This window comes from Sorex araneus, chromosome 5 (genome assembly GCF_027595985.1).
Source record: "Sorex araneus isolate mSorAra2 chromosome 5, mSorAra2.pri, whole genome shotgun sequence".
Lineage (NCBI taxonomy): Eukaryota > Metazoa > Chordata > Mammalia > Eulipotyphla > Soricidae > Sorex > Sorex araneus.
The window spans coordinates 88,888,251-88,960,339 of NC_073306.1; the positions used below are offsets into that span (position 1 = coordinate 88,888,251).

Genomic DNA, 72,089 nt, shown 5'->3' on the forward strand with positions numbered 1-72,089 from the left:
CTAGACATTCCCAAAGTTTGAATATTTGTGTAAAGTTTTTCTTATTATTTGTATTATTCGCTAAATTGCTCAGGTGTTATTCCAACAATAGATAATTATTATGTACAGTCTAAATTAACAATCCACAGAGGAAATGAACTCTAATTTAGCTCCGTTGTGAACTTGTATATGTCTTTGTTTAGTGCTTTTATCCATAAAATGATACATTCTTATCAACATTGTTGTCATTTTTTTTAATTTCATGAAAGAAAATGTGTTCAAGCAGTAGCATTTAAATATTCAAACATTTCTTAAGAATGAGGAACAGCTTTTTAACTTTTACAAAATAGTTTTATATTATCTAAAATACGTTTTAGGATTCAGGTCATATGATTTTTTAATTTCTTAAACATGTTATTCATAGGGAAATGGTTTTTCAAAAAAGTATATGTATCACTTGGATTGTATAAAAAATGAATCTGAAAAATAGGAACATTTAAAACTTTCAAATTGTAAAATGTAGATTTTCTTATTGGAGACCTTAAAATATACACATATGGTTATCTTTGATTTAGAGAATTTTGGATTGGTATGAAGATAGGAATAAGGGGAAAGGGAAAATTTTTCTAAAAATTATTTTAAAAATTCTCAGCAAATCCTGGAAATAAGGTTTAAAAAAACCTACATTAGCAACAAAATAGAACAGTAAATCAGAAATAGTGAAGGGAAGTAGAACAAATGCCAGTTCTCATCACCTTCTCCCCTTTTTTTGCAATAGCTTTATTGTAACAATTTACATGTAAATGTCATAAAATTTATCCTTTAAGATCATACAGGAGAAGGTCCTAGTGATAACACAGCGGCTTATGTACTTGCCTTGCATGTAGCTGACTCGGGTTCGATTTCTAGCATTCATATGGTCCCCTGAGTACTGCCAGGAGTAGTTCCTGCATGCAGAGCTAGGAGTAGCCCCTGAGCACTTCCAGGTGTGGTCCAGAATTCAAAACAAAAAAGATAGTACGGGGTTAAGGTGCTTGCCTTGGACACAGCTGACTCTGATCCTGGTCGCAGAATATAGTCCACTGGAAATTTCCAGGAGTGATCTCAGACCATAGAACCCAGAGTAAACCCTGAGTGTAGCTGTGTGCAGCCCAACTCACCCCCCTAAAAATGCTTAAGAGCCACATATGTCTCAAGTGGTAGAGTTATGCTAGGTGTGTGGGAGGCCCTTAATTCAATCCCTGGTGCCAGACGGCCCACAGAAAACCCTTGATTTGGCACTGGTGACCTTTCAAGCATCACTGAGTATCACTGGAAATGGTGAGTCCCTAGTTTTAAAAGTGTACATTTCAGCATTTTTAAATTCCAGGGTTGTGCAATTATGAATGTGATCTAATTTTAGAACAAATTCATGATGCCCCCTCCTCCAAATCCTCTTGTCCATAGTAAGCAATCTCTATACCCACCCAGCCCTTGGCAATTACTTACTATACTTTTTTGTTTATTAATGTCTCTGGGTATTCATTTGCATGGAATGAATCCTTCAGCATAATTTTTTTTTAGCTTTTTAATTGAATCACTGTGTGATTGACCATTACAAAGCTGTTCATGATTAAATTTTAGTCATATAGCATTTATATGTATAACACCCATCCCTCCACCGGTGTGCATTTCCCAGTACCAGTGTCCCCAGGTTCTCTCCCATCAGCACCCTACCCCCACCCTCTCCCCTACTTGCCTCTATGGCAGGCGCTTCTCTTTCTCTCCTTGTCTTTGTCTTTGTCTCTGTCTTTCTCTCTCTCCGCCCCCTCCTCAATCTCCTCACTCCCTCTCCCCCTACCCCCTTTCGGGCATTGTGGTTTGCAATATTGATACTGAAAGATTATCAGGAATATCCCTTACCGGGGCTGGAGCACAGCGGGTAGGGCATTTGCCTTGCATGTGGCCAACCCAGGTTTGATTCCCAGCATCCCATATGGTCCCCCCAAGCACTGCCAGGAGTGATTCCTGAGCACAGAGCCAGGAGTAATCCCTGAGCTTAGCTGGGTGTGACTGAAAAAAATATATATATACCTTACCTACCTTTAACCCTCAGGTCTTGTCCAGCGTGATCATTACCAGCTATGATTGTCATAGTGTTCTCTTCTCTATTCTACCTACCCTCAGCCCCCCACATATATGTGGTTAGATCTAACCATTTACCATTCTCTTAACCCTTGTCTACTCTGGCCATGGGTATTATTCTAATATATATAAACATATATATGTATATTATATACCACAAATGAATTCAGTCATTCTATATCTGTGCCTCTCCTTCTGACTCATTTCACTCAGCATGATACTCTCAATGTTCATCCACTTATAGGCAAATTTCATGACCTCATTTTTCCTGACAGCTGCATAGTATTCCATTGTGTAGATGTATCATAGTTTCTTTATCCATTCATCTGTTCTTGGGCACTCAGGTTGTTTCCAGATTCTGGCTATGGTGAATGATGCTGCAATGAACAGAGGAGTGCAGATGGTGTTTCTGTTGTTGTTTTTTTTTTTTCTCTCCAGCCCTCTGAATTCTTTTTCAATTGTTAATATTCTTTTATATGGATATGCCTATTCATCTTTTTATTTTTATTGTTCTGGTTGTTGGGCCATACCCAGCAGTGCTCAGGGTTTACCTCTGGTTCTGTGATCCCTGAGCTGCGGAAGTAATTTGGCATAGGTTGGGGCATGGGATTGAGCCCAGATTGGCTGTGTATAGGACAAGTGCCCTATCCATCATACTATTTTTTCAGCCCCCAATTCATCCATTGTTGGACGTTTGGATTGTTTATATTTTGGAATTTAAGATGTTATGTTGCTAATATTTCTGTGAATTTTCTTTCACGTATGAGCTTTTTTTTTTTAATGTTTTTAGTGCTCTTGGGTGTACACCTAGGTCGTAATTGTTGGGTCACATCCTAACTTTCTGTTTAACATTTTGAGGAAGTCAAACCTAGCCAGCTTTTACTCCCCTTATTCCAAGAAAATTAATTTTTCAAGGACATCAGTGATTTTCATATTGCTGGATCCAGTGGTCAGTGTCAGCCTTTTTAATTTACCTTTTTATTAGTGATAACATAGTATTATAACTTGCTAATTCCTTTGAAAAGTGTTTAAACGCTTTTTCATAAAGGATCAATGTGTGATTTTTTAGGAAATGCTGCAAGATAATAAAATTTCGGGAGGGGGAGAAAAGGAAGAAAAATAATAAAATTTCACACTGCCATCATTCATCTTATCCCTATTAGCTTTGTAATGTATTTCTTTTCTGATCTTCCTATGTGTCTGATATTTATGCTTTAAAAAAATGTGATCCTGTTGTAATGCTCTGAAGCCTGCTTTTAAAGTTAACTATTTTGACTTTTTATTTTCAGTAATTTTTATCACGTTTAGTACTCAAGTAAAATTCATATGTCCCCTCTTTGAGAAATGCTGGTCTAAATCCTAGTAGGTCTAAATCCTAAATGGGATCCTAGTGTTTCTCAGTTCAGGATACTTTTTAATGTCTCAATCTTTTCGTGACACTACTAGGCAAAGAGGAATATGTAGCAATTTCCTTTACCCATGGTTATGTCTAAACCTTTTGTCTTAATTTCTATTGCTGGACATAATTTAGCAGTGTGAAACAAAGTCCATTGTATTGTATCATGAAATTCTAGACAGAAATCCCAAGTGGGGGCTGGAGAGATAGCACAGCGGATAGGGCGTTTGCCTTGCACGCAGCTGACCCGGGTTCAAATCCCAGCATCCCATATGGTCCCCTGAGCACGGCCAGGGGTAATTCCTGAGTGCAGAGCCAGGAGTAACCCCTGTGCATCGCCAGGTATGACCCAAAAAGCAAAAAAAAAAAAAAAAGAAAATTTTATGGGGCTGGAGAGATAGCACAGAGGGTAGGGCGTTTGCCTTGCACGCGGCCGACCCAGGTTCAAATCCCAGCATCCCATATGGTCCCCTGAGCACGGCCAGGGGTAATTCCTGAGTGCAGAGCCAGGAGTAACCCCTGTGCATCGCCAGGTGTGACCCAAAAAGCCAAAAAAAAAAAAAAACACAGAAATCCCAAGTGTACTTGGCCAGTTTCTTAGAGAAAAATTAAAATATACACCAGGTTAGGTTCTTTTCTGGAGGCTCTGGGCAAGAGTCTGCTTTCAAATGGCATAAAATTTTTTTCCAAAAAGTAAAAATAGAGCCATACCATCCAACAATTCCACTTCTTGGTATCTATCCCCAAACACAAGAACATTAATTCAAAAATATATGTGCACACTGAGTACAAAAGTAAGGACATGAAGCAACTCAGGTATCCAATGACATAAGAATAAAGAAGTAGGGGGCTGGCGCGATAGCACAGCGGGTAGGGTGTTTGCTTACACGTGGCCGACAAGGTTTGATACCTCCGTCCCTCTTGGAGAGCCTGGCAAGCAACCGAGAGTATCTTACCCGCATGGCAGAGCCTGACAAGCTCCCTGTGGCGTATTCAATATGCCAAAAATAGTAACAAGTCTCACAATGGAGATGTTACTGGTGCCACTTGAGCAAATCGATGAGCAATGGGATGACAGTGATACAGTGAAAGAAGTGGTATGTGTATTGATACAATTCTTTGCAGCTGTAACAAAAGATGAGATACAGGGGCTGGAATGATAGGGTGTTTGCCTTGCAAAACCAGGGTTCGGTCTCCTGCATCCCTTACAGTCCCCAAAGCCCTCCAGGATTAATTCTTGAGCACAGAGCCAGGAGTAACCCCTGAGCACTGCCTTGTGTGACCCCAAAACAAGCACAAAAGATTAAGCCATATAGTTTACCGCAACAGAGATGGAACTGGAGGTTATCAGGTTTAACGAAGAGGGAGAACAAATATGAGATGATTTCACTCAGTGATACATAGAGCAATAAAACAAGGAAATGGAAGGTATCGAATGATGGCAACTACTTGGCCCTGAGTTACATTACTGAGAAAATCAAAGGGAGCAGTGGGGTGGACTATGTTGTGGAGTAGAGGTACCGTAAGTGCCTTGATTGAGTGAGGGCCTTAGAAGTGGACACTGGTGTAGGCTGTGGTGCTGAAAAACTTACATATAAAAAGCACATATTTACTCGATTGGCAATACTGTAGTACCAATTTTATAATATATCAAGTATTCAAATATATAGGATTCTTTTCTGATCTTTCTCTTAGATTCCCCAGTGAGATCCTTCTCATAGGAACATCTTTGTGTAATCTCTCTCTTGAGTATGGGTCACGAATTTTTCCTTATTTTTAAGGAATCAACTAATGACCTGGCACTTCTGAGTTATATTCTGGAAGAATTATGGGTTCTTTTAAGTGCTAAACTTTTTCATGGATGTTTTACTGTGGAAGAATGGAAGCTTGAGTCCTACCAAGAGCCCCATGAGAAACTTTAAAAGATAGTTTTCTGAGTCTTACTGTTGCAAACAAATAGATAAGGGAAGCCCTGGTAATGAGTTTTTGGGGAAGTAATATTCAGAAGAAACTGCCTAATCTCCAACCCTGAAGTAGCTCAAAGACATGAAAATCATCCCTTTAAGATGCAAATACTGAAAAAGATTCTTGCTCTTTAAACCTGTGTTCTCCCTTGAACACATCTTGTTTCTTTGCTTTCCTATTTCCACTCTTGAGAAATCTGTGTTCTCTATTGGACAATGTACTTGTCTCTTTCTCTCCTCTCACACTTTTCTAAATAGGTTTCAATAAAAAAACAAACAAACAACAACAACAAAAAAACCCTTGGAGCTGGAGCGATGGCACGGTGGATAGGGCATTTGCCTTGCATGCAGCAGACCCAGGTTCGATTCCCAGTATCCCATATGGTTCCCTGAGCAACACCGGGGGTAATTCCTGAGTGCAGAGCCAGGAGTGACCCCTGTGCATCGCTGGGTGTGAGCTCCCCCCCAAAAAAAACCCCACTTTATTGCTCCACAAAAATGCAGAAAGGAGAATCTCAGAGAGGATCTAAAATTCATGATAAGGACTGGAAAGGACTATTGGAGCCCAAGAGTTAATCTATGGCAACACCCAGATTAACATTTATATATGCAGAGAACTCTGGCTCAAGGCAATTTGAAAAAAAATCCTTTTCCCAAAAAGGCTCAAGGTTTTTTTTCCTCTCTAGAAAAACCTGGGTTCTCTCTTGGATACATTTCTCTCTGGTCTTCTCTCCTGTCATTTAAATTTTTTTTTCTTTTTTATTAATGGATCACCGTGAGGATACAGATATAGATACAGATTTACATATTTTCGTGCTTGTGTTTCAGTCATGCACTGCTTGAGTACCCATCCCTCCACCAGTGCCCATTCTCCACTGGTGATCCCAGCATCCCTCCCACCCCTCCCCATACCATCCCCCCATCCCACCCCGACTTTGTGGCAAGGCATTCCCTTTTGTTCTCTCTCTCCTTTCGGGTGTTGTGGTTTGCAATGGAGGTATTGGATAGCCAGCGTGTTCAATCTATAGTCTACTTTCAGCACGCCTCTCCCATTCCAAGTGGGTCCTTCCACCACACTTTACTTGGTGTTCCCTTCGCTATCTGAGCTGCCCTTTCCCCGAGCATGTGAGGCCGGCTTCCAAGCCATGGAGCAAACCTGGGACTTATTTCTACTATTCTTGGGTGTTAGGTTCCCATTCTGTTGTTTTATATTCCACAGGTGAGTGCAATTCTTCTGTGTCTGTCTCTTTCTTTCTGACTCATTTCACTTAGCATGATACTTTCCATGTTGATCCACTTATATGCAAAGTTCATGACTTCATCTTTTCTGACAGCTGCCTGGTATTCCATTGTGTAGATGCACCAAAGTTTCTTTAACCAGTCATCTGTTTGTTCTCAGGCACTCAGAATTTTTTCCAGATTCTGGCTATTATAAACAGTGCTGCAATGAACATACAAGTAAAGATATCATTTTGACTATATCTTTTTGCCTCTCCGGGATATATTCCCAGAAGTGGTATTGCTGGGTCAAAATGGGAGCTCAATTTCTAATTTTTTGAGAAGCGTCCATATTGTTTTCCAAAAGGGCTGAACCAGTCAGCATTCCCACCAAGAATGTAGGATTCTCCCCACATCCACGCCAACAACAGTTGGTTGCTTTTATTTTTTGGATATGTGGTGTTAGGTGGTATCTCATAGTTGTTTTGATCTGCATCTCCCTGATGATTAGTGATGAAGAGCATTTTTTCATGTGCCTTTTGGCCATTTGTATCTCTTCCTTGAGAAAGTTTCTGTTCATTTCTTCGCCCCATTTTCTGATGGGGTTGGATGTTTTACTCTTATAGAGCTCAACCAGTGCCTTATATACGCTTGATATGAACCCTTTATCAGATGGGTATTGGGTGAATATCCTTTCCCATTTTGTAGATTGTCTTTGTATTCTGGTCACTGTGTCTTTTGCAGTGCAGAAGCTTCTTAGTTTAATATAGTCCCATTTGTTTATCTCTGTTTCTATTTGGTTGCGTAGTTGCATTGTCATCTTTAAAGATACCTTTAGCTTCGATATCGTGGAGGGTTTTACTGACCTTGTCTTCAGTGTATCTTACGGATTGTGGTCTGATGTTGAGGTCTTTAATCCATTTTGATCTGACTTTTATGTATGGTGTTAGGTAGAGGTCTAGGCCCATTCTTTTGCATGTGGTTGACGAGTTATGCCAGCACCATTGGTTAAAGAGGCTTTCCTTGCTCCATTTCACATTCTTGCTCCCTTATCAAAGATTCAATGATCATACATTTGGGGTGGTGTGTAGGGGTATTCCACCCTGTTCCATTGGTCTGCGGATCTGCCTTTGTTCCAGTACCATGCTGTTTTAATTGTTACCCTTTGTAGTAGAGTTTAAGGTTGGGGAGGGTGATGCCTCCCATTGTCTTTTTCCCAAGAATTGCTTTAGCTATTCGTGGGCATTTATTGTTTCATATGAATTTCAGGGTTGCTTGGTCAATTTCTTTCTTTTTTTTTTTTTGCTTTTTGGGTCACACCTGGCAATGCACTGGGTTTACTCCTGGCTCTGCACTCAGGAACCACCCCTGGCAGTGCTCAGGGGGTCATATGGGATGCTGGGAATTGAACCGGGGTTGGCCGCATGCAAGGCAAACGCCCTACCCGCTGTCCTATCGCTCCAGCCCCAGCTTGATCAATTTCTTTGAAGAATTTCATGGGTATCCTTATAGGGATCACATTGAATCTGTATAGTGCCTTAGGGAGTATTGCCATTTTGACAATGTTAAGTCTTTCTATCCATGAGCAGGGAATATGTTTCCATTTCCTCGGGTCTTCTTTTATTTCATGGAGTAGGGTTTTGTAGTTTTCTTTGTAGGGATCCTTAATCTCTTTAGTTAGGCTGATTCTGAGGTACTTGATTTTCTGGGGCACGATTGTGAATGGCATTGTTTTTTTAAAAGTCACTTTCCTCTGTCTCACTGTTTGCATATAGGAAGGCCATGGATTTTTGGGTATTGATTTTATAGCCTGCAACTTTACTGTACAAGTCTATTGTTTCTAGGTGTTTCTTAGTAGAGGATTCTTTAGGTATAGAATCATGCCATCTGTGAATAGTGAGAGCTTGATTTCTTCCTTTCCTATCTGGATACCCTTCATGTCTTTTTCTTGCCTAATTGCTGTTGCAAGTACTTCCAGTACTATGTTGAATAGAAGTGGTGAGAGTGGGCATCCTTGTCTTGTCTCTGATATTAGAGGAAAGGCCCTTAGTTTTTCTCCATTGAGGATAATGCTTGCCTCAGGTTTGTGGTAAATGGCTTTGACTATCTTGAGAAAAGTTCCTTCTAACACCATTTTGATGATAGTTTTCATCATAAATGGATGTTGGATCTTGTCAAATGCTTTCTCTGCATCTATTGATACGATCATATGGTTTTTATCTTACTTTTGTTGATATGGTGGATTCTGTTGATTGAATTCTGAATATTAAACCATCCTTGCATTTCCGGGATGAATCCCACTTGGTCGTGATGTATGGTCTTTTTGATGAGTTGTTGGATTCTATTTGCTAATGTTTTGTTGAGGATCTTCGCATCGATGTTCATCAGGGATATTGGCCTGTGGTTTTCCTTGTTAGTAGTGTTTTTATTTGCTCTCGGTATTAGGGAGATATGTGCTTCATAGAAACTGTTTGGGAGAGTTCCTGTTTCTTCAACTTCCTGGAAAAGCTTGAGGAGAACTGGCAAAAGGTCCTCTTTAAGTATTTGGAAGAATTTGCTAGTGAAACCATCTGGACCCAGGCTTTTGTTTATGGGAATTCTTTTGATTACAGTTTTAATTTCCTTGATATTAATGGGTCTGTTCAGGTATTCCAAGTCTTTTGTGTTCAGTCTTGGGAAATTGTAGGAATCAAGGAATTTATCCAATTCTTTTAGGTTCTCTTGTTTCATAGCATGTGGACTTTCAAAGTAGTCTCTGATGATCTTTTGAATTTCATTGGTTTCTGTTGTGATGTGCCCCTTTTCATTTCTGATTTGGTTTATTAGGTTTCTCTCTCTCTCTTTCTTTGTGAGTCTTGCTCATGGTTTAACAATCTTATTTATTTTCTCAAAGAACCAGCTCTTTGTTTCATTGATTTTCGGATTGTTTTTTGGGTTTCCGTGTCAGTAATTTTTGTCTGGTTTGGGTTCCTTTTGCTGGTCCTTTTCTAAGATCTTGAGCTGTGAAGTCAAGCTATCTATATAGGCCCTTTCTTCCTTCCTGAAGAATGCTTGCAGCGCTATAAGTTTCCCCTTACCACAGCTTTAGCTGCGCCCCATAGGTTCTGGTAGCTTGTGTCTTTGTTCTCATTTATTTCAAGGTATCATTTGATTTCTTCCTTGATTTCCCTCCTGACCCACTCATTGTTCAACAATGAGTTCAACAATGAGTTGTTTAATTTCCAGGTGTCCGATTTGGTGCTCCACATCTGTGTGTGATTAGCTTCTATCTTCAGCATCTTGTGGTCTGAAAAAATAGTTGATACAATTTCTATCTTCTTGATTTTATTAAGGTATGTTTTGTAACCCAGCACGTGGTCTATTTTGGAGAATGTTCTGTGTGCACTGGAAAAGAATGTGTATTCTTTCTTTTTGGGTTGTAAAGCCCTGTATAGGTCTATTAGCCCTTTTTCCTCCATTTCTTCCTTCAGAGCCATTATGTCCTTGTTGAGTTTTATTCTTGCTCATCTATCCAGAGGTGATAAGGCAGTGTTGAATTCTCCAACTACTATTGTGGTGGTAGTGATGTCCCCGGTAAAGTCTGTTAGGAGTTGTTTTAAGTATTTAGATGGTCCCTCATTAGGTGCTTATATGTTTAGGAGTGTGATTACTTCCTGTTGTACATATCCCTTGACAAATAGAAAATGACCTTTGCTGACCCTTCTAATTTTTTTTCAGCCTGAAATCTATGTTGTCAGATACTAGTATGGCCACCCCAGCTTTTTGAGGGAGTTGTTTGCTTGCTGGGAAGCCTCCCTCCCTGCCCCGAGCAGAGCTCCTGGCGGCCAAAGACCACCAGAACCTAGCCACAGCCATGCTCAAGGCCCCTCTCCACACCTTTGGACAGGCTTCATGCATGAAGGTACTGGCAGAGGAACCCAGGTGTGTGTAATCCCATCAATGGCCAACATCCAGAGACTTAAAAGCCGGCTCCCAGAAGTGATATCTTATAACCTACTTCTCCCTCTGGGAGAAACTCGCAAGCTACTGAGAGCTTCCTGCCCACATGGGACAGCCTCGAAAGCTTCTCATGGTGTATCTATATGCCAAATCCAGTAACCAGCTGAATCTCATTCCTCTGACCCTGAAGCCTTTAGAGGCTTCTAAAATTTCAGGGATAGGACGAATGTAGAGTTTACTGAGACCGTTTGAGCCACTCGACGATCAATGGGATTTTGTGATCGTGATCATAACCGTGTTTGCTTGCAGGATTGTTTTCCATCCTTTGACTTTGAGCCTGTGTTTGCTCTGACTATTCAGATGTGTTTCTTGTAGGCAGCAGAAAGTTGGGTTTAGTTTCCGAATCCATTTTGCCACTCTGTGTCTCTTGATTGGTGCATTTAGACCATTGACATTAAGAGAGATTATTGTCATGGGATTTTGTGCCATCTTTCTGTAGGGTTTGTTGTTCTTGTAGAGTTTTTACTTGTCTTACAGTAGCCCTTCTTTTAAGTTTGGTTTTGAGTCTATGAAGTTCCTTAGCTGTTATTTATCTGTGAAATAGTGTATGGTTCCTTCGAGTTTAAGTGAGAGTTTAGCTGGATCAAGTATTCTTGGCGAGGCATTCATTTCATTGAGTTTTTTCACTATATCCCACCATTATCTCCTGGCTTGGAGGGTTTCCTCTGATAGGTCTGCTGTAAATCTAAGGGGTTCTCCTTTGTATGTGATTTCCTTCTTTGACCTTGCTGCTTGCAGTATTGTGTCTCTATCCACAGCATTCGTCATTCTGACTATGGTATGCCTGGAGTCTTTTTATTCGGGTTTCTTTTTTGCTGGTACTCTCCGGGCTCCTTGGATCTGGATGCCCGCATTCTCCAGTTCTGGGAATTTCTTAGGATTGATGTTTTTAACTGTTTTTTTCTTTATTGGGGTTACTTCCCTGTGATTCTGGTACTCCAGTGATTCTTATGTTGTTCCTTTTGAGGTCATCCCCTAGGACTCTGATTCACTCTGGAGCCATTTTGAGGTCTCTTGCCATTATTTGTTGTTATCTGTAAGCTTTCTGCAGCTCATCTTCAAGCTCACTGATTCTGTCTTCAGCTGTAGCCATTCTACTGTTGAGGGCACCTACTGAGATTTTTAATTCATCTACCGATTCCTTTATTTGTGTGACTTCTGTTGGTAGCTTTGAAATTTATGCTCTCATTTCTTCCTGCATTTTCTTGGTGGACCATTCCAATAATGCTTCATTCATATCCTCCCTTAGTTTATTGGATGTCTGTTCCATGGTTGCTTTGAGTACATCAACTATCCTCAAGATTTCCTCTCTGAATTCTTTATCTGAGAGGAGGTCGTATTTGTGGGTAGCCCCTGTTGAGGCTTCTGAGATCTTCTCTTCATTCTCTCGGTGGTGGGGATTTTCGCTGTTTCTTCATGTTGTTATGGGCCTATAGAGGTGAAAACTTTCAGTTCTGTATCCCTATTCCCTCTTGCTGCAAGGGGGGGATTCTGGATGAGCTAAGTCAATGTGGTAGCCTTTTTCCCCTTCTAGAATAGTTCCTGAGTCTCAGGCGCTCTTCCTAGCTTATGTAGGGTCTTTAGTGAAGACTTGAGGCTATGATCTCTTTATAAAGGGCTTTGTGCAGCTTCTTGTGTTCACTGACAGTTTTTGTGAAATTAGGATAGGCTAATGGACTATTGGCATATAGTGATTGAGATGGCCAGGGTGTTCTTCAAAGAAATAAGTATACAGATTGTGACCTCAGTGCACAGTGCAGGGAAGGGGATTTCTGCGGTGCTCCCTTTACAGGCCACGCCCCCTGATGTAAGGACACGCCCTCACTAACCTAGTGGAGAAGGAGGGCTGAAACCAGAGTGGTGTGGGACAGATACCTGGAGGGAGGCAGGTGTTAGGGCAATGGGAAGAGGTGGCTGACAGCCAAATGCACACGGGGTTTGGGGGGTTTCTCGCGCCCCAAATGGGCGGGGGTCAGCTGGAGGGCTCTCTCTCTCGCTGGGTGGGTGGGGCTCAGGGAGTGCCAGTTACCTGGCAGGCTCCCCTCATTTTTATCTAAGTAAATTTCTCTAACTAGAACTATTTTACTTCATTATTTCACTCTTGAAATTCTTTTCTTCAAGGGAAGACAACAATCCTGGAAACATGGGCCTTGATATGGACAAAGAATAATTCCTCACAATAGCCTAAGTCCACAGCACCCTAAAAATTTAGGTGATGGAGACCAGTTTTCATTCCATGTACATTAAATAGACTTCAGGTTCAATTTAACAACTGCTTTTGTTGAACCGGGCTAGAGCGATAGCACAGTGGGTAGGGCATTTGCCTTGTATGCTGCCGGCCCGGGTCTGATTCCCTCTTGGAGAGCCCGGGAAGCTACCGAAAGTACCCTGTCCGCACTGCAGAGCCTGGCAAGCTACCCATGGTGTATTCGACATGCCAAAAAACAGTAACAAGTCTTACAATGGAGACGTTACTGGTGCCCACTCAAGCAAATCGATGAACAATGGGCTGACAGTGATACAGTGATTTGTTGAGCTGGGGGACACTAGTGTTCCATGCAAGGTAGACTCTCAGACCAGACTTTACCAGTCCTACCCCACCAAGGAATTTCACTGGGTGATCAAGGTGAGTCTAACAGAAAGATGAAAGTACTCTTTTCTTGAGGCTGCCTCCCTTGTTCCCCACCTCATGCAAGTTGCAACACTTGGTGTGAGATTGCCAGAAACAGGTGACACGTATCACTATCAGCTGCTACATGAGAGAGTTTGGAAAGTTAATCCTTTTCCAATCAAGCTTTGGTTGAAAGCTTGTTCTGGCTGATGTCTTGTGAAAGACCATGAACCAGAAATGCTCAGCTAAATTGCTCCCAGATACGTGACTCACAAATACTGTGAGATAATGTTTGTGTTCTCAACTAATAAATTTTGAATTGATTCTTGTGTAGCAGTAGTTAGCAAGCATGATTGGCATTCTGGCAGGGCAATCAAGGATAAGCTATGGAAAGTATATTTGGGTTATAGGAATGAGAATGTAGATTTTAAGATAAAAATCCATCTTATTAAAGAGTTAGAATCTTACATTATCAAAACCTTATCTGACAGGAACACTGCAATAATCGCATCTTTTAAATGTGTTTATTACCAAAACCACCAGAGATAGTATATCTTGGGTTCTTCCATAGTTATGTAAATAAAAGTCTAAGAATATTGGCTGAAGATAGGATAGAAATCCCTGGGTAGTTTCTTCTGGAAAATGTAGTAGAATTAACCATTAAGGCCTTTTAAAAACAAATTTAAATCACACATTATTCTTTGCAGACAAAACCTTATGCATACCATAAGTGTTTTCAGTCAAAAGAAAACAGAAGAATGTGAACTCAGAGATCACTTCTGCTTTTCTCTTGCTTGACTTGGAAAATAAACTGGATGGAATTTAAAGACAAGAGACCTGTTTGACAATAAGAGATGCAAAACTTCAAGTTCTGAGCACACCCTTTGATCTTGAGCTCTTTTTAGTACAGGTTTTTTTTTTTTTTTTTTTTTTTGGTTTCTCATGTCTGAAAATGCCCACGTATTAGTGTCTGTATCTTGAGGAATGTGGCTGCCTTTTTGAGTGAGTGAATAATTGTCTTGCTGCTTGAGGTGAGAAATGACCCTCTTGGCAGGTTGTAAGAGATAATGGCCGAAGTGGGAAGACAGAGAGGGAAATAAAGACTCCAACCCAGGAAGTAGTCATTTTGGACTTAATGTCGTAGATGATTTTGGATTTTCAGAGATGAAGCAGGTCTCTCCAGCACAGCATAGTAGTAGATCATAGTCCTAAGGCCTGACTGGTTTTATCAATCTGGCAGTTTAGGGTCAGTGCAAAAGACATTCCTAACACCTGAGGGGGAAAAATATGGAGAAATATAAGATTTTCAGAGGAGAAGCCACCTCTCCCATAGCCCTAGTCTTGAACTCAAAGACTAACAACACGTTCAGACTAATATCAGCCTTCCTGCCATTATTTTAAATTCCTACATTTGTTTTCCCCTTTAGCTTTTCAGTAGCAAGCAGACATGAGTAACATTAGAGTATTAGTGTTGGGATATCTTAAGTCTTCATAAGAAATATAGATGTTCTAATGCTGGCACAGTACAAGGCAAGACTTTGTACAATGAATCATTCTGTGTCCTCAGTGGCTTGGTTTCTAAATAGAGAATACATTGTTTCTCTCTGAGCTTCTTGATATAGGCATAATTAATCTGTGCTAGAGCCAAAGCACTTGGACATAAAATGAACAAACTATCACACAGTATAAAGGCAATCACAAACTATCAGAAACTAGACCCTCGCCTTTGATCCCTGACTTGTCAAACTAAACAAGGGAATATGGACAAAATAGATTATGGTTTTCATTATACAGTTTTTCTTAGCATACAAAGCTAATTTTCCAAGTGGAAGGTTTTATCTGTCACAAGTGTTCTTGAGATTAAAATAGTGCTGTCCTTGAGCCAGAGAGATTGTAGAACAAGTAAGGCATTTGTCTTACATTTGGTTAACTGTGGTCAAATCCTTAGAACACAATATTGTTTCCAGAGTACCACCAGGAGTGATCCCTGATTAAAGAGTAAGCTCTGAGCACCACTGGGTGTGACCACCCAAAACAACAATAAAAATAATAACAACAAAGACAAGATAGTGATAGTGGCTTTTCTAGTTTGGTTTTATTTGGGGGCTACATCTACTGGTGCTCAGGGCTTACTCCTGGCTCCATGCTCAGGGATCTCTCCAGGTGGTGCTTTGAGATTCAAACCCTGGTCAGCCTCAAGCATTCGCCCCACTATTCTATTGCTCTGGCCAGGTATGGTCGACTTAATAGCTGAGGGTTTGGAGTACACAGACGAAAGCACGGAGGAGTGTAATGAATGGACCAAAGCCAGCAGCAGTTAAAGGGCTGAAAGCCTGAGTTGTGTTCTTTTTATACAAACTCCTAGGTAGCTTTTCATCTGACTATGAAACACTTGTATATCTTAAGGACAGTTGACTAGATATATCTTACAGTTATTTTTCTGAGTGACTCAAGTTGATAAAATAATTTGTGTCATGTCGACATATTACAAATATGAGGAGCCCATATTTATATTCTATATATCCAATATGTTCTAAAACCTTGCATGGCTTAATTAATTTAATCCTCATAATAGTTCTGTGGCTAAACTCTTACCTGAATCACACACACACAGATAGTGATAATTCCAATATACAGAAAATTGGAGTGAAACCACAGTTCTGCTTTCATATAGCAACCCTAGAAAAAAATTTGCAAATACAAATGAGTTTCCACATTATTCAACTTAATTAGAAGACATTTTGAAAGATGGCTTGTATTTTTGCCTTATGCCAAGAGAATTAAGTTTGGTACTAGATATATTTTTATTTTTTATACTGATGAAAAAGCAGTAATTAAGTGAAAATATTAAACTCGAGACTTTTTATGGAATTGTTATCCTTACAGTGGCACCTAACATCAAAGTCTTAGATTCTTGCACAATGAATTAAAACTAACTTACAAGAGGATTGCCAACAATAGACATCCTTATATTACTTGAACATTTACTACTGGCCTGTAATTAATGTGAAATTCTGAATTAGGAGTATAATTGATTTTATAGAATTAATTGAATTTTTACTTCAAAAACCAGCAACCCTTTCATATCCCTATTTAGCTCCAGGGAGTTCCTGGTTAGAGGGTGTCTTGGTATATTTTGTAATAGATCTACAATTATCTAGAGAGTTCCAAACTAAAGGTTGGAAACAAATGGTAAGGGTGGCTTTGTGTAGTTAAACTATGACTTTTTTCCTTCTGCTTTGGCCTGGATGTGCATACTAAGTTGGCAGGTTGTTTCAGCTGTTTCCACTCTCTACCAACTCTCCACTCCTTCACCTATGATTCATTTTACCAAGAGGCGGGGTCCTGTAATATCTAAGAATATCAGATAGAAATAAGTAAAAACAGGTAGAAGGATTAAACAGAAACAGATAGAAAGAGAAGATATTTTTAACTACACCTTTCAAGTGTCACTTTCAACCTCAGGAACTCAAGAAATATCTATACAATATCTATATCTATATCTATATAAGTATCTATATCTAGCATTCTCACTTTCAGTAATAATCTAAGTAAGCAAGTTTATTAATGTCATCTCTAATCCAAATGCACTTGCTCATACTTATGATTTATCTGGTTATTTATGTAATCTCCCTGATTTCTGTTAGTTCAAGGATCCATATTTCTGCTTGAAAGGTCTTAATTTTAAGGTAACTGAAAACTAACCAAATAGGCCAATAATAGAGTTTCTCAAAAATTACCTTTACTTGTGGATCTGAGGGGCAAGACGATGGTGGACCTTTGGGCCAATCATTTGTGCCATTTATACCACAACATTGCAGCTAAAAGTTCAACAAAAAAAAGTGATCATTAGAGAGTCAACAGAAAGAAAACTACAGACTTTAGAGGAATAGGTGATCCATTTAAATCTAATTTTATTGGCAAAAATAGATCAACTTGAGTATAAGAGTTCCCTGTAACAGAGCACTTTAAATATATAGCATATCATTTAATTAACATAAGAATATGTACAGTAGAAAGGGCATGTTCGATTTATTCATATTCTACAGATTAAAAATTACACATCTAGGGAATTATATAATAGAGGGATGATCAGACTGAAAAAACTAGGCCCCCTAAACACTCAAGATAATAGTAGAATAATAATAATTTATATCATACTTTACATTATGATTTACATAATACATTAGATAATATTACCTTTCTTCTAATTGTCTTTTTGGGGGGACTTTGGGTCACACCCGGCGATGCACAGGGATTACTCCTGACTTTGCACTCAGGAATTACCCTTGGCGGTGTTCAAGGACCATATGGGATGCTGGAAATCGAACCCGGGTCGGCCTCATGCAAGGCAAATGCCCTACCCTCTGTATTATTGCTCCAGTCCCTCTTCTAATTGTCTAGATGCTGTCTTTCACAGAGCAGAAGTGATTCATCTTAGTATCATCTGTGTTAATCTCATCACAAAATTAAATCTTCAGTTCAATTTTGCAGTTCTTTCCTCCATAGATCATGCTTTTTGTTTTGCTATAAAAAGGCATCACTATCTATGTACATGCCACCCTGAACACTTCCAATTTCACCTAAAAGGGTGTCACTATATCCTAGTGTTTTCCTTCTATATGATCATCTAGGAAATTTGTGTTTAACATTTAGCCGTGAACCAGTTGATGTATATTTTTTGAAGGTTATAAGGTCCATGACTACAGATGTTTTTTGCATATGAATATCCAGTTGTCCCATCACAATTTGTTGAAGGGACTGTTTTAATCATTTTAGATACCCTTTGTCCCTTTGTAAAATTTCAGATTATATTTATGTGGGACTGCTTTTGGTATCTCTATTTTGTTCTATTGATCGATTTTTCTCCTTTTCAATGCCAAACAGTCTCGATTATTGTGAGTATATAATAAGTCTTAAAATTGGGTAGCATAGAATCTACAACTTTTTTCCCCTAAGTAGTATGCTGGCTTCTGGGTTTTTTGCTCTTACATGTAAATTTCAGAATTGGTCAATATTCATGCAATAAATTGTTAAACTTTCAATGAGTTTGTATTAAATATGTAGATAAGTTTGAAAGAACTAATATTTTGACATTATTGAGTATTTCTACCAATGAGCATCAAATATATCTCCATTTATTTCGTTAAACTTAGAATGAACTGTGGGTGACTTGGGTGATAATAACTTGTCAATGTAGGCATATTCTTGCTTAAAATTATTACATTATCATCTCCTCAGAATGCTGGTGAGTGGTATTGGCAATGATGAAGACAATGCATGGATAATCTCTATACTTCCTTTTCATTTCTTTTGTAAACCTAAATCTTTTCTAAACAAAAGAAGAAACAATTATGTTAACTTTAATGGATCAAATGGCATAATTTCTAGCATTTGCTTTAAAAATATTGTAGGGTTAAAATTGTAAAATATGATTAGTTTTTGAGCCCCCAAATTCAGTTACTTGCTCTGCATGGCCCCTTAACACTGCCAGTGAAACCCTGGTGGCTCCTGAGAATGACTAGACCAAGCCCTGAGCCATCAGTCCAGCACCATCTGGATAAACATCTCCAAGAGTGGTCTTAGGCCTCCCAAGTTCCACTGAATATAACCCAGGTAAAAAGTAATATAATTAAAAAAGTTTTTTTTTCAGTCCACAAAGCACTTCTTAGGAACCATTTTCAGCTTAGTGCTCAGGTTCACTCATAGAGGTGCTCAGGGAGTCATATGCAGTGCTAGAATCAAATCTAACTCTTATGCATGCAAAGCATAGGCTCAGTCCACTGAGCCTGTTTCTCCAGCCCCAGAATATTCTATGGGATTAGTTTAGATATAATTGAAAGATAAAATGCTAACTGTTGAAACTGGGTAATATGTACCTGGAAATTTATTTTTTAATATTTTCCTTGCTTCTCTATATGTCTGAAAATTCTATAATGAAAGGATTCAAACGGATTTTTTTTAAATAAAGGGTTGGGAATACTGAGAGTTTTAGTAACTTTCGTGGCCATTCAATTCTATTCTTTCTATTTCTAATTCTTATTCCATTTCTTGTACTCCATACTTGGGCAGGCCTGGCCAGGCAAAGGAGAAATTGGATGGCCATAACTGTATTATTCAAAACTCACACTATGTCTGTGCCAGAGTAATCTCATTACTTTTTCTTATCAATACATGGACATATGAATTAAAAGTTAATATGTAGGTTTTCTGTGAAGCACAAAAAATGGGATACCTGTAGTGTAATAAGCATTATTTAGCATACTTACAAACATTTAAGTTTTCATTTATAATTTCTCTCTTTTGGAAGAGAAAAATTTGGAAAATAGAGACCAGAGAGATAGTACTGGAGGCAAGGCATTACCCTTGCTACTTTGGCCATATCCTAGTTCAATATCTAGCACCACATATGGTACCCTGAGCATAATCAGGGGTTGACCCTGAGCACCACTAAAGTGGCCCAAACTTCCCCTGGCAATTTTTTGGGTAAAAGAATTCAGTATGATAAATTTGTTCTTCTTTACTTCTTAGTAGTATTTAAATAATAAGCCTTATTGAGTTGGGGCAGGAAGTAAAGAACGTATAGAATTTCATACCAATCATATGTATTGTACCTTTCTGTTGATGACAGTCAGAGTCATTATTGCCAGGCTCTGCATTCAGTCCAAGGAAACAAAATCTCTTCTAGTCCCTCGGATCTGAGGTTGGAAATGAAGTTTGGGCTGAGATGAGGAATATTAACATCTGTACTCACATATGACTGTATGGAATCCCACGCTGCCCTGGTGCTATTGTCCGACTGGTAACGGTTCATACTGTCAGCCAGGCCCTCAGCCACATATCTGTTCAGCTAGACAAGGCAAATTCAGAAAAGTAAACATTATAAAAAGTAGGTGCTATTTAGTCAGCCATTGATTAAGCTGATTGAATTGGGCATGAACTCCACATTACTTTTTTTTAAAAATTCTATTCTGAATGTTACTTTTATTTTATTATTATCCCCCCCCCCTTTTTTTTTGGTTCACTGTGAGATACAGCTACAGAGCTTTTATGTTTGAGCTTTGGTCATATAATCATCAAACATCCATCCCTTCACCAGTGCACACTTTCAACAACCCAGATCCCCAGTATTCCCCCTGCCCCCAATTCCAATCCTTCCCCTGCTTGTGTGGCAATTTCCCCCATACTCTCTCTCTACTTTGGTTACATTTGGTATTTTGACACCAGTCTCACCACCACTCAAATATACCAAAAAGGCCATGCTAGACTGTAGGATGACATTACTTTGTCCTTTCCCTCCTTGCCACAAGTAGCTTATCCCGGTTTTACCCAGAGTTTAGGCTTACCCCAGTCACACCCATCAAGGTGTTCCCAATATCTCCCATCCCTTTGTTTAGCTATAATCACTTCTCCATGCTCTCTTCCCCAAAAGAGTTAATCCTCGGCTTTCCCTTAATCTGACTCTGCTAATTTGCAAGGTCAGACCTTCCTAGGATACTGAATTTATATTATATAAGTTAATATTGCCTTTTTCCTCTTCTTGTGCCTTTTGAATAATTTACTTTAAAGCTATGACTGTTTTGTGTAGACACAAGAAGACAATATTATGTTTTTATAACTTGGGAATTAATTGGCCTCGAATATTATTCCCTCCCGGGCCTCTGTTTTCTCCACTTAAGCCTCAGTTGCCCTCAGTTCCTAGCACCCCAAAGTAGGGTCCCCGACGTGGGACGGGAAGGATCCAGGGCAAGCGGTGAGTTATGTGCTACCCTGGCATCGAGATGGGCCTGGCCAAAGTGCCTAATTCTTAACTATAAGTTAAGAGCTTGATCATAGACAAATGCTGTCATGATCCAATAGTAATTATGAGACTGGGACCCTGCCAGGGATAGGAAAGACTGATCTGGCCTGAGCACTGTAGTCTGAGATTGAGATGGCCCCAGGAGAGCAATTCTATAAGCTTTAATGCATCTCTTATTGTGTCCATACAAAATAATTAATATTATGAATTCTTATATGTTTGCTGGCTGAGGAGAAGAGAAACACATTCATGGGACTCCTCCCTTGGGTGGATCCTCCTGCTGAAAGAGAATTAAGTCCTAGGAGAAGCATCCCCTAAGGGAAAGGACCTTACCCTATTGATGGTGACCACACCTATGTGTACGCCCCAACCCCCTCATGCTGTGGAGATTTAACTAGGCTGGAAGAGTGGGTTGCGGAGCCAGATCCACGGGGCCAGGTCCACGGGTGAGATCCAGGAGAGCGGGAGAGAAGTGGAGAGAGAGAATGAAATAAATGGATCGAGCAACCAGTTTGGCCTTCTTCCTTCTTCCTTCCGTCGCCTGCCCTTGACCGACGGCACACACAGCGGGTTCCGGGGCACCGGACGCGGGTGGTGAGACAGAGCCGCCCAGAGAGCCTGCGAGCTTTAGTTTTTTACACTAGACGATTTGTTTTGTATTGCTTGTTATGGATTGAATATAATGCCTAGGAAATTCTATGTCATTCTCTTCCAGTAGCTTCAGTTTATAGTCTCTGGATCTTGGCCATTGATGAGATTACATGGCGCCAGGGCAGTTTGTGGGTGTGACTGCCAAGCTTCTGGAAAACTGGGGAGCTGGGAGGGGGAGGCCCAGTCCCAATCCAAGCAGGCTTGGAGATCTTAGTCACAGGTTCCTGCATATCTGGGTTTTTTTGCCAGTCCTCTCTCTGGTAGGTTCATCCTGTTTTGGGTGAGGCTCATGCCCTCTTGGGTGAGGCTCGTCCGAGCATGTGGAGAGTAGCCTTGGACATGGCAGTGGTTGGTTCTAGAGGTTTTCGGCTGCCGGAATTCTGCCTGGGGCAGGGAGGGATACTCAACCCGTCCCCCTCCGAGGTGCCCCCGTGAATACAGCCTGATGCGGGGTCAGGGCATTCTGTGGCGCTCTCTTCTGGGAGCTTTAGGTTATAGTCTCTGGGCCTTGGCCATTGATGAGATTACATGGTGCCAGGGGCAGTTTATGGGTGTGACTGCCAACCTACTGGAAAACTGGGGACCTGGGTGGAGGAGGTCCAGTCCTGATCCAAGCGAGCCTGGGGCTCTAATTCACGGGTTCCCACCTACCTCTGCACTACAGGCCCTAACTGCATCTTTTGATCTCTTTCAAGATTTATGGGCCTCTGAAATAAGGCCAATAAATGAGCTTATATAGCTGAGATGGAGGTGGTTTGTGGGTGCATCTCCCACATACCTAATTTTTGGCTGTCTAATTCTTGGTAAACTTGGCCCCAAGTTGTTGGGGTCTGGCTAAAGGCACAGCAGCAATTTTGGGGTATCTGGAAGTCTGAAGGTGTCATCAAACTGCTGATGCACTCACCCCACAGGTACAGATTTACCTGCTGGCAGCACCATACCCCTGAAAAAAATTATTTTTATTTTATAAAAAAAAGTATTAAGTTTTTTTCCCCTCTTTCAAATGATAAATAATCTCTTTTGGCTTTATTCTACCATGTAGCTTTTACTTTTATTATAGGTCTTCTTCACAGAACACTCTCCTCTCTCAGCCATACAAAAATGAGTTGTATTCTTTCCACTTACCTTCTGTTCATACAGGAAGAGCAGGATAGCTAAGGTCACCTCAGCAAGGAGGATAATCAACAGCAGGACAAAGAACTAAGGGATATCAGAGACATTGATAACAGTATTAATTTTAGTTCTTCCCACCGCCACTCCACTCTAGAAAGATTCAGACAATTCTTTTTACATATGCACCGGTTTCTGTTCCTGTCTTCTTGGGTCTTCTTTTACTACATGTTATATTCCTAAAACTTGACTCCAAGTCTCTAGAGGATATGTCAGTATCTTCTATCTATCTTCTACCTAAACTGTTTTATTTTTCACTTGCCTCTTGAACTTTATGTAACAAATTGAATGTTACATAGTTGCATATTGATCTGGAAAATCTATAAAGCAATTTGTATTAACCTATTGAAATAACTTATAAAAAGTGCAGCAAACTAAATTATGTGCAATTCTTATGCACATATATGACAGGGAAGCATCTTAGACCATTTATGGAAGGTAATAGTAATCCAAAGAATTTAGAGATTAAATTTTCTATCAGCTAGTAACTCTAAGTCACATCCTTAAAATTCATACTAATGTGAGAATTTAGTTAAAGGGGTGATATTTTACTTCAACCATATACAAAGAAGAATTAAATGCTACAAATGGAAACTATGATGATGAAAGCCCCTATTCACTATATCACTGTTGTTCATCGATTTACTTGAGCAGGCACCAGTAACATCTCTATTCCTCCCAGCCCTGAGATTTTAGCAGCCTCTCCTTACTCGTCTTTCCCAATGATTGAAGGCTCTTTCAGGTCAGGGGAATAAGACCTATTGTTACTGTTTTTGGCATATTGAATACACCACAGGTTGCTTGCAGGCTCTGAAAGCCCTTATTAGCAGTGTAAAAATGAATGCAAAGAAGGATGATGCTCACTTCTAATTATCCTACAATTCCAATGAAAAGCAAAATACTATTGGTCAGACTTGACTTATCAATCCTATAGTTCTATGATTTCCCTGAACCATGGTATGCTGCTAAGAAACATCATGCCTATGACTTAAAGCATTGTGTAAACTCTCTTAGGGCATTACATGTGTATCTGGGGACTCACCGACATAAGCAGGCACTTGTTCTCTTTGATGGAGCCCATGCAGCCAAGGAAGGCAACCACCATAATAATGGAGCCCACAATGATGAGCACATTGCCCAACGTGAGGAAAGGAAGTTTATGGAAGAGCACTCCAAAGCTGTTGTGGACCAGAAAGTAAATCCCAAAGCTCAAAATGCAGCAGCCACAGAACTGAAATGAAGAATTTCATAATATTTTTAGTAAAGATGTGATTCTTTGATATCTCCTTAAATTCTCACTTACTTGACATCAATTATCTTCTTCCATTTTCTCTATCTAGGCTTTCATACACAATCTCTTTACCCAGATTCCCCTCCTAAAAAGGGTGATGGTCCTGTGATGGTCCACTCACTCTTTATCCTTTCCATATCAGAAACCAGGTGAAAGACCAGAGAAATAGCTCAAAGAACTGGCAGAGGGGCCAGAGTGACAGTACAGTGCATAGTGCATTTGCCTTGCATGCAGCAGGACCAGGTTTGATCCCTGGCATCCCATATGATCCCCTGGGCACCAGCAGGACTCATTCCTGAGAACAGAGTCAGGAATAATTTCTTAGCATCACTGGGTATGTCCCCAAAAAAGACAAAGTTAAAAATAAATGATTGAGCACATCTTTGCAAGAAGCCTGGGTTCAGTCCTTAACTTTGCATGATTCCCTAAGCAACCTTTGAGCACAGATCCAGGAGTAGTGTTTATTGTGGCTACAAAACAAACAACAATAACACAGATTCTAGGAGGAACTTACATCTGCTGATAGCATAGGATCTTCCTGCTTCAAATTCCCTAGTTTTTGTTTCACCAACTGGTTACACATAGTTTTGCCTTTGGAAATTACAACCACATTAAAGAGATATTATTTGTTTAGATTTGGGGCAATCCTAGGCGGTGCTCAGGGAACCATTATGTGGTCCTGGGGATGGAACCAGGATTAATTACATGCAAGGAAATCACCTTAACTTCTGTAGTATTTCTCTGGCCCTTAGAAGAGATATACTTTTTGAAGAAATTCATTTTGCTAAACTTTTAAGAATATTCTACACATATGACTATCAAACCATTCTACACCTAAAATCCAACTGTTGAATTTGATGTAGTGAATTATCCCCAGAAAAGGTAACTGCCTTCTCTTTCAAGCAACTATTCCCCTTTATGGGGTGGATGGTGGGGAGTATAAGAGTCATTCAATCCACAGAATGTAAAGTCAGGTTTTTCACCCAGGAGCAATAACTAGCCCAAATTTCCCAGGGGTCAACAGCATCTCCTAAGTAATGACACATGTGACTTTCATTTTGCAGACTGTGGTGGATAAGAAAGAGAAGGAAATTATTACCTTATTATGAGGTTGGATATGCTGGACATAATCCAAGTACATATGAGTTGTGCTCCAAATCAGAACTTTCAGTAGAGAGAAGTAGAGCATAGTTGAGAGGTAAACTCACCCATAGTCAGAATAAATACACTTACCCAAAAAAGCAAATTGAAGAAAAACAGTACATATTTCAGTAATTTCAAGCTACTCATGCCCATGATGGTATATTCTTGACCTAAAAAGTAGAGAAAATGAGAAAAAGAGAATAACTTGGTTCTGCAAGATATACCAGACCTCAGAGGGTTCACTTGTTTAACACTCAGGAATTTCAGCATTTATTTTATTTGGAGGGGGGCAGTGAGGAATCTATACTCAGCAGTGCCCACAGGATGTTCCTGGCTCAGTGCTCAGGAGTCATTTCTGGCAATACTTGGGGCATCATATATGTTGCTGGGGTTTAAATGGGGATAGATCTTTTTTTTCTCTATTAATTTTATTTTTTTTATAATTTATTTATTTTTAGTGAATCACCGTGAGGGTACAGTTACAGATTTATACATTTTTGTGCTCATACAACTTTTCCCCATACAAAGTTCGAGAACCCATCCCTTCACCAGTGCCCATTCTCTACCACCAGTAAACCCAGCATCCCTCCCACCCTCCCCAGTCCCGTATCCCCCCACCCCACACTGCCACTATGGCAGGGTATTCCCTTTTGTTCTCTCTCTCTCTAATTAGGTGTTGTGGTTTGCAATAAAGGTGTTGCGTGGCCATTGCATTCAGTCTCTAGTCTACATTCAGCATGCATCACCCTTCCCTAAATGGGGGTAGATCTCGAGCAAGGCAAGAGCTTTATCCCTATAATATTTCTCCTGCCATCCAGCATCAATTAGGATTTGAATTGTGACTCTCCTTTGGGAAATGTTCCTAAATACCATGCTCTCTTAGTCTCAATCAAATTAGGTCCCAAACAACTCATTGTGGACAATTGTTTTAGCTTTAGTTTAGTCAGGCAGGGATGTTTAGCATTGAATTAAAACTGTATACAACAGCAACATAGCCATTTACAGAGAAAGATGAATCATAATGATAGACAATAGTATAGTCAGTCAGTGCTCAGGGATAATGGCTGGACATTTATTCAGGAAGAGAGACCTTAAGTCAGGGGTGTGCTGGTCAATCAGATGTGGAGAAAGAAAGACACTGTTTTCATCAGGCAACTTCTTAAATTTCCCATGTTACACTTGGGAAATTTCCCATATTACTGAAATTACTTCACCTTTTTTAATTTAGTTTTTTTAATGTGAAAATATAAAATCACATATTTGGGATGTGTGCCTTTGACCAAGATATGTGAATCAAATTTACTTTCTTGACTAAAATAACCAAAAAGTTATATAGATGATAATATGATGGCTGGGAAGAAACTGAACAACAGACAATAAATGACAGTGATGACTGAGATATGGAATGTAAATGATAGGAGTTCTATGCTTGCTCTAGTTTATTGCTTTGACTTTGGACAGATAGGGAAATCTGAGTGCCTGAATTGAAGAGAGAGAGCTGCTGAGATTGAGAGACTGAGGGCTCACTGAGCAGAGTAATTTAGAGGAGACTGCTGCATAGGATCAGACCTCAAGATCCATGGAAAGTATTTGTATTAGATTTTAGTGCCATTGAAAACAAATTACAACAATTTTAGTGACTCAACACAACATAAATTTATTTTTGTAGTTTCAAAAATCAGTTCAAATTTAAGGTATTGGCAGGGGTGCATATCTATGAGAGATTCCGGGAAAGAAACTTTCTTTAGTTTTTAGAAGTTATACATATACTTTGTCCCCTTTCTCACAAAACTCAACTTCTTTCTTTTGTCCATCACATCTTCCACTTCTTATTCTAGTCACTTATGTCTATCTGAAAAGGATGCAGGTGATTAGATGGGTCTAGTAAGATAATACAGGATGATCTTTTCATCTCAAAATGTTTAATTAGTATCCTATCAAATTCCCCTTTGCCCTATAAAGTACATGGAAATATTTAGGAAAATCTAAATCTAGAGAATTTTGGGTATAAAGACAGTTTATTCTTGGATAAGAATATCAACTACTTTGGGGGCCAATGGATCTCAGCAACACGCTACACATGCCAGGCCAAAGAAATAGTGCTGATACCTGCCTGTTCCAGAGATGAACAGCCCCAGAAATACTTTGGTGATTACACCTTGCTTTCTGGGCATGGGAAAGGGAGGTAATTTTCAATTTCTAGGAAGAATGAGGGTCAAGGGAATGAAGAAAAAGATGGGGTGAAAAAGGACTCAATATATCCTAGCCACCCTCGAGAACATCATGGGACAACTGGAATGGGAAGGAATGGAAGTGAAGGTAGATGGTTGGCAACTACACCACTTCTGCTTTCTGATGACATCATTCTCGTAAGACCAAATATCAGCTAAGTGGAACGAATGCTGGCCAACTTCGACCGTGAGTATGGAAAGGTCAGACTGCAGCTGAATCTCACCAAGACAATGTTCATGAGAAACAGACAAGTTCCTGATGTTCCATTTGCTCTCAATGGAACGAACATCTCCAAATGCAGCTGTTATGTGTACTTTGGCCGAGAATTCAACATGACAAATGACCTGGCACCTGAAGTGCGGCAGGAAGAAGAGAGCAGTGTGGAACGCCTTCAAGAGCATTGAAGAAGATATTAAGAGGATGAAGAACCTCCAGCTCCAGGCACATCTTTTGGACTCCACCGTTCTTCCTGCACTAACATATGCCTCAGAGACCTGGGCCCTACAAAAACAGGATGAGAACGCTATTCGGGTATGTCAAAGAGGAATCAAAAGAGCTATGCTTGGAGTACCACGTTTCACTCAAGTGAGAGAAAGAATCTGGAGTTCTGACCTCCATCGAAGATCAAGAATCAGGATACTGTCTCATTTGCTAAGGTGTCAAAAATCAGATGGGCCAGACACGTAATGTGATTTGGAGATGACCACTGGACTAGAGCTGTTACCAACTGGATTCCACGGGACATCAAAATATCGTGTGGCTGCCCACCTATGAGATGGTCAGATTTCTTCGTCAAGACCCTGAATAAATGGATTAAGGCTCTTTGTGTTCCTGGAGTGAGCAGACGCCATTGGGTTACACTAGCACACAACAGGGACGAATGAAGACGTTACTGGTGCCCGCTTGTGCAAATTGACGAACAACAGGATGACAAGTGACAAGTGATATCCTAGCTGACTGTTACAGGAAGCCAGTTACAGGCAGGCAGGTGATATTGCTGAGGGCTTGGCAAGGATATTCCAGGGAAGTCCTGGAACCCCAGGTTACAGTTGTTCTGATTCATCTTCTCAGTGGTTCCATTCACAACTCCCAAATGCATCTTTTTCTGTCAGTGCATTTGTTTCTCAAAACCAGCATCATGATGCCATTCCAGAGCACAAGAATGCCAGCAATGAGTCTAGATCTTAGATAATCTGAATTAGAAATTGACCAACCGATGGACAATCTACTTCCTGAGTTTTGTAAAGACAATTGACAAACATCACATGTCTCTACACATCTATTCTTTGGAAATAAATATGATTACATAGGTATGTTTGATATTCAATGGTTCCTCTTGCTTGAACAGACAGCACTCAAGACTCTAAAAAACATTTGGTCAGATCTTCAGTACTGACCAGTTTTTATACTTTCAAAAATTATCAAACTTATCAGAAATTAAAGATACAAAATCTGTATCCCAACTCTGAAAAAGTAAGTCAAAGCACAGCACATAGCACCATCATTGGGAATGGATTTCTTTTGTGGAATAAAGGAGCAGATGTTGAGAGTTTGGATAGACTCTGAAAATCAAAATATACCTGAAGCTTACCAAGATGTCTTTAAGACTGGTTTTTACAGAGGGTCTCCTGAAAACAGAAACACTTAACACCAAAAACAAACAAACAAAACAATGATTATCAAGGCAAACTCAAATGATTCTCTCTCTCTGTGTCTCCGTGTCTCTGTCTCTGTCTCTGTCTGTCTGTCTGTCTGTCTGTCTCTCTCTCTCTCACTCTCTCTCTCTCTCTCTCTTTCTTTTCTGTTATTTTTGTCTATATGGACTCTTAAAAATACTTTTTTAATCTGTACACCTACGGGCAACAATAGGGTTTGATTCTGTCAGTTGATTCTGTCCAGATGAAAAATGTCACCTTTGAACGTGTTGAAGAAGTGGAGGAAGCCAAACAGAAATTACAGAAAGTCGGGGCTGGAGAGATAGTAGACTGGATAAGACTTAGCATTTGTCTGACCCAGGTTAAATATCTGCAACCCATACAGTACCCTGAGCCCCTTCCAGAAGTAATTCCTGAGCACAACCAAGTGTGACCCAATTCCACCCTCCAATCCACTAAAAAGAATTACTTGAAGTTATTGCATTTTTTTAAAAAACACAAAATAATTATTGTACTTTAAGATATACTCCCCAGAGTTATTCTTTCAGTTGGACTGCTAGTGACAGGGAAGAAATGTCTTGCTTATGCTGTAACTAGAGAAAGTGGTGTTCCTTTTCATTAGACTGCTGGGTCGGATTTGATGAGATGTTTGTGGGTGTGGCAACTAGGCATATAAGAAATCTTTCTAGGGAAGCAGAAGCAAATGCTGATTGTGTTGTATTTATTGGTGTATTATATTCTGTTGGTGAGCCTTAATCAAACCTCCAATGTAGCCATATTCAAGGCAGACTATAAATCTACTTCTTACACAAATAAATGATTTTTAAGCCAGTGAAGGAACAATTATGGTAAAAGTCTCAAAATTTCCAGAGGAATCATACAATGCCTTAGTATATCCTGATCACTTTGACATCCAACCTAAAACTCCAAGGCCGAAGATGTAAAAAGTTAAATAGAAACTTTGAAATAATATTCCAGTAAAATAAGGTGTGATCAGTATATTGTTTCAAAAATTATAGTTTGATGTTGGCTTTTCTAAAGTAGTTGAATTTTGAGTCAAACATTGTCAAAGCAGCAGTTGATATAAAAAATGATTATGATGAACAAGTTTCCTAAAGATAAAATTTTAATGGAGTCTGAAAATAGAGGAGTGGCAATTGCTAACAACAGTGTTTATAACAACAACAAACATTACTGTGTTATAAATCTGATCATGCTATTACTTCATACTAAAGATACCACATCTACCAAGAAAGTCATAGTCATGTCACGAGGCTCCATATTGAGACCTGAGAATGACAGGTGGAATGAAACCAGAGCTCAGCTGCTTGCACAGATGGATGTTGGAATGGGAGGAAGAATGGCAGAGGAACTCATATTTGTAAGTGATCATATTACCACAAGGGATTCTTGGGATTTTGATCCTGCAGCTAAAATAATAAAGTAGATGGTGTCCAAATTTGGACTGGGTGAAAAGCTTGGAATTATGACCTATATTGATACAGAAAAATTGAGTCCAGACACTCTGTAATTGAACAGGCAATCAGAATCCTTCTAAGGGACTCAAATGAATAAGAAAAACCTATGTTTTAAAAATTATTATGGTTAAGATAATGAGTTTAAATGGTGTTGAAATAATTTATGGTCTTGGTATACACAGTTTTCTTGCCTCACCATGAACAAAATGCCCAAGAATCCCCACCCATGCTTCTATAGCACAACATTTTGGACACTCATACAAAAGCACACAAGAATCTAAGCACAAACTTTATTGTGCCTTGGAGATTTAGAGTCTTAGAGTACCAAAGATACTTGAGGGGAAGAAGTTAGAAATGAGACAATAACTTTCTTATAAAGATGTTTTACTGGAATATAAGTAATATTTAAGCAGTTTTATTTTGCAAAGTGTTTTTTTGTATCCTGAACGGTGGAGCCTGGCAAGCTCCCCATGGCATATTTGATATGCCAAAAACAGTAACAACAAGTCTCACAATGGAGACGTTACTGGTGCCTGCTCAAGCAAATCAATGAGCAATGGGATGACAGTGACAGTGATGCTTTTTTGTATAGTTGACCTGATATTGTCACTAGAGCATGAAAAAAGCTCAATCTTCTATTACATTTACCAAATTTTGGTTATTCTCCTTACTATACATATTGCAAATTAGTAACCCATAGTAAATATGATAAAGTAACAAAAAATCAGGATTGACATACTGTTTGAGAAATGTCCATCAGTTATTAAGTAGAAATTCAGTAAATATTTTATGGTTGATACTCTATTCGATATGAATAAATTGTTGCTTAAGGTTTTGGCAAGTATTTTTACTTAGAAAAGTAAAATTCTTTTTTGGGGGGCAGGTGCTTTCTGTAATACTTTTAGGGATTACTCTTAGGTCTGCTCTCAGGGATATCTCCTGAAGGTGTTGGGGAACTATACTCAGCGCCAGGGACAGAACCCCAGTCAGCAGTGTGCAAAGCACAAGGCAAGAGCCTTACTGCTGTACTATTTCGCAGGCCCCCCAAAAGTAAAGTTTAAAAATTGTCTTTATTTTTAGATAGAAAGTACAATTTATTTAATAAAAATCACATTATTTTTGGCAAACAATGCTTCAACTTATATCAGTGTATAAGTGGAAAATTCATTAAATGCATTTAACTATGCTCCAGACTGATCACAAATTAAGGAAAGGTTTTATTTATTTTATTTATATAATTTTTTTGTTTTAGGAGTCACACACAGTGATGCTACGAGACTGAACCCAGGTCTACTGCAAGAAAGGCAACCCTCCACCAGTGCCCATTTCTGGTGGAGGGATGTAAGCAAAATGCAAACACGAAAGTTCATAAGTTTGTAACTATATCTCATGGTGATTCACTAGTAAAAATTTAAATAAATAAAAAGAAGAAAACATCTAACCCCATCAAAAAATGGGGCAATGAAATGAACAGAAATTTTCTCAAGGAAGAAATACGAATGGCAAAAAGGTACACGAAAAAATGCTCTTTATCACTAATCATCAGGGAGATGCAGATCAAAATGACTATGAGATACCACTTCACACTACAGATACTGGCACACATCCAAAAGAACAAAAGCAACTGGTGTTGGCGTGGATGTGGGGAGAAAGGGACCTTCTTACACTGCTGGTGGGAATGTCGACTGGTTCAGCCCTTTTGGAAAACAGTATGGTGGCTTCTCAAAAAATTAGAAATTGAGCTCCCATTTGACCCAGCAATACCACTCCTGGGAATATATCCTGGAGAGGCAAAAAAGTATAGTCGAAATAACATCTGCACTCGAATGTTCATTGCAGCACTGTTTACAATAGCCAGAATCTGGAAAAAAGTCAAGTGCCTGAGAACAGATGACTCGTTAAAGAAACTTTGGTACATCTACACAATGGAATATTATGTTGCTCTTAGAAAAGATGAAGTCATGACCTTTGCATATAAGTGGATCAACATAGGAAGTATGATGCTAAGTGAAATGAGTCAGAAAGAGAGATACAGACAGAAAGATTGCACTCATCTATGGAATATAAAATAACAGAATAAGAGACTAACACCCAAGAATAGCAGAGATAAATACCAGGAGGTTGGCTCCAAGGCTTGGAAGCTGGCCTCACACGCTGGAGGAAGGGGCAGCTCAGATAGAGAATGGAACACCAGGTAAAGTGTGGTTTGAGGACCTGAACGACATAGGAGATGCATGCTCAAAATAGACTATAGACCAAACACGAGGGCTGCTCAGTGCCTCTATTGCAAACCACAATACCCAAAAGGAGAGAGAGAACAAAAGGGAATGCCCTGACACAGAGGAGGGATGGGGTGGGGGGATGGGGTGGAAGTTTGGGAGGGATACTGGGAACATTGGTGGAGAAGAATGGGCACTGGTGGAGGGATGTAAAGAAAATGCAAACATGAAAGTTCCTAAGTTTGTAACTGTACCTCAAGGTTATTCACTAATAAAAAATAAAAATTAAAATAAAAAAATAAAATAAAATAATAAAATTAAATTAAAATTAAAAAATAAAAGAAAGAAAGGCAAGAGCCCTGCTCACTGTATTATCTATCCCCTCAACCCCTACAAAGGTAGTTATTTTTTGTTTGTTTGTTTGGGGGTCATTCCCAGTAGTGCTCAGGGAACACTACTGGCTTTGCACTCTGGGGACTCTGGGAACGGTAAAGGGTGCTGGGGATCAAATTTGAGTTGGCCGCATACAAGAAAAGAGCCCAACCCACTGTGCTCTGGCTTCTATAAAAGATTTTTCAAAGCTCTACATGCATTGTAAATGTACAGATAAAATCAGAATCTAATTCATGATCACGATCACGAAATCCCTGTTAACCGTCAATTTCTCGAGCGGGCTCAGTAACCTCTCCATTCATTCTTTCCCTGAGATCTTAGAAGTCTCTCTGGACTGGGCCCTCCCAACAATGTCGCACTGGAGGCTCTTTCAGGGTCAGGGGAATGAGATCCAGCTTGTTACTGGATTTAGCATATGAATACACCATGGGAAGCTTGCAGGGTTGTCCCATGTGGGCAGGAAACTCTCAGAAGCTTGCCAGTTTCTCCCAGAGGGAGAAGTAGGCTACAAGATATCCTACTTCTGGGAGCTCGCTTTTAAGTCTCTGGATGTTAGCCGTTGATGGAATTACACACACCTGGTTTCCTCTGCTGGTACCTTCATGTTTGAGGCCTGTCCAAACGTGTGGAGAGGGGCCTCAAGAATGGCTGTAGCTAGGTTCCGGTGGTCTTTGGCCGCAGCCGCTGGGAGCTCTGCTCGGGGTGGGGAGGGAAGCTGAAGCCCATCCCCTCTGAGGGGCCCCGGGGAAGACAGACAGGCATGCGCGCAAGAGACTCTCTGAGAGTCACAGAATCCAAGGTCACAGAATCAAATTATACGTTTAAATTGCATTTTAGTGCAGCTTGCATTTCTATGTATTTTTACCATAGCACAGCGGGTAGGGCATTTGCCTTGCATGTGACCAATCAGGGTTTGATTCCTTCGTCCCTCTCAGAGAGCCCAGAAAGCTACCGAGAGTATCTCCCCTGCACGGCAGAGCCTGGCGTATTCGGTATACCAAAAACAATAACAAGTCTCACAATGGAGACATTACTAGTGCCCGATCGAGCAAATCGATGAACAACGGGACTATAGCGCTACAGTGCTACAGTGAAATTTAGTCCAGAGCAGTAGTATTTTGTTTAAAAAGTAACACACCCATATTGGAATTATATGCATGAGAAACCACTATTAATAGTATTCTAAATCACAGAATCTCAATAAAATTGTTTATAAATAAATAACACAACTCAAATTCTTAGTAAAAATTATTTATGTTATTGAAAGCAAAGTCAAGCCAAAAATCTCAGTTCCTTTCTAAGTCATCTTCTGGATCATCCTGTATTAGAAATGGAGTATCATGTTTATTTATTTATTTATTATTTATTTATTTGTTTATTTTTGCTTCTTTGGTAATACCCAGCGATGGACAGGGGTTACTCCTGGCTCTGTACTCAGGAATTAACCCTAGCGGTGCTCAGGGAACCATATGCGATGCTGGGAATCGAACCTGGGTTGGCTGAATGCAAGGCAAATGCCCTACCCGCTGTGCTATTGCTCCAGCCCCCATGTTTATTTTTGTTCAGTGTTGTATTAATGTGATGTTATAGGGTTCATAGATGAATTTACTTAACTTAATATTTTAGAGCACACTGTATTGGTTTTGCAATCAAAATATATTATTGAAGTGATTTTAACACTTCCTAGAGATTCCTAAACTAAAATTTAACTGAAGATCTAGCCAGAGGGTAGCTCTCAGAGCTGAAGCACATACTTCACATGTGGGAGTTTAGGGTTTGACTCTGGCACTGTATATTTCCTCATGCTCTTCCCAGGGGGGTCCCAAGCACTGCCAGGTAGAACCTAAATGAATGAATGCCTTCCAGAACCTCTGCCCCCCAAATCCGAGTATATATCTGACCTAAATTTCAAACCTAAATCTATCATACTTGTGAAGAAATAGAGAAAAAAATTTGACACCTTAGTTAGGTAAATTATTCTGACAAGATACCAAAAGTACACTCCCTAAAATAACAAACAAATTGAAGTTTTTTAGAATTAAAATTTCCTGGTCTTCAAAGAGACTATAAAGAAAATAAAAAGATAAACCACAGTTGGGGCGGGGAGGTGTGAAATGACAATATAGTAGAGGGCAGGGAGCTTGCCTTGCATGTGGCCAAGCTGGGCTCAATTCTTGGCATCCCATATGGTCCTTTGAGCACCACCAGGAGTAATTCCTGAGTGCAAAGTCAGAAGTAAACCCTGTACACAGCCAGGTGTGGCCACCTGCCCATCCTCCTCCCTCAAACAAAACAAAACAAAACAAAACAAAACGACAAGGGCTGGAGTGATAGCAAGCGGGTAGGGCGTTTGCCTTGCACGAGGCCCACCCGGGCTTGATTCCCAGCATCCCATATGGTCCCCCGAGCACTGCCAGAAGTAATTCCTGTGCGCATGAGCCAGGAGTAACCCCTGTGCAATGCTGGGTATGACTCAAAAAGAAAAAAAAGAAAAAGGTCAATGATGAGGAACTATTATAAAATCATATAACTTGAGGCACTTGCATCCAGAATACAAAAGGAACTCTTAAAATTCTGTTAGAGAGCAAATAATCACACTGAAAAATGGACAAAAGCACTGAGCAGTTACTTTGTCAAAAATTGTGTATACATGCTTGGTGAAAAGGTCCATGAAAAAGTGTGCAGCTATTCTTCACTACCTGAAAGTAAAGCTTCCTGTGAAATCCTTTGTAAGTTGAAACGTCTTGAAGCAAAGATGCAATTATCACTGAGTTTTCCAATGTGGGTAATACCCTCAGGGGAAATGGATAGGGCACTAGAATGACCTTGTGGGTGGGGGGCTGTAGCAATCTCTGGAGCAATTGAGGGAAGGAAATTTCTGTTTGTCCATTTGAAGGTTGACTTAAATCTTCCAGCTTTAACTGTGTTTGTTCTCTTAAAGAAGGTTCACTTAAAGTAGCATTCCAAGGGATGCTGGGATTTTTTTTTTCCTGAACAGGGGCAAGTAAGACCAAAAAGGTGAGAACCTATGATATGCGGGAAAGAACTTTGAACATTACTATCTCCAAAAGGCAACCTACCAAATCCTGCCAAGTAACCTATAAGTTAGTAGGAACACAGAGCAAAAGCTAGAGTGATTTGGCAAGTCCAGTGTCTATACGGTAGTACTAGGGGATGGAGCTTGGCAGTGCATCTCTTGCTGCTTGCCTGAGACTTGTCTTTATACTGACTTGCTGCAAACAAATGCCAAAAGAATGCAATTGTCATCTTCTGTTGTAAAATGGAAAATCCTCTGGATTTCTTTAGTTATGGAAATTTTTGTGTGTAAAGGAAACAATATAAAAGGAATATTTGAAAAGTTAGGGATATTTGTACTTCATTAGCTTTTTACTACTGTAAATTTGGGGCCAAAGAGATAGTACAGAGGGCAGGATGCTTCCCTACATGGGACCAACTTGGGTACTATCCCAGGCAACCTGCACTGTGTGTGGTGCAAAAGCAAAACAAAACAAAACAAAACAAAACAAAAAAGCAAAAAAGCAAAACAAAAAAGAAAATCAACACTATGAGATATATCCACTCCAGCATAGATAAATCTCAAAATAATGAAAGAACTCAATGAAAATAGAAAATACATAGTGAAATGCAATTTTAGAAATGAAAACTGACTTGCAGCAGAAAGCAAATCAATGATTGCCTGGATGATTGGAGTGGGGAACTGGGTGGGGTAAATAGAGGGAGAGGAGGGCAGAGTGGGAGAAAATAATTTTATTTTATTTATTTTTATTTTTTATTATTTTATTTATTTATTTTTTATTAGTTTATTTTTAATTAGAGAGTCATCGTGAGGGTACAGTTACAGATCCATACATCTTTGTGCTCATGCTTCCCCCATACAAAGTTCGATAACCCATCCCTTCACCAGTGCCCATTCTCTACCACCCGTAAACCCAACATCCCTCCCCCCCTCCCCAGTCCCGTCTCCCCCCACCCCACCCTGCCACTATGGCAGGGAATTAATTCCCTTTTGTTCTCTCTCTCTGATTAGGTGTTGTGGTTTGCAATAAAGATGTTGAGTGGCCATTGTGTTCAGTCTCTAGTCTGTATTCCGCCCGCCTCACCCTTCCCCCACATGACCTCCAACCACATTTTACTTGGTGGTCCCTTCCCTGAGTTACCCAGAATGAGAGACCAGCCTCCAAGCCACGGAGACAACCTCCTGGTACTTATTTCTACTAATCTTGGGTGTTAGTCTTATAGTCTATTATTCTATATTCCACAGATGAGTGCAATCTTTCTATGTCTGTCTCTCTCTTTCTGACTCATTTCACTTAGCATGATACTTTCCATGTTGATCCACTTATATGCAAACGTCATGACCTCATTTTTTCTAACAGCTGCATAGTATTCCATTGTATAGATGTACCAGAGTTTCTTCAACCAGTCATCTGTTCTAGGGCACTCGGGTTTTTTCCAGATTCTGGCTATTGTAAACAGTGCTGCGGTGAACATATAAGTGCATATGTCACTTCGACTATACTTTTTGGCTGAGAAAATAATTTTAAAAGGCTGCAAATAATCTTTAAGGGGTGATGAATATGTTTGCTATCTTCAGGAATGTTGGGGAGTTGGGACACACCCATCGATGCTCAAAGCTTACTCCTGGCTCTGTGTTCAGGGATCATTCTTGGCAGTGCTCAGGGGACCACTCTTGGTGCCAGGGATCAAACCTGGGTCACCCTGTGCAAGGGAAGTACTTTATCTGTTGTACTATGATCTAGTGCTTTCTTTCATACTTTGGCTCATGGACTTTGGTGAAATTTGTTACTCTTTCTACCTCTGACTCCTAAATCTGGTTAACTAATTCTGAGACTCAGTTCAAGGTTCAGCCTTCCAGTATACCTTCCCTGAATATGTCCAATTCTTCATGTCCAATCTCCATTTCCTCCTCCAGGAGAGTATAGGTAACACCATGCATTGTATTAAGCTAATTAAGCATTTGATTTATATGCACATCTCTCTTAACTGGAATGTGAGTTCCTGAGGGTGGAGCTAGTTCTTTACCATTGAATCCTCAAGGCTTAACAGAGCATCTGATTATTCTTAAAAACCATGAGATTTTTGAATATATAACTAATTTTGTGAAGTACTGTATACATGTCGCTGCAATTAAAAGTCTGTTGTTGTTGTTGTTGTTGTAGTGAGAAGACTTGACTTGAGATTTATTCTGTCAAAAAACAAAACAAAAAACACAATCTTTTGGACATGGGCAGATAATCTACTCAAAAAGAGATTGAGCCAATGCAACTTAGAGCCCCGTTAGTACTGAAATTCTGAAGTATCATAAAACTTCTTCAGGTTCATAAAATCTAATTGTCCACAAAACAAAACTAAGGTGTCCACAAACTTGGGAACATCCTCACTGATCTTTCCTTTAAAGAAGACCCTCTTTTTCCAGTCATATTTTCTAGTTTTAACATTTGAAGGAAGAAACTATCCATTTGGTGAATATTGTCACTACTTTTACCACTTGCAATGATCTTCCCAGTTTTCATATAAATGCAGAGAAAATATTCCTCTATTTCCGCTTCTAATTCTTTGCAATGACTGGCCAGTTAATGGGCTTCTACACCTTCTGACAAATGATGTATAAGAGTTAATACCTCACAGTCAGACTCCTGGTTCCATAACTCATGACTGTGATGAAATCCTGTAATGTCAGATTTCTGGAAATGCCTGACTAAATTACAGTGAGCTCTGGCTCCTCCCATCATCATTTATGGAGCCATAGAAGAATTTCACAGGTTCCTCCAAAGACCTTGTTGTAGTGAACAGTCTTACAGTTCCATCTCTCTCTTCTTTAACCCATATTTTTAGCTCTATCTAGTCCAGTTTTGAATTTAATCAAGTAAAGAAGTGGGTAATATTAGATAGAAGTTTCAAGAAACTATCCATTCTTGGTAATCAGCCTCACTAAAAATCTAGCCTTATCTTTAACCTTCAATTCTAAGATTGAACTGTGGAAATCAGTTGGAGCCTTAGGAAGAGAAATTTATTTAGGAGTTGGTCATAAATGTTCCTCAAATAGACAAAACCGTAGCAATGAGATGAACCCATGATCAAACTACTTTAGAAGTAAGTGGGATTAAATAAAAATCAAACAATAAATAAGCTTTTAAATTGAGTAACTTGAGAAGTTCAAATTATTTTAGAAGTAAATGGGAGTAAATTAAAAATAAACAACTATTTTAATTGAATAACTTGATAAGTTTTTCAGTTGAATGACTTATTTTGTTAATGTACATTGTGGCTCTCTTACAGAAAGTAAACGTCTATTTTTCATATACAGCTTCGCAAGAGTTTAGTTGGTGGTTCAATCCCTGGTACAGAGTGAAATGTTGGCAATTCTGTTGTTTTATTTCTGCAGTCCTGCTCTCTGTCATTGCCAGAACCAGAGGGCCAGGTGTGTAGGTGTGTAACCCCCAATGAGAAACACTCTCTCTCTCTCTCTCTCTCTCTCTCTCTCTCTCTCTCTCTCTCTCTCTCTCTCACACACACACACACACACACACACACACACACAAACACACACAATTAAATTTGAGCAACTTGCCTGGTAGTACAACCCCTTGTGAACACCTGTGTGAAAACTTAGTAGCCCCTGGTGAGTACTGCAAAAAGAACTTGTGTGAGCACCACAGCTAAAAAGTATGACTCCAGCATACTTGTGAAAGAAGTATAACCCTCAATTTAGCACTACCACCTGGTGTGCAAGCCCAGGAGAGCAGCAGCCAGGCAGGCTTGTGCAAACCCTGATCATTACAGAGAAAATAAATGGAAGGGGGGAGGTAAAAAATTTTTTTGAATGTTCTTTGTTCGAAAAATTAAACAATAAAGTGAAAAAAGAAGGCATAAAATCTGACACCCCATCTCCCAGAGATTCCGTTGTTGATGAAAATCTTTCCAGACGTTTCTCTCTTTATATTAGTTACAGGTTCATTTGCCAGTTTATAAAAAAAACCAAAACACTATTTGGTTAATTATTGATTTTCTATTCCTTCCTACATGGAGCCTGCACAGACTTCCCATTCATCAAGGAAGAATATTGAGGCTTTTTAGATCACCCTTTACTCCAGTACTTAGAGAGAAGGACAGGGAAGGAAAGAAAGAAAAGGGGAAGAAGAGAATGGGAAGTAATGGGTGAACAGGCATGAGGGAGTTAGTTTTATCAGTGATATGGGTGAGTGGTATAGTCATATACCCAAAACACACACTTAACAAAACTGAAAAGTTGAGATCTAAGCTGCAACCATATGCCCATACAGTTGACAGGCAAACATGGGGTGGTGTATGGGAACACTGGAAATATGGGAATATGGGAACACTGGTGGAGGAAAGTCAACAATAGTGGTGGGACTGGTGTTGAAATATATGCCTAAAACTCAACAATCAATAATTTTGTAAATCATGCTTCTTTAATTAAAAAAAGAGCAAAAATAAATTAAAAGTATTGGTTAAAAAAATTAAGTCTTTGAGTAAAAATATTTAGTGTATGTAGAAAGAAGAATTATTTTCCATGAACCCCTCCTCCAAATTAAGATCCTCTGCCCAAAGTAAATTTAGATAAAATATAGAATTCACATAACCCTGAAAAATGCCAAGTTCTCCATAAACATATGATATTCAGAATCTTCATATATACCTTACACCTAAATGTCAACAGCCCCACTTTGCTGACAGAAAATCCAACTCTCAAACAGCTTCACAACTGGCATGAAATCACCCAGCTAATAGTCAACTGAGTAGGGACTTTGAGCTTTCAGTCTCCTAAAAGTCCAGTCCTTTCCACTGCCCCAGATTCAGGTTGTGTGCCTCCCTTTCCTCAGCTCAATTTATTCACTGTAATATGAGGAATCTCCATGGAAACGCCTTTCACTGGTCACAGACTAAACTACTGGAGAAGGGTTTACATGGGGTTTTCGTGTGTATCTCTTTGAAGGATTAATATAAGCAATTATGGGGGATAGGCACCACTGAGACAAAAGAAAACAAAACCATCAACACATATACACTGATTTTCTCTCCCACCACTTATCAAAGAGATGAGTCTGTCAAATTAGTAATCTTTATAAAATTGTTGTCTGTTGAAAAAATAAATTTCCCTTCAAGGCTGCTCTCAAAGGAAAAATTGTAGAAGGGAGGAAAAAGGAAGAAGTTATATAAGAGAGAAAACATGAGAGAAGACAAATCCAAATGATGTTATAGACTGTGTCCTTCCATTTAGGAGTGTAGCAGGAAAACAACTCAACAGAAAAAAATCAGAGATAATGCTAGCAACTAAGCTAAAGCACAAGCTTTCTTAACAAGGACACTCTATTATTTTGGAATAGCTACAAAAAAGTTACCACTGCTGCAGAATCAGTAAATGAGACTTCTTTGTCCTTAACCTAACAATATGTGGCAGAGAAACCCTGTTTCACAGGCTTGTTTATGGTATTGGCAGGAAAGTTATACCCAACATAAGCAAGTTTCATTATCTGTCTGATAAAGTCTCCCCTGAGGAATTCCTATCAAAAGTTTGAATAGCCTAAATCTCAGAAGGCAGTATCCGGGACCCAGAGTTGCATTTTAGAAAACAGCTTGTCTGTATTTATCAGGAATATGAATTCAGTGATAGGGTGGGCAATATCTTTGTACACCAATACCTGAAATTTAAACATATTATAATCCTATCGCCTGAACTATGATAAAAATTAATTTAAAAAAATGTAAATATTGCAAAATACCAAAAACAAACCAAAAAATTGAGAAATTTTTCCAAATAAAGAAAACCGAAGAGACATGATTATTATAAGCAGTATTTGACTAAAGATTTTATTTTCCTAGCGTGAACACTACTGGGAAGGCTGTTGGAATCTGAATAAGATCTGATTTTTGTTTTATTTCAGGGACACACTTGCGGTGCTCAGGCTCTGTGCTCAAGGATGATTCCTGGCAGAGTGTGGGGAACAGTATGAAATGCAAGGAATAAAACCTGGGTGAATCACGTGCCAGATTACCTGCTATGCTGTCTCTCTGGCTCTTAAGATCTATATATTTTTAAAAGTATTTTATCAGTATTAACTTAATAGCTTTGATTATTGTAAGCTTATTATACAAGAGAATGCTTTTTGGGTGAGGGGATATGTCAAAAAGTCATAGAAAAATTTAACTAGCTATTTAGAGTTTTATTACTGTTTCTCTATGAAATGCTCTTTCCCCCACAATATACTCCATTTTCTTACATTATTTCATACTAAAATTGTATTTTTAGACATCAGTCTTTATTTCCATAAAAAAAGGTGCATTTTTGTAGAAAATGCACACTAAAATACTTAGTGGCAAAGGGATACCAGGTCAGCAATTATTCTCAAATGATAAGTCAAATGAGAATTTAAAATAGGGTGGTAAAATGGTAATAGTAGGTATATATGGATTCAGAGGATCAGTGGGAGTGAGGACTGCATGGTGTTGGGGACCGAAGACCTGGTTCCCTGCATACAAAGAATGTGCTCCAGTCCTTTAAACTCTCTCTCAAGCCTTCTTAGGGTTTTATTTTCAATGTTTTTCATTTTTTGCTGGTTGAACGTGTGTCCAAAAGTAAATAAAAGAATTGAACATGAGTAAATCATCTAAGGAATTCTGATTTCAAATCCTAATTTAGAGTTTGATGATATAAATATCAATATTCTAAAATTGCTCTTTTTCTGCAAGAGAGAGAAACCAGGATAGCTATTTATTATTCTTTATGTCTCTATTTCTAATAAAAGGAGAATGTTGAGGCATAATTTACTTTAACAATTTTTTAAAGATGTGAGGCTTCAGAGTCTACTTTATTTTTTGCAGGGGCCAAAGAAGGGGTATGTACATCAGTGCTCCGGGCTTACTCCTGGTTCTGCCTTAGGCAGTGACTGGGAGACCCTATGGGGTGCTGAGGAGCAACTCAGATTGATCACGTGCAAGGCAAGCATCTTGGCCACTGTACTATTTCTCTGGTCCCCAAAGTCATTTCTTATTCCAATTTTTCAATCTGATTCTCCTTAATTTTAAAATTCTGAAAGTTTTTCAAATTACATTTAATCATTTTATTTGCCTGTATATTAATTTTAGATAAATTTGGATTTATAATTAGTTGTATCCTTATGTTTTCTTAAGTCAAGAATGTAGTGTAATGATGTTTATTTAATAAGATAATTAGAAAAAAGGGAATAAGATATATTAGGCAGGAAATAACATTTCATAGAGAATTGGGAAACATTCTATGCAACAGTACTTCTATGACTTTGGGTAAATTACCTTACCCTAGGGATGGAGCGATAGCACAGTGGGTAGGGCATTTGTCTTGCATGAGGCCAACCTGGGTTCGATTCCTCTGTCCCAGTATCCCGCACGCATGGCAGAGCCTGGCAAGCTCCCCATGGCGTATTCGATATGCCAAAAACAGTAACAAAAAATCTCACAATGGAGACGTTACTGGTGCCCACTTGAGCAAATTGATGAACAACGAGATGACAGTGCTACAGTGCTACCTTACCCTAACAGAAAGCTGATTGGAAAGCTATAATAATTATTAATATTTCTTCATATATCACTGTAGCACTGTCGTCCAGTTGTTCATCGATTTGCTCGAGCAGGCACCAGTAACGTCTCCATTGTGAGACTTGTTACTGTTTTTGGGATATTGAATACACCACGGGTAGCTTGCCAGGTTCTGCCATGTGGGCGGGATACTCTTGGTAGCTTTCCGGGCTCTCTGAAAAAGACAGAGGAATCAAACCTGGGTCGGCTGCGTGCAATGCAAATGCCCTACCCACTGTGCTATCACTCCAGTCAGTTAAAATCTTTATTTGAATCTAAATAATCTCTAAAGTTTCCTTAAGTAGCAACATTCAAATACTTGAAATATAACACTCTTATTTAAGTGACGACTGAATTGTATAATTGTGGCATTTTTGCTTTTTATAGTGATTCTTGCCCAATATATCTGATGTTTGTTGCTGTTGCTTGGGCAGAAACTCAGTGTATTAGTGAAGAGGAAATTAATAGAAGATTAGTTGCTATATCCCCAAAGATCTATATCTTCCATTTTTTTTTCTTTTTGGGTCACACCCGGCAATGCACAGGGGTCACTCCTGGGCCTGCACTCAGGAATTACCCCTAGCGGTGCTCAGGGGACCATATGGGATGCTGGGAATTGAACCTGGGTTGGCCGAGTGCAAGGCAAACGCCCTACCCGCTGTGATATCGCTCCAGCCCAATATATCCTCCATTCTGAATGCTCCACACTGACTTTGGATACACATTATCTTCCTCTTCCCCACTTTTACTTCTATTCTTCCCCCTGCTGACTCTCTGACTTCCAGCTATAATCCTTTCCTTTGTTCTAGCCCCAATTCTCTGGTTCTTCACCTCAGCTTCCTTGGACCTGCAATAGCAACTGGGTGCTGGAGATTCCCCAATGTCAGGTGCCTTTTTCTAAAGCACTTGGGGTAAAGGGATCAGGTCATCAATTATTCTCCAATAAGACATCTGGTGAGGATTTAAAATAAGGTCGTAACTGTGAATATTGTGTATATAATAATAAAGAAGATCCAGAAATTCTTAATACTATATTTTATTTGGGAGCCATAGGCCCAGGGTTATCTGCATACATTATATGTTCACTCTGTTTTGGTCTTGGGTTTTTTTAATTTGGTGCTCAGGAATTATTCCTGACTTTGTGCTTAGGGGTCACTCCTGGTGGTGCTCCAGGACCATACGTAGTGCAAGGATCCAAACTAGGGCTTGAAATCAGGGCAAGCACCTTAACCCATGCTAACTCTCCAGGCCTGGATACTCATTCTGTACAGGAAGTGCTGTGGCTTACTAATATAGGAACAACACCAAACCACTCTGACTAAATCAACACCACGTTTCCTGGAACAGAAGCTAAAAGAGAAAGATTATAACCTGGCGAAAAGTTTCACCCTTCACTCTAATGTAGGGGAAAGTCTTGGTTTAAGGAGGATGAAATATGACTTTAAACTCTTACTTCAAGCCACAACTGATCCACTATGTGGTGTGGATATCTTAGGCATAGTCCAGAGATAGAGCTAGAACCTGCTTTTTAGTGACCGCTTGTTTACTCAGTGACCAATTTCAGTGTTAAGGTGTAGAACCAAGAAGGAGAAAGGGATTCTTATTTCCTCTGGTGCGGCAGCCATATGTCATACGCCCATCTCATTTGCTTACTTTATTTTCTATCATGCTGTGGGGGTGGTGGTGGAAATTTCACGCTTCTTTGAGTTTCTGTACACTATGCCCTCTCTGAAGTATTATTGCCCCCCAGATTGTATAACAAACTGATACTTTTTTGAAAAGTTAAGTAGACTCTTCCTTTCCCTGGGGAAGTCTTAGGCAAACTTACAAACTGTTCCTACATTTGTTCACTTCTACTCTGTTACAGAAAAAATCACCACATTATGTTTTATCTGTGTATTGCCATGTCTATCCCCCTGTGTCCAACTCTACGAACACTTTGAGATTTACAACCAAAAGACCATAAATTGTCCTTGTGTCTCCAGCACTTAGCCTGCCCAACGAAATGTGGAGGGGGAGCAAGGAAGAGACACAGACTCATGTCTGAAGTCTTAAAGTCTTCCAGATAGTCAGCATTCACCCGAGAACAAAAAAATTAAAGACAAATGCTGAAGAAATTGATCATGTCAGATTTTGAGTTCCATCCCCAGCACAACAGGTGCCACTTCCCACCTTCAGAAACTTCAACTTAAGTATCTTCCGCCTCAAGCCCACACTAGCAAAGCTGACCTTGAGTGGGAACACCCCATTTCCCCCCTACCCCAGCATCACTGGGAGAAACAGTATAAAAAAATTAGGATCAATCAAGTTTGCCTTTTTCAGATATATTCTTCTTTTCATTACCATAGATGAAGTTGTTTAATAACAATAATGATAGCTGGACAGGATGGACTTAGAATCACTTCCTGTGAATGCAACAGTGCTCCTCCTTTAAATAAAATGCAAAATACTTTTACTGGCCCTCACAGGAAACATCACAGGAAGTCATGTTTCAGTTCTGTCTGTGCTATATTCTTCAACCGCAGTTTCAAAACAGTACAGATTCTACTGGAAACTGATAAAACAAAATGTACTTATTTAACCAACAGCTAATATTCTACTTTTGTGCAACTTTTTTCCAAAGCGTGTGTACATGCATGTGCATAGATATACATACACACACACACTTGATATTTCCCATGGGAGTTCTTTTTTCCTTTTCGTTTCAAAATTTGAGTTTTATAAAATAAAAAATTAAACAGGTCCAATCATGGTGGTAGAGGGGAATTAGTTTTTTGCTGGAAATCATAATGTTTCATGTACAGACACAAAAGTTAAACTGTAATGTGCATCTGTAAACTATATAACCTTGAAAACCAATGTTACTTCAATAAACAAAATTAAGTAAACTGTTATTTAAAACAATGAGCACATCTAGGTATCCTGCCCCCACCATTTTCACAGAAACACATGTATTTATTCCAACACTGTGTCAATTGTCCATTTCTCTCCAAAATCTGTCTACCCATAAAGGCAACATTTTCTGAGTTACATTGCACCTCAAATGAACAAACTCCTGGCACATTATTTACAGTTATGCCTTGGCTTTCATTCTAACTGGTGTGATATCTTTGATCGCTTATCTTAATTTCCAAATTGGGCATTTAAAAATGAAATCCATCCTCAGTACTAAAATTCTGCTTTCATGGGAACTGTCAGAAGGCTAGGACCCTTGTTTGAAGTGTTTTCATCTGGCCTATGTGGCTAGAAACCAAAGGGGCTGTGAACCGAGATCTGGTAAAGTGAACAAAGTAATAACTCCATGAAGTTCCTTAATGGAAGAACTGTTTTCTGGACAAACATTTTACATATATTATATAATATATATGATATATATATATGTGTGTGTGTGTGTGTGTGTGTGTGTGTGTGTGTTCCTGGAGTGAGCAGATGCCATTGGGCTACACTAGCACGTGACAGAAACAAATAGAGATGTTACTGGCGCCCGCTTAAGCTAATGGATGAGCAACGGGATGACAAGTGAAGTGATATAATATATATGTTTTATATATATATATATATTCTTTTTTTTCTTTTAAATTCCTCCTTTCCACTAAAGCACAGTGACTAGTCCATGGAGACACTTATCAAATATATTAAAATGTCTTATTGTTTGTTTATTGTTAAAAGCAAGTATCAGTAGCCCTTACTGTGATTTGAGAATTACAAATTTTCATTTCTCTTTGTTATGAGGTGAGTGTGCTTCTATGAGACTTTCCTTTCTTTCCAGAGAAAAGTCAAGTAAAATTCTTGAAGATCTTGGAAAAAGAATGCTTTGATATAAAGTTTTCTTTTTTTCTTTTTAATTGTGGTTTATTCATAAATGTCTCCTGATTATTCAATTGCAAACACGTATACACAGATAATATAAGATATAAAGTTTTCTATAAAAATCTGCCCCACAAAAACTATTGTGACCACAGAAAATCATGATTATCATTTTTTTTTCTTTTTGGGTTACACCTGGCGGTGCACAGGGGTTACTCCTGGTTCTGCACTCAGGAACCACTCCTGGCAGTGCTCAGGGGACTATATGGGATACTGGGTATCGAACCTGGGTCAGCCGAGTGCAAGACAAACGCCCTACCCTCTGTGCTATCGCTCCAGTCCCATGATTATCATTTCTTTGAGTTACATTAATCATTGCAATATCAAATTTATTTGGTTGGTGCATGTCATATTATATTTATCAATTTTCATATTTTTTGCAGCAAGAATAAGTTTATTTGGAAGAACCCTGAAGTTCACATTGTCTTTTCTTCACCCTGGAAATGTAACTTTTGTTTTTTGTTTTTGGATCACATCCAGCAGTTCTTCGGGCTTACTTCTGGCTCTGCACTCAGGAAGTGCGTGGGGAACCATCTGGGATACCTGGGATCGAACCTGGGTACACTGTGTGCAAGGCAAATGCCTTACCCACTGTACTATCACTCCAGGCCCAAACATGGTAACTTTTATCTCTTGAAATAAAAGTACTGAGCACACCCTGTGTTCCTAGCTCTGAACTATGTGTTGTAATTTTTGTTGTCTTTCTATTAAGCGCCTCTGAGCAATTACAATGAGAGTCACTAGATATACTTTAGACAATTTCTGTGATGAAGGCCTGAATCTTCCAGCTGATTTTCTAAATAGTTCTGCTTTTGGTTCTTTTCTCACTTTGAAATTATAAAACCACTCTTCTAAAAACCAGAACATGATGGAAATCTCCCCACATCATCTGCTACAGAGGCTCTAGTCACCAGAAATAACTACACAGAGAAATTCAACTTCTGAAGAGACGTAAGCAGTTAAATGGAGTCAGCTAAGGAGATATCCAATCTGGAAACTTGGTTAATTAAAAATCTTTCCGACCCGATTGCCTTTTGAGGATTACTAGGTTCTTGCCGAGCTTTTTACTTCCCGATAACTTTACTTCCTTACTAACAATTTGTGAAACAGAAGTTAAAAGAGATTTTTAGCGTTGCTAGAAGATTTGGAGACGCCTAAAACACCTTATCTCACACTTAATGGTTCATGTTTTTGCTCTCAAATCATAATAAAGTGTCGTGGATCTTACCTTTTGCAGTCACTACTCCTCAGTCTTTTAGGCGAAAGTTCAAATTATCCCTGAAGGGCCACGACAAGGCTGGTAACACGGATGTCTGGTGCTATTTATGTAAAAGGAGAAGTGGAGGAGGTATAAGTATGTCACACGATGACAACAGGAAACCCGTAAGAGAAGAGGGAGGAAGTGGGCCTGGGCCTCTCCTATTTAGACAAGAGATATAATCTTATGGTGTTTAAAAAATTAATTCCACAACTCAAATATCTAATCTAGTTTCTATGAAACACAGGAAAACTCAAAGGATTGAGACTTAATCTCTTAAATCATTTCATTCTCCCCATACTCTCAAGCTCCCTTTGGAAAGATCTCTACTCTTCAGTTTGATGTAGTCAAAATTATGTATTATACTTAGACAAAAGTGTTGTTAGGCCAAACATCAAGGAGAACTGGGAGAAATTCTTTGGTTAGTAGAGGGAGCCCCAAATTTAGAAACTAAAAGTGTAGGCTTCATTTTCAGCTTTATCTCTGTATTCTGTAAACTATAAAGTAAATTTCAATCTCTTAGCTTCAGTTTACTAATAGTAACATCAATCATGCTACTAGATAATTTCTGTTTTAAACTAATTTATAACTAAGAAAACAAAAGCTCAAAGAGGTTAGATAATTGTCCAATGTTATGCAAATATGAATTGCAAAATTGATACTCAAATTAGAGTTACAGAGGCTGTGATTTTAGAAACTGACCAGTAGAGAGTTGCCAGTATTCATTATGGTTTTAAAGGGATTTTCTTAAATAGAAAATGTTAAAGGGTTAAGACATAATCCCTATATAGTTAAACTTTTTATGTTAGTGGTGTTTAGGCAAAATGGTTCTAATAGTATTACTTTTTATGGTATTGCTGTGGAGAGCCTGGTAAGCTCCCTGTGGCATATTCAATATGCCAAAAACAGTAACAATGAGTCTCACAATGGAGACTTTACTGGTGTCCGCTCGAGCAAATCGATGAATAATGGGACAACAGTGCTACAATGCTACAGTGCTGTGCATAGTTGCTGCATCTTTGACACCGACACAAAGCACTCTGGCCCTCCACCACAGTCTTACGTTACTTCTAGTCTGCCTCTGTCATCCTGCTCCCACCCTCCCACAACTGTTTAACAATTTAGTTATGAAACCAAAGGCTAAGAGTTTGTCATAATTCGATACTATTTATTCTCTTGACTTCTCGATTTATAGATGAGTGAGATCATCGACTATTTGTTCTCTCTCAGACTTCACTTTAGTGTCCTTTAGTGCCATCCAAGTTTCAACAAACAAGAAAAGTTAATCTTTTGTTATAGTTGAATAATATTCTATTTTGTGCATATATTACAACTTCTTTATTATTATTAGACATTTGAGTTGTTTTCAGACCCTGGTTATTGTACTATGAACAGTTAAGAACATAAGTGTGCATATATTTCTTCAAATTGATGTTTTGGTGTTCTTGATATAAAAACCCAAGTAGAATTGCTGGGTCATGTAGAAAACTTTTAAGAAGCTCCATATTGTTTTACATAGGCTGAACCATGCAATAGTGTCACCAACTAGATTAAGGGTACCTCTACTGTCACACACCACCAACAGTGGCTTATCTTAATACATGCCATTCTCACTGGTGTAAGGTGATATCTCATTTCCCTAATAGCAAAGGACAATGGACAGTTTTATCACATATCTACTTTCATTTTGCATGTCCTCTTTGTTACTGTTTTTGGCATATCAAATAAGCCACAGGGAGCTTGACAGGTGCTGCACAGCAATAACATAAAAAAAGTAATACTATTAGAACCATTTTGCCTAAACACCACTAAATATAAAACGTATCACTGTATCACTGTCATTCCGTTGCTCATCAATTTGCTTGAGCGGGCACCAGTAACTTCTCCTTTGTGAGATTTGTTGTTACTGTTTTTGGCATATCGAATAAACCATGGGTAACTTGCCAGGCTCTGCAGTGCGAGTGAGATACTCTCAGTAGCTTGCCGGACTCTCTGAGAGGAGCGGAGGAATCGAACCCGGGTTGACCACATGCAAGGCAAACACCCTACCCGCTGTGCTATCTCTAAACATAAAAAGTTTAAATATATTGGGATTATGTCTTAACACTTTAACATTTTCCATTTAAGAAAATCCTTTTAAAACCATAGTGAAAACTGGAAACTATCTACTGGTTAGTTTCTAAAGAATTGTCTGTTCATCTCTTCTCTCCATTTGTTGACAGGGTTATTTTGTTGTTGTTGAGTTTTATGAGGGCTTTGTATATCTTACCTTTCTAATCTTATCTTTCTCTTTATTTTATTGATCTTTATCTTATTTTTCTTTCTCTGTAGATTCAAATCACTGAAGGTAACTGAAGGTTTATATCCTGGAGATTTCTGTCAACATTTTCTTAATGTATTTATAGATTCTGGTCTAAACTTAAAGGATTTAATCCACTTTGAATTAATATTTTGTTGTTGTTATTTTGCGGAGCCACACTCAGGCTTTACTCCTCCTGAGGGCTTATTTCTGGCTCTATGAATCCAGGTCACTCCTATCAAGTGTGAGGGATGGGGCCCTTGTGGTGCTGGGGACTAAACCTTACATTAAATTGGTTTGCATATATTGAGCCACATGCAATAAGATTTAATGTCCTAGGGTGAATCCCACTTGATTATGGTGTACATTCCTTTATATATTATTGGATTCATTTTTCTTAGATTTTTGTTGAGGATCTTTGTTTTGAACATTAGGATATCCCTGGTTTTATAGGAACCATTAGGAAGAATGCTGATCTCTGATATTTTGCAAGAGCTTGAAGAGTTTAGGCAACAAGTTCTGTTTTTTAAGGTTTGGTCAGATTCTCTAATGAACTCATCTAGATCTGGGCTTTTTTGTCCTTGGGCAGTGAAGTGGAGAACACCCAAGTGTTGTTAGGAAGGCCCAGGCCCACTAGTGATTCTTTTTGTTTGTTTTGGGAGGCCACACCCAGCAGTGCTCAGGGCTTACTCCTGGCTCTGTGCTCAGAGTTCACTCCTGGTAGGGCTCAGGGGACCATCTGGGGTGTTGGTGGTCAAGTCTGGGTTGACTGTGTAGGCAAAGCAAATGCCTTACCTACTGTACTACTACTGATCGGGCTGATGCTGGTGATTCTGAGCCAGCGCAAGAGTTGTCTGAGGACATGACGCTGCTTGGGTCCTGCAGTACCAGGATACCTCAGCCACTGGAAGAATCTGGGGGCCCCCAGGGCCACACACACCACATAGCTCAAGTGTCTCGAGGGCTGTGTCTTGCAATACTTGAGAAACCATGTGGTACCAGGGATAGAACCAGATTGAGTGTACTTCACTCATGCACCTTAACCACTGTACTATCTTTCAGCCCTGAATCTTCCTAAGGGGAAGATTTTTATCACGGTTTCAATTTTCTTCCTCAGGAATGTCTAATTGAGGTTTTCTACTTCTTCCTGATTTAGTCTTGGGAAGTTGTGACTCTAAAAATACACTAATTTCTTCTTCTAGGTCATCAAACTTAATCGCATAAAGTAATTTATAGTGACCTCTAATGATCTTTTGTATTTCTGGGATATCTGTTGTAATATCTCCCCTTTCCTGATCTGATTTAGTTGTATTTCGCCCCTTCCCCTGCCCTCTCCACCAGGGGTTTGTCAAAAAATTTTTGTTTTGTTTTTTGGGGCCACACCCAGCAGCAATGCACGGGTTAATCCTGGTTTTGCACTCAGGAATTACTCCTGGTACACTTGGAAAATCATATAGGATGCTGGGGATCAAATATGGGCTGAGCACTTGCGAGGCAAATGTCCTACCTGCTGTACTATATCCTTCAACAATATTTGTTTTTTTGTTTTGGATTTTTAATTTATTATATTTTAAACAAAGTTGTTCATGATGATTTGTTATGGACATTCATAATCTCAACACCAGTCCCACCACCATTGCACCTTCCCATCATTATTTCCAATTTTCCTAACCACCCCCTAAGCCTGCCCCCATAGCAAACCCTCAATAATTTATTCTATATTGCTTGTTATAATTTGCTAAAAGAATAATTTTTAAAATGTTTCCTTAGAAGAAAGTTAGTGAAGATTGTTGTATCTCACCATGGAGCTAATCAATAAACCATTGAATAAGAGATTAGTAAAATGTTGTTGCAGGTTAAGCCTTTGTGCTTATATTTTGTCAATTGAGATTGGTTACCTTCTATATTACATTTCATCCAATCTGTTGTGCTACTTCTGGTTTATCAGTGTTGTAGAGTTTGAGATGTCATGCACCCAGGAAATTCAAATTTTTAATGTGATGACACAGTTGGAATTAAATTTTTAATGGGTGGCAGCTTTGCGTGACTGGTGGGTCTTGAGGAAGTACAGGGAGATGGAGGGAGGTAACCAATCTCTGACTTTGTGAAGTCTGGAGATTTCAGTCACAAACCCCACATACCTGAGTTTTCAATAGATTAATTTCTGGATGAGGCTCAATCTGAGTAGTGGAGTCCAGCCAGGAGCATGGCTACAATTGTGGAGTGTGGAAAATTTCAGCTCAATGATATTTTGAAAATCAACTCCTGGTTTCATTTCCTTCTACCCTTCTCTTGATTTCTATATCATCATTTCAGTTCTAAATTTTATGGCTTCTATACTACTTTGGAACTCGTTTATTGTATTTTTATTTTTTAGTTTCATGTGCTGTGAGGCTGTTGACTTAAACTTTTACTTGTTTCCTGATGTATGTTTCCTGTTCATAGGCTGTAGTGCTATGAACATTGGGGGTTGAGAGCACTGTACATGTCTATTAATCATTGTTCTCTAGTTTCTTATTTGGAGGTCTTGTTTTCTTGTTGATGTTCATTTCTAAATGAGTCATTATTTTATAATTGCAGAGCACTAGACTAATAATTGCACCTGTTTCCAGATACCACCAACACCACTGTTTTCCGATGCCCTCCCTCCCCCCCTACTCCTCAGTTCAAGGGTCTGTTGATCATATCTCAGGAGTTATTTCCACTGTAATTTGTCTAATTATTTTCTACATTTATTTCTTTTTTGCTTTTGTTTATTTTTGGACCAGACCCAGCAATGCTCAGTCCTTACTCCTGACTCCATGCTCAGGGATCATTCCTGAAAGGGTTTGGGCAGGGTACTGTAAGTGGCACCAGGGATCAAACCAAGATTTTTTTTTATCTAATTAATGAAATTTATTTATTTATTTAATTTTATTTTTTAATTTTTTTTATTGAGTCACCATGTGGAAAGTTACAAAGTTTTCAGGTTTAAGTCTCAGTTATACAATGCTTGAACACCTATTCCCTTCACCAGTGCACATATTCCACCACCAAGAATCACAGTATAGCTCCACCCCGTCCCCCCCACACTCCTAGCCCCCCCACCCCAGCCCTCCCCACCACCCCTAGCCCCCCCCTTGCCTGTGTAACTGATAAATTTCACTTTACTTTCACTTTGATTGCATTCAATATTTCAACAAAACTCACTATTATTGTTTGGAGAGTCTCCCCCCTAAAGTCAGACCTGCTGAAAAGGAAGCATTTGACAATTTGTTTTCCATTGCTGAGAATGAAGAGGTATGAGGTCGAGTGACCGCACCTAGTGGCCTCACGGTTTTGGGTTTCTGTATTTTAGTATTTTGGTAACTAAGTCCAGAGAAAGATCTGCCAGGAATTGCATCACTGCAAACTTGCACTTCTCAATTATATTATATTCTACATATGATTGCAATCTTTCTATGTCTGTCTCTTTCTTTCTGACTCATTTCACTCAACATGATACTTTCCATTCAAACCAAGATTGACTGCATGCAAGGCATGTGCCTTATCCACTATTATTTCTCTGATTCTTCTGTTTCTTTACAGTCTGCATATGCAGGAGAACATTCAATATTTGTCTTTTACTTATGACTAATTTAACCTAGCACGACACCCTCCAATTCCATCTAGGTTGCAATAAACTGCAACATTTCATCTTTTTTTATAGCTGAGTAGTATTTTGGACTGGAGTGATAGCACAGCGGTTAGTGCATTTGCCTTGCACGCGGCCGACCCGGGTTTGGTTCCTCTGCCCTTCTCGGAGAACCTGGCAAGCTACCAAGAGTATCCCACCCACACAGCAGAGCCTGGCAAGCTCCCCATGATGTATTCAATATGCCAAAAACAGTAACAACAAAACTCACAATTACTGATGCCTGCTCAAGCAAATCAATGAACAGTGGGATGACAGTGCTACAGTGCAGTTATTAGTGGAGTTTTAAGGTTCCCTATGTACAATATCATGTTGTCTATGAATAGTGATACTCTGACTTCTTTACAAATTTAAATTCCCTTTATTTCTCTTTCTTGCTTAAATGCAGTGGCTAGGACTTCTAGTATTATGTTGACTAATAGTGGTGAAAGTGGACATCCTTGTTTTACATTCATTATAGCCTTCCATTAAAAATACCTTTTTCCCCTCTTGAGAATATTTTATATTTTCCATCTAAATTTGTGTGCCCTGATCTGATAGACCTCCCAATTTGCCTCTTAGGAGCAAGGATTTGCCTTTTAGAAATAATGCTCTGATCCTAAACAAATGAGCTTTGCTTTTTAAAAATTTTTAATAATTTAATAATTTTATATTTTAATAAAACGTTATGTTAGTGAAAGCATTTTATTTTATTTTATTTTATTTTAATTTATTTATTTTTAATTAGAGAATCACCGTGAGGGTACAGTTACAGATTTATACACTTTTGTGCTTATACTTCCCTCATACAAAGTTTGGGAACCCATCCCTTCACCAGTGCCCATTCTCCACCACCCGTAAACCCAGTGTCCCTCCCACCCTCCCCAATCCCATCTCCCCCCCACCCCACCCTGCCACTGTGGCAAGGCATTCCCTTCTGTTCTCTCTCTCTAATTAGCTGTTGTGGTTTGCAATAAAGGTGTTGAGTGGCCGCTGTGCTCAGTCTCTAGCCCTCATTCAGCCCGCAACTCCCTTCCCCCACATGGCCTTCAACTACAATGTAGTTGGTGATCGCTTCTCTGAGTTGCCCTTTCCCCGGAACGTGAGGCCAGCCGCGAAGCCATGGGGTCAACCTCCTGGTACTTATTTCTACAGTTCTTGGGTATTAGTCTCCCACTCTGATATTCTATATACCATAGATGAGTGCAGTCTTTCTATGTCTGTCTCTCTCTTTCTGACTCATTTCACTCAGCATGAAACTTTTCATGCCCATCCACTTAACTACAAAATTCTTGATTTCCTTTTTTCTAACAGCTGCATAGTATTCCATTGTATAGATGTACCAAAGTTTCCTCAACCAGTCATCCGTTCTGGGGCATTCGGGTTTTTTCCAGATTCTGGCTATTGTAAACAGTGCTGCGATGAACATACATGTGCAGATGTTGTTTCGATTGTACTTTTTTGCCTCTCTGGGATATATTCCCAGCAGTGGTATTGCTGGGTCAAATGGGAATTCAATATCTAATTTTTTGAGAGTCGTCCAAATTGTTTTCCAGAAGGGCTGAACCAGTCGGCATTCCCACCAGCAGTGAAGAAGGGTCCCTTTCTCCCCACATCCTCTCCAACAGCGGTTGCTTTTGTTCTTTTGGATGTGTGCTAGTCTCTGTGGTGTGAGGTGGTATCTCATGGTTGTTTTGATCTGCATCTCTCTGATGATTAGTGATGTAGAGCACTTTTTCATGTGCCTTTTGGCCATTCATATTTCTTCCTTGGTAAAGTTTCTGTTCATTTCTTTGCCCCATTTTTTGATGGGGTTGGATGTTTTCTTCTTGTAGAGCTCAACCAGTGCTTTATATACCATTGATATCAACCCCTTATCTGATGGGTATTGTGTAAATATCCTTTCCTATTCTGTGGATAGTCTTTGGATTCTGGTCACTGTATCTCTTGCGGTGCAGAAGCTTTTTAGTTTAATGTAGTCCCATTTGTTGATCTCTGTTTTTACTAGATTGCTTAGTTCCGTGTCACCTTTGAAGATACCTTTATCTTCAATATCGTGGAGGGTTTCGCCGACCTTGTCTTCAATGTACCTTATGGTTTGTGGTCTAATGTTGAGGTCTTTAATCCATTTTGATCTGACTTTTGTGCATGGTGTCAGGTCAAGGTCTAAACCCATTTTTTTGCATGTGGTTGTCCAGTTGTGCCAGCACCATTTGTTAAAGAGGCTTTCTTTGCTCCACTTCACATCTCTTGCTCCCTTATCAAAGATTAGATGGTCATACATTTGGGGTTGTGTGTAGGGATATTCCACCCTGTTCCATTGGTCTATGGCTCTGCCTTTGTTCCAGTACCATGCTGTTTTAATTGTTACTGCTTTGTAGTAAAGTTTGAGGTTGGGGATGGTGATGCCTCCCATCATCTTTTTCCCAAGAATTGTTTTAGCTATCCTTGGACGTTTGTTATTCCATATGAATTTTAGGATTGCTTGATCCATTTCTTTGAAGAATGTCATGGGTATATTTATAGGGATCGCATTGAATCTGTATAATGCTTTAGGGAGTATTGCCATTTTGACAACATTGATTCTCCCTATCCACGAGCAGGGTATATGTTTCCATTTCCTCATGTCCTCTTTGATTTCATGGAGTAGTGTTATGTAGTTTTCTTTGTAAAGGTCTTTTACTTCCTTGGTTAAGCTGATTCCGAGGTACCTGATTTTCTGGGGCACGATTGTGAATGGGATTGCTTTTTTCATGTCCCTTTCCTCTGCCTCATTGTTTGCATATATGAAGGCCATGGATTTTTGGGTATTGATTTTGTAGCCTGCAACTTTACTGTATAAGTCTATTGTTTCTAAGAGTTTCTTAGTAGAGGTTTCAGGCTTCTCTAGATATAGTATCATGTCGTCTGCAAATAGTGAGAGTTTGATTTCTTCCCTTCCTATCTGGATGCCCTTAATCTCTTTTTCTTGTCTAATAGCTATCGCAAGTACTTCCAGTACTATATTGAAGAGGAGTGGTGAGAGTGGGCATCCTTGTCTTGTGCCTGATCTCAGAGGAAAGGCCCTTAGTTTTTCCCCGTTGAGGATAATGCTTGCCGTAGGCTTGTGATAGATGGCTTCGACTATCTTGAGGAAAGTTCCTCCAAACCCCATTTTGGCGAGGGTTTTCATCATGAAAGGATGTTGGATCTTGTCAAAAAAGCATTTTATTTTTTAATTGAATCATACATAGTGAGATGCACACATGCAAATTTGTTCATGTTTGGGTTTCTGTCATATAATGTTCCAACACCCATCAATTCCCTTGTGTACATTTCCCACCACCAATGCCCATAGTTTCCCTCCTGTCCTCCCCCTTCCCGCCTCTATGGCAGCACTTTTCTTCTCTCTCTCTCTCTTCTCTCTCTCTTCCTCTCTCTCTTTCTGTCTTTCTGTCTATCTCTCTCCACCTATCTCTGAGGCATGGCAGTACCATGGTTGACTACTATAGCTGAAATGAAAAGAAACGCAGTAGTCTCTTCTTACTGCTGTAATAAAAATACCATAGGCTGTAAAGTATAATTTATCTCTCTTACTTCTGGAAGCTGGAAAGTACAAGGTCAGGAATACAGCAGATTCAGCATGTGGTGCAAACCTTACTCCCTGATTCTTGCTGTCTACTCACAAGGCAGAGGGTGGTGAGGAATCTGTGTGAGTTTCATTTATAAAGTCACATCGCTCACTTATGAGTGCCCCACCTTCACAATCTATTCTCTAATGACTCCATCTTCACATTGGGGATTAGATTTCATGAATTGGAGGCAGAAATATTAAGTCTGTAGCACATAACTGGAAGAGAACATGAATTACCAAGCCATGAAAACAGCAGAGGGGTGGGAGTGGTGGGAGGGATACTGGGAACATTGGTGGAGGCGAATGGGCACTGTTGGAGGCATGTAAACGATTACTGTATGACTGAAATGCAAACATGAAAGTTCATAAGTTTGTAACTGTACCTCACAGTGATTCAGTAATAAAAAAAATTTAAAAAACAGCAGAGTGTTAGAAGCTAGAGTTTTTCACAGAGAATGTTAAGAAGTTATTTAAAATATTTGAGTTTCAATTATTTTATCTGTACTGTGGGGACAATTTCTACTTTATAGACAATTGAGCAGCATATGAGAAGCTGTGTGGATAAACTTTTGTAAAGTTTACAATATGACGTGAATGTTAGCTATTATCCCTGATATATTCATTAGAGAAAACATGTAGTCAATTTTCCAGAATTTTGTAATTTGAAGCCTGAGACCTAATTAATAAAGATGTATGCCCAGGTAACTCATATATATATAGATAGGAGACAATATCTGCTCACTTGGTAGATAGGGGGAGGACCAGACCCTGAGAGAACGCTGACAGAGTGGCCCTCATATGCTGAAGCTTCTTTGTTTATGCATGAGAGTTATGATTCCCTCTTATTTTGTTTCATCTTCTTTCAGATCAGGTGGGTGTGCACCATTGAGCAACTGCCAAGATTGTGTAAATCTGTAACTCAGATAAGATAGATGGGATTTTTCTCCTGTCTCATCTGGGAGAGAGACAGAAGGAGAGACAGTGACAGAGACACAGAGATAAAGACAAAGACACACACAGAGAAAGAGGAAGAAAGAGAGAGAAAGAGAGGGAGAGAGAGAGAGAGAGAGAGGCGAGCAAGCAGGATAACAGTCTTTTCACAAAAATTGCTGCTCTTTTGTGATGACAGGAATGGCCTTCTTTCTTGACTCCACTAATCAAGAATCCACCTTGACTCTACATATACATTCCAACCCATCATCAGCTAAAGACTTCATAGCCCAGAAACAAGAATCAGGAACATGCTATAGGGCATTAAGCAATCTTTCCTTCATTTCTCTTGAGAGGGAATTGTAGTCTGAAGGTGACAAGAGGCCCCCTTTGCAGGGCTCCCCATTCCTGATCCTCAAAGAACAAAGACAATGTAAGGTGATTTAGGAAATTGAAGGTGAACTTCCCCAAGAGAAGAAACATTATGACATCTTTGATAAACTTGAAAAAATTATTGGTTTACGTTATTTTGAAATTCTACTTGTAAAATCTAATAAGAGAGAGGCTCAGGCTTAAAAAATACAGTGCAGATAGCTGTGAGTTACAAAATTCTATATAATGGCTGTAATATCATCAAAACAGTGGTTTTATATATCAATCAGAACATGCCAAATGTTCTTGATCTTATCAATTAATAAGTTAATTAATCCCAACATGACCTATGTATATTTGTATATTTATCAAATAGGAAAAAAACAAAGGAAGCTATAGTAAAATAAAGGGCTAATAATAAAAGTCATGTGTATAGCTGTTTGTGGATGCATATATGGCAGTAAAAGTCTTTATTAAAATCTGATTTTAAATGGATCAATAGTAAATAACATAAACACAAGAAAATATGTGCAAGGAGCACAGCGATGAGGCTCAGAATATTCATCCCTATCTCTCTCTGGTGACCTCTTTAGGCACCTTATACAACTCTAAGAAACCATTCGTTCAAAGTGACCAGATTTCTGGGTTCCTTGTTCACTTTGGTTGGGTTCTATTTTCTTTTTCTTTTCTTTTTTTCTTTTTCTTTTTTTTTTTTTTTTTTGCTTTTTTGGGTCACACCCAGCAATGCACAGGGGTTACTCCTGGCTCTGCACTCAGGAACTACCCCTGGCGGTGCTCAGGGGGCCATATGGGATGCTGGCAATTAAACCCAGATTGGCCGCGTGCAAGGCAAAAGCTCTACCCGCTGTGCTATCACTCCATCCCCTCTATTTTCATAATATTAGAAATTTAGTTTCACCAGCCCCACAGCCCTCACAACTTTGGAAAAAGACTTCCAGACTCCGTGATTTACTGCCACATCTCTGTGGAAATAGAAGCATACATCTACACACAATATCTCTCCCTCCCCATTTGGGAGCCTAGAAGTTGTGAAGTCTTTTCCCACAGAAAAGGAGTAGGAGGAAATATTTCTCCCAGTTGAGAACAATTGTGTTGACCACTAACATCCGGAGACTTTACTACATGATAAAAGTCTGAGATGTGCTATTTAGAATGGGATGGGTGGGTGTCAATGATTCTGATGAGTGTTGTGGTAGGCTGTATTCTCTCCTAGCTAAATGTGACCCTATAGGTAATTCTGTCATATACAAGTGAGGGGGGTGGGGCAGTGAGGTTCTTATATGTCCCTGAGCATAAAGAAAGAGCATAAACAGCGAGAAGTGGTGTGACATGGTAAGAGAAAAGTGGACTCAGAAACAAATACTGAATTCTAGTCTTTTTTGTCCTAATATTTCCCAGGCAAAGTCCACCTAATCATCTTGGAAATTCTCTGTTCAGAAGAAGGTAAACAAGATAATCCATAGTTCCCTAGCCTTTAAAAATTATGAATCTTTATTCCACTATATATCAAAATTTAATCTCTCCTGCAGGATAATTTTGACCAGGATTTTGGTGCAGATGAAGGAGTTTAGAATGATAGTGAAAAGGGCTTTTTGTTGAATTCTTTCAATGGGCCGTGACACTTACATGTCCTCACCAAAAGCTATGTCATATGAACATGACATTCCTCCTTCCTCAGTGAGAAAGGCTATGTGAACTTAGAGAGTATGCCCGAAGAACACTGCTAAAAAGAAGTGGAGACTCAATTAAAAACTTGACTATAATACAAAGTCTACCTTCCTGTCTAGCTATCCAGCTTCCCCCAGAGCTAATCTGCATCATTGCTTGCTGCAGATGCACAACCAGGAGATAATTAAAAGCTGACAGCTTTTAATAATCACTGAAAGTAGCTTAATATGGTTTGATAATACCTACCCATTATACAAGAGGAAGAAAAAGAGGGCAAATCTCTTTTCACAAGACAAAGTCTGGGAATATTTTTAGACACCCAATAGTTTCATATATGTTGATTTTCAAACCAGGATTTTGAGTGGTCCCCACAAAAGGTGAGTTAATTTATTTGCAGGAATGTAAGGGAGGAAAGAAAAGGAGAGAAAAGAGAAGGAGAGGGAAGGAGAGAGGAAGTGGAGAGGAGATGAGGGAAGAGAAAAGGAGGGAGGAAATGGGAGAGGAAAGGTGGTAAGGAGAGGGGAGGAGAGAGGAGTGGAGGGGGAGGAGGAGAGGGGAAGAGAGGGGGGAGTAGAGTAAAAGAAAGAAGGGGAGAGGAGAGGAGAGGAGAGGAGAGGAGAGGAGAGGAGAGGAGAGGAGAGGAGAGGAGAGGAGAGGAGAGGAGAGGAGAGGAGAGGAGAGGAGAGGAGAGGAGAGGAGAGGAGAGGAGAGGAGAGGAGAGGAGAGGAGAGGAGAGGAGAGGAGAGGAGAGGAGAGGAGAGGAGAGGAGAGGAGAGGAGAGGAGAGGAGAGGAGAGGAGAGGAGAGGAGAGGAAAGTTTTCAGAAAGCAATACTCCTCTTCAGCATGGTGGACACATGATCTGAGGAGTCAGACAAAGAGGCAGACAGCATCTGCTTGTACTGTGCTGATCTCAGCTTTTCTTCTCTAGTCAACTCAGCTTTTTAGAGCTACACAAAGCAAAGAACACATGACCACCATTCCCTGTGCTCTAACTGCTGAGAATATGAACCAGCAGGAGTTGGAGTGAGTGTAGGTAAGGATGTGGAAGTATAGGCAAGGGCCTCAATAAATTTGAAATTGCTTCTAACTGAGCTTTACCATTACCACAGCAGAGAAGACAGAGCCAGGTAGTTATGTCATGGCTCCTTTTTTATAGTCTCATCCCTCCAAACTTTCCCATTTCTAAGTTCTAAATCGAAGGATTAGAAAATGCTTTGCCTAAGCTGAATCTATCCCAGAGAAATGAATTGATACTTTATATTTTGATACATAATATCTTGGGGGTAGGCATTGGGGACTTCTATGCACTGATCAGGTGGCCGTGGATCCCACCAATGATTCTGAGTCAACTGGGTCTGAGTTTCAATCTGTGGATGCAATGCTGCTCAAGTTTTTGTTTGTTTTATTTAAACTTATTTTGTTCCATTTCTTAGAAAACATATTGAAATTTTGATAGTAATTATTTTTGTAAGGTTATTTTGGCTACATTTAGTCCCATTATACAGAAACATGGGATATCTCTATCTCTTAGTGTCTTTTTAATTAAAAAAATTTTTAATGAAGCACCGTGAGATAGAATTACAGACTTACACACTTTTATGATTATATTTCAGTCATACAATGGTTGAGTACCCGTCCCTCCACCAGCGCCCATTCTCCACCACCAATGTTCCCAGTAACTCTCCCGCCACCCCCACTCCATCCACCCCCCCACCCCCTCCGCCTCTGTGGCAGGGCATTCCCTTTATTCCCTTTTACTCTCTCTCTCTCTCTCTCTCTCTCTCTCTCTCTCTCTCTCTCTCTCTCCCCTCTTGGGTGTTATGGTTTCTAATATAGGTAGTAAGTGGCCATCATGTTCAGTCTATAGTCTACTTTCAGCACACATCTCCCATCCCGAGCGAGGACTCCAAGCATCCTTTGCTGGGTGGTCCCTTCTCTATCTCAGCTGCCTTTTCCTCCAACATGTGAGACCAGTTTCCAGGCCCTGGAGGAATCCTCTGGATCTTATCCCTACTATCTTTGGGTGTTAGTTTCCCATTATGTTACTTTATATTCCACAAATAAGTGCAGTCATTCTTCACTGCTGGTGAGAATGCCAACTGGTTCAACCCTTTTGGAAAACAATATGGACGTTTCTCAAAAAAATTAGAAATTGAGCTCCCATTTGACCCAGCAATAACACTTCTGGGAATATATCCCAGAGATTCAAAAAAGTACAGTAGAAATGACATCTGCACTTGTATGTTTATTGCAGCATTATTTACAATAGCCATATGGAAAAAACCTGAGTGCCCGAGAACAGATGACTGGTTAAAGAAACTCTGGTACATCAACACAATAGAAAACTATGCAGCTGTTAGAAAAGATGAAGTCATTAAATTTTCATAAAATTGGATCGACATAGAGAGTATCATGTTAAGTGAAATGAACTTAAGAAAGAGAGGGACAGATATAGAAGATTGCTCAAGTTTTTTGATGTTGCAAATTATCCCAGTCACTGTGGTGGTAGTAGGGCCTCCAGGGCCAATCCCAGAGATGCTTGGAGGATCACATGATGCCAGGATCCTAACTCAGGTGCTCACACTAACATGTAAGTACCCCCTAAACACTGTACTATTTCTTAGACTAGTGCTTAACAATTTAGTTATTGTTATCAATATTTCCATTACTATTTCTTTGGAACAATCTTAGATTCTCAGTAAAATTAAGTTAAAATTTGGTTTTCCCATATATCTCATCTCTAAACTTAACCAGCTCCCCCCACTATCAACATCTCCTATCGGTGGCATATTATTTTTAATCAATGAACCTACATCATAATAAAATTCCATGGCCAGCTTTAAGGTTCACTCTTGGTACCGCACATCTATAAGTTTTAAGAATGTATAATGACATGTATCTTCATTATAGTATCATGCAGAATAGCTACTCTAAAATTTGTTTGTGCATTGATTGTTTATATTTCCCTTAAGGCCTAACCTCTGGCAACCACTGATCTTTCAACAATCACCATAGTTTTGTCTTTTTCAGGAAGTCTTATGTTTGGCTTTTGTATATAGGCTTTTCAGACTAGCTTCCTTTACTTAATGATATGCATTTGAAATACCTAAGTGCGATTGACTGCTTATTAACATTTATTTTTAGCACTTAATAGTGCCTAATTGTATAGGAACAGAGAGACAGTTGAGGATTAAGCCATACTCTACAGTGCTCAGGGCTTCCAGGATTGTAGCTGGTGATGCTAGGGAAACTCCATGATGTTGGGACTAAACTGGGATCAGCTGTATGGCTCAGGAGAACTTTTGAACAGATGACCAAGTAATCTCTGGTTGTTAGGGCCCTTGCACCATCAGAAAATTGGTCCTTGCATTGAACCACCATTACTGGTTGACCAGAAATCACTGTGAGTGAAACCTGAGTTTCCTGATCACCACTTCAGAGCCCCACCTCTACCAAATAAATAGGTAAATGTGTAAATTAATAAAATCAATTTTCTGGGTGCACCATAGAAAATTTTTCCATCATCTACTTAAGAGACAACTTTAAGTTGTTTTCCAATTTTAGCAAATATTTGGTCAAGTTTTCCAGTTAGTTTTGGAAATTAATCTTGAAATGTCCATAGTCAATTTTTTGTGTGAAAACTTATCTCAAACTTCTGTGCATAACTATGAAGAAGTATGATTTTAGAATCATGAATAAAGAAAATTTAGGTTTTTCTACTCTGGAGTAGCCAGTGTTCTCTCTTGAAATACACATCTCTTTCTCTGTCTCTCTGTCTCTCTCTCTGCCATCCTATATCTCTGTGTACTTTTAATAAAACTGTTTAACTCTTAAATAAAAAAAAGAGTATATTGAATTTTGTAAGAAACTTTCAAACTGTTTTCCACTGTGGTTGTACCATTTTCCATGCCAACCAGGAAGAATAAAAGTCCCCATTGTTCTACATCTAGTATTTTCAGTATTCTAGATTTGGCTATTCTATTAACCAATAATGGCTATAATGGCAATTTTAACCTAAAATCAAATTTTAACATAAAATCAAAAGTATAGTTTTGCATTTTTAAGATGCAGTTTACATTAGTTACTTGATTAATGTCTATCTTCCCACACAGACTAAAGTAAAATCAGAGACAGCACTGTTTCGTGTGTGTGTGTGTGTGTGTTCTTTTTGGGTCACACCCGGCAATGCACAGGGGTCACTTCTGGCTCTGAATTCAGGAATTACCCCTGGCGGTGCTCAGGGACCATATGGGATGCTGGGAATTGAACCCAGGTCAGCCGCGTGCAAGACAAATGCCCTACCTGCTCTTCTATAGCTCCAGCCCATTTTGTGTTTTTGTTGTTGTTGTTGTTGTCATTTTAACACCAATCTCTAGTACAATGCCTTGGACACAATAACCTCTCAATGAATATTTGAAAAAATGAGTGACCAGCCTTTCCAAATTATATTGGATAGGAACTTTTGAACAAAGCACTTAGGTCTACCGGAATTGATTTCTGACCTGCTTAGACCTTTCTTGGAAAAACAGTTCACCCAGACTGACAGAATGCAACAGTGTGTGCAGCACACTCAGAGATTTGGTCATTTGGCATTGTGGCTCTTGGTTTAAATAGTTGCCCTTGATGTAGAATTTAAATGTCTTGATTCAGTTCGTTTGTTCTCACACAAGTGCAGCTGTTTTTCTTTCTGTTCATCCCAAGAAGCCTGGCTTCTTGCTCAGGCACTTCTTTAGGGCTTCGTGGATGTCCCTGTTTCTTAGACTATAGATGATGGGGTTGAACATGGGTGTGAGGATGGTGTAAAGCAGAGAGAACCCTTTGCGTAAGAGTTGGGAAGAATTGGCTGAGGGCACAAGATATGTGGCAATCAATGTCCCATAAAACACTGTAACCACAGTAAGATGGGAAGAGCATGTGGAGAAGGCCTTTTGTCGGCCTGTTCCAGAAGGAATTCTTAGAATAGTAGCAAGAATACATGAGTAGGAGACTGTGATGAGGAGAAATGGGACTAGAGTCACTGCAGAAGAGGTGACAAAGGCAATGGTCTCAGTCAGTGAAGTGTCTGTACACGAGAGACGGACCAGAGGGGTAAAATCACAGAAGAAGTGATCAATCTCATTAGGTCCATGAAAGGCTAGTCTAGACAGTAGGACAATAGTTATTGCTGTCAGGAGGAAGCAGCAGAGCCAAGAACTGGCAGCCAGCCTAACGCAGAGGGAGTCAGTCATTAGGAGAGAATAGTGAAGTGGCTGGCAGATGGCAAGATACCGGTCATAGGACATCACAGCCAGCAAGAGACACTCTGTTGCAGCCAGGGATCCAAAAATGTAGAATTGTGACAGGCAACCAGCCATAGAGATAGTCCTCTGTTCAGCTATGACAATCAGCAACATCTTAGGGACAACATTGGAGGTATACCAGATCTCCAGGAAAGACAAATTCACCAGAAAGAAATACATGGGAATGTGGAGATGAGGGTTGACAAAAACTAACAGAACAATGAGGATGTTTCCAGAAACAATTAAGATGTACAAAATTAAAAATACTATAAAAAGGAAAATATTTAGCTGTCGAATGGAAGAGAATCCCCTAAGCATAAATTCCACTACTGTTGTTTGGTTTACACAGTATGGGATTACCATGCCTTGGCTTTCCTAGAACAGCAGAAATAAAATACGTGAAACGCAGACTGTTCCTTCTTACATAGATCGTGAACTGATGGTAGCTTGTTTTCATTCTCCACTCAGCTATTTGGAAGTTTGCTATTTGGGTAGAAGAATATCTTTTTAAAATCTAAAATGAAAAAGAAAAATAATTTCAAATAAGAATGTGTGACTACTTAAATCTTTCCTCCTACCTTTATCTTCACTTCAAAGGAAGAAACCGAAGTAAGGAAAAGAGGCTCAAAAGGGAAGGAAGAAGAAAAGAAAAGGAAAGAAATGAATAATCAGCTATTATTATATTTCCTTCACAAATGTAATGCGGTAGCAGTGGAACACTGGAGCACAAAAAATAAATAAAGATCTAAAGAATCTAGAAACATTCCAGATGGTTTATAAACAATCAGATAGGACAGAGAGAATGAAATTCCTTATTTAAGCACTGTTCATCTTTAGGGAAATGGCCCCTATCATGTCTGTTATTTATTCCTCTTCTTTCACTTTATTAGTACCTCAAGAGGTATATTCTTGGGCTGGAGCAATAGCACAGCGGCTAGGGTGTTTGCCTTGCACACGGCCAACCCAGGTTCGATTCCCAGCATCCCATATGGTCCCTCAAGCACTGCCTGGAGTGATTCCTGAGCGCAGAGCCATGTGTAACCCCTGAGCATCGCCGGGTATGACCCAAAAAGAAAAAAAAATGAGGTAAGTTCTTATTTCTGCTTTGATATTCATTGTACTAGCTAGAGAAATATACCTACAAAGTTTAAGATTTTTTACTTTGAACTAAGTACCCATGTCCGTGTAACCCAGAGGCAGGAGAGCTTTCTCTTCAGTTTTAAATAGTAGAATCTGGGCACCCAAAAGATTTTGTCTAGAGCTGGTGTAAGGTGTGTGTGTGCGGGGGAACATTCAGAATCAGAAAACCTAAGGCAATTCAAGCAATCAACCAATTGAAATAAGTTACCTCAGGTTCTTGTTAGATAAGAAACTCCAAGTCTCCTCAGTTTCGTGGTGCTTCTCTCCATGTGACCCACCTCAAAGTTTAGGGCAGTTAGAGAAATTGACCTCAGACACTGCTTTCAGAGAAGGTCTAAAGTGAAACCACTCTGCTTTACTCAACCCTTTTGACTGTAACCATACCACCTTAAAACAGTATGGAAGTGGTATTGTGGGGTCATATGGAAGCTCAATTTCTAGTTTTTGAAAGACTGTCCATATGTTTTCCAGAAAGGCTGGACTAGTCAGCGTTCCCATGTTGCAAGCCATAATGCCCAAAAGTAGAGAGTATGGGGAATACTGTCTGCCATGGAGGCAGGGGGAAGGTGGGAAACGGGGGGCATATGGGGGATATTGGTGGTGAGGAATGTGCACTGGTGGAGGGATGGATGTTTGATCATTGTGTGATTGTAACTCAGACATGAAAGCTTTTAACTGTATCTCATGGTGATTCAATAAAATTAAAAAAAACAAAACAGTATGGAAGGACTAGATTGCTTCAGGTAAGCAAGAAGAGATAGGATACCCTATCATTAGCACAGTAATCAGGTAGCTATCAGAATAACCAGAGAACCCTAAGAGAAAAAAATGCTCCCGAGTCCTGCTCTCAAAATCAAACTTTGAAGACATCTCTTAACTTCTGTAAGGCAGTTTCTCACCTATGAAATTAGATACAAAGTTGAAGAAGAACTTAACATTTTGCCATGCGTGTTTTTAAGAGTTTATAAATGCAAATACTGAGAAAGAACAGAGTATTTAAAGGTGCCATTCTGATATTTGAATTTACCAAGAAACTGCCATTACTTTGAAGGATATATTGGCAACAATGAATTCTAGAGTTTGTTCTTGTTATTGTTTGTTTGGTTGGTTGAATTTTCGTCTCACTCTGCAGTGTGTGAGTATATAACTAAAGGGATCATTAAGTTCTTTATGCCATCCCATCATGCTATTAGTCTTTGGCAAAACATTAGTTTCGCTTAAAGAATGATCCATTATCCTATATCCATTCTTTATATGCATTCCCAGGAACACCAGTTTCAACTTTCTAAATGGCTTCCAGAACCAACCTGGAATCTGTGTTGACCAGCAGTCCTGATGCCCAGTGGATGCCCAGCAGTTGATGATTTAGTCTCTGAACTCATAGAGGGGATCATGGGGAAGACACAAAGAGGAAACTTCTCTCCAGCCCCTGCAAGGCACAGATGAGGAAAGGGTTTTGGTTCTGAAAAAAATGTAGCCTGACTTCTAGGACTGCTGCTCTTGCTTTTATGACATTTCTTCATCCAGGCATGATTATAAGAAAAGTAAGTTCATTTAATCATCACAACAGCCCTGTGTGATAGCTACTATTATCCTTACTTTCATGACGAAGACATAGAGACATTGGCCAGAAAGTGAAGAGGAGATTTAGACTCAATTTGCCTCTCTAGCTCCTAAACTCCAGCATTGTCTCTCCTGGGACTGTGTACATAAGACACTTTGCATTATCTCATAGTGATAAGAAGAGGGAAAACGATCCACAAAGCATTCTCTTATTCAGTGCAATTGTAGGGCAAGTGAGGCTTGTTTATTGATGATGTAGAGACATTCCCTTTAAGGGTAACAAACTCTGACAGCCAACTACCTGTCTCCTTTACTCGTTTTCACATATTTTTATTTCCTTTCAGTATACTAAGCTCCCTACCATAACCTGAACACTAACACTTTCTCTACCTCTCCTGCAGAAGTGAGAAAATTGAAAATGGATAATACTAAAGAATCTAGAGTTGTAGATTCTGCTAACGTGTTCCTCCCATGTTTACTCTGCTAATATAATATTACTCTGCTAATGCCTGACTACAGAGCATTATTTCAAAGTAAACAGTATGTCTTTAAGCTTAATTTGGCACAAGTATAGTCCAGAGTGAGGTTCAGTAAATGCTCAGTACTTTCTCCCACTGCCTCTTCATCTCTCCTCTCCATCACTTTCTCTTCCATCTCCTCCAAAATTTTCCTCCAAAATTTCTAGGACAGTTAGTGTTCTTTGCATTGTATAGATCTTTTCATCTGCTCCCTTTCACAGGAGATGTTCAACAACAACACTTTGTGAAGAACCAGAGATTTATTTGGACTTTATTATTTTTAAAATATATGTTCAAAATTTAAAATCTCTTTTTTTCTAATTGAAAAGTATTCCATTCCCCCAGGACATACACAAAGCAAACCTATGGGACAGAGAAGCAGCTTGTCAGAAAGCAAAATAAAAATACAAATTTTCAGGGGATAATCAAAAGTTTTGCCACTTCCACCGGCAGAAAGAAAATAAAAAGCAAGGCAGGGTACGAAGTGACTTAGGTCTTACCTAAAAGGATTTGCTAATTCCCTTAGTAAGTTAAGTGGACAATGAATTTATTAGCCAATTAATCCAAATTTCTGCTTTGTTGATTCTTGCCAGCAGCTGGTTAAATCAGCTGAACAGTTAACCAACTAGATAGGTTGCTTTTTTTGTTAATAAACTGATAACTGGTGTATTATTCTAGGGACTTCTGCCCCAGGTTTTATTTATAAAGGACAGACTTGTTGCAGAAAAAAAATTGTAGTGTTCACCAGAAAGCAGATGAGCTTTACCTGTTGATGTCTGTCTCTCCTTCACTCAGAGATCAGAGTTCCACATCTAAAATCCTTTTATCCAAAAATGTATCTGTGCCTTGAAAATACTGCATTGGAGCTGTCTCCTCATGAACCTAGGAAGCCAGTTGAGTTTTGGCCCCATTTCTCAACCTTCTTCCTCAGTGTAAATGTGAGTCCTGTGTGGGCAAAGCCATCACCTCCCCTGATAATGGAGCTCATGGGTATTTCCCAAATAATTCTGATGGGGAGTTGCTGTTTATCTTGCAAATAATATGACACTAAGTTACCTTCATCTAAAAATATTTCCCTTAATTTTATCTTTAGCTATACTTTAATAAATATCTTCATTTACAGCACCTTTATAAAATCTAATGATGGAAAAATGCATGATTGTTATATTTTAGGGAGATGGATGAAAATAATATTTTGAAAGATATATTGAATCTATTTTTACTCTCTGGAAGAACTATATATTTTTTCACTGTGTACTTTCAGTTGGGAACTGAAACAAGTATCTATGATACTGTTATTTATTGCCAAAGTTATTAAGATTTCAAAACCTTGCTTCCTCCTAGATTCTTGTCAATAATTTAAAATAGCTAACCTGGTTCTAAGAAATTTAAGATTGTAAGTGTCAAGCTTATGGAATTATGTCAATATTACCAGCTACTGACAAACGTTGACAAATTGTAGAGACATTTATCAAACAAATTAATACACCAATCCAATATATGAAACTTGGTGAAAATAACCAATGAATCGAAATTACCTTATAAGAATAAGGTAGTGAATAAGATATCAATGTATACTGGTGAAGGGAAGGTTGTTAGAATATTAATATTGTATGACTGAAACCCAATAATAAACAACTTTGTAACTGTGTATCTCATGGTGATTCAATTAAATGATAGATAAATAAATAAACAAACAAATAAATCAAGATCTATCAGGCCAGAGTGTGTCAACTTCAGCTACCAGTTATCCTGAGCTCCGAACTTGGAGCCAAACATACAAAAATATATTTTATTCAATTGATTTATTTTTCTTATTTTATGGGTCACACCCAGTGGTATTCAGAAACTACTGCTGACTTTATGCTCAGGGATCACTCCTGGTGATGCTGTGGTACCTTCACACTGAGGATGGAGTCTGGGTCTCTGGCATGCAAAGTTGCACACTACACACTCACCCTTTCTTT

The 72,089-nt window shown here is 39.3% G+C and overlaps 3 protein-coding genes and 1 pseudogene across 6 annotated transcripts in view; 2 read left to right on the plus strand and 2 right to left on the minus strand.

Moving 5' to 3' along the window:
* Positions 1-216, plus strand: part of LRIF1 (ligand dependent nuclear receptor interacting factor 1) — a 15,682-nt gene extending 15,466 nt beyond the window's left edge. For all 4 annotated transcript variants that reach the window (XM_055139750.1, XM_055139749.1, XM_055139752.1 and 1 more), the window contains one exon: positions 1-216. This exon is cut by the window's left edge. The gene's annotated coding sequence lies outside the window, so the exon portion shown is untranslated.
* Positions 217-13,804: 13,588 nt separating this feature from the next.
* CD53 (CD53 molecule) lies at positions 13,805-49,124 on the minus strand. Its single transcript, XM_004620088.2, has 8 exons — positions 49,037-49,124; positions 25,438-25,517; positions 23,956-24,144; positions 22,869-22,943; positions 20,046-20,141; positions 17,032-17,112; positions 15,887-15,970; positions 13,805-14,563 (listed from the first exon to the last, which is right to left on the minus strand). Exons 2-8 carry the CDS (start codon positions 25,498-25,500, stop codon positions 14,492-14,494), a joined length of 660 nt encoding a protein of 219 aa, XP_004620145.2. The 5' UTR covers positions 25,501-25,517; positions 49,037-49,124; the 3' UTR covers positions 13,805-14,491.
* Positions 28,892-29,667, plus strand: LOC129404973 (ATP-dependent zinc metalloprotease YME1L1-like; annotated as a pseudogene).
* A 17,189-nt stretch (positions 49,125-66,313) lies between the features above and the next one.
* LOC101536979 (olfactory receptor 11A1-like) lies at positions 66,314-67,264 on the minus strand. Its single transcript, XM_004620031.2, has one exon. The coding sequence runs from the start codon at positions 67,262-67,264 to the stop codon at positions 66,314-66,316; it is 951 nt and encodes a 316-aa protein (XP_004620088.2).
* Between the last annotated feature and the right edge of the window lie 4,825 nt (positions 67,265-72,089).

What these genes read in the sequence shown, in the direction of transcription:
- CD53 (XM_004620088.2), bottom strand. Translation starts at nt 25,500, where the DNA reads ATGGGCATGAGTAGCTTGAAATTACTGAAATATGTACTGTTTTTCTTC. An exon ending in TCTTCAATTTGCTTTTTTGG is followed by an intron (nt 24,145 to 25,437) that starts GTAAGTGTATTT and finishes TCTTCATTTCAG; the next exon opens with TTCTGTGGCTGCTGCATTTT. An exon ending in TCTGTGTGTGTGTGATTCAG is followed by an intron (nt 14,564 to 15,886) that starts GTAAGAGTTTAG and finishes TTTCCCCCTCAG; the next exon opens with GTGTTAGGAATGTCTTTTGC.
- LOC101536979 (XM_004620031.2), bottom strand. Translation starts at nt 67,264, where the DNA reads ATGGTAATCCCATACTGTGTAAACCAAACAACAGTAGTGGAATTTATG.